At 42.4% G+C, this 54,362-nt stretch overlaps 1 protein-coding gene across 1 annotated transcript; it reads left to right on the top strand.

Annotated features, from left to right (window-relative positions):
- The first annotated feature begins 23,510 nt into the window (after window positions 1–23,510).
- On the top strand, window positions 23,511–51,338 carry LOC137324993 (protein shisa-like-2A). The gene is made up of 3 exons (XM_067989689.1): window positions 23,511–23,692; window positions 42,231–42,370; window positions 51,166–51,338. Exons 1-3 carry the CDS (start codon window positions 23,511–23,513, stop codon window positions 51,336–51,338), a joined length of 495 nt encoding a protein of 164 aa, XP_067845790.1.
- The last annotated feature ends 3,024 nt before the right edge of the window (window positions 51,339–54,362 follow it).

The raw sequence follows: 54,362 nt of genomic DNA, 5'->3' as shown, positions 1-54,362 counted from the left end.
TCTGGAGGAACTTTCCTGCTCCTCCTGGCCCCACAAGCAAAGTAAAAAGAAAACTTTCTTTAAATGGTCTCTTCCCGTCTTGGATAGTCTCTTCTCATTGTTTTCACCTGGTGAAAAAGCCTCAGTGGCTTCCCTGCTAAGGTCAGAGTTAAAATTGCAGTCGGGGCCTGATGATGTTGCTGGATCCTGATCTATGTATTTAAAGAAGGAGCCTGCCAGTTTCAGAAGAACAAGTTAAAATCAGGGTCAGTGCAAAGCAGGCAGGAAATTGGTGAGTAAGTCACCCGGGGCATTTTAACCGCCCACCCGGTTTCTGCCAGGCAGGCAAGGTTAAAGTTGCTCCTCCAAGTCTTTTTATTAGTGCATGATAAATGTGAAGAGCATGAATGATGCATTCTTAGGGCAGAAAGGTATATGAAGAAATGCTCAGTTCATTTTTTTTCATCAAAAGAGTGGAGTGGCGTCATGGTTGGCCCTGTTCTGAGACACAAAAAGGTAATTGTAAACAAAAACAATCACTGTTTATGTCTCTCTAATGATTGTACAGATTTAACTGAAATTGTATCTGATCTTAGCAGGCTTTCCCTTGAGAGAGAAAATTTACTTTATGGATTAACAATTTCTTCTTTTTAAAGTTGGAGGATATATAATATCCCTCCATTCCTTCCTTTCTGAGCCTCTACAGCCATTGAGTAACAGGTAGATGACTTACGTAAATGAAAATCTGTACCAGTATCCAGGAGATGTGGAAGAAAGACCTAGGAATGGGCATTCCCCCAATTTTCCCTTCACCCCACTGAGTATTACTTGGCTTCCACTATGTGCCACAATGATGGGGCTGAGATTGAGAAGTTGGTGGTGCAGGGGATTGAATCACACATTATTGCTTCAAACTTTGTGGATCAAAATTTCTTATTAGTGAGACAGCATGATCAATGTTTTTTGCTGAAGCAGCATTTCAAAAATTCTGTTCCATGCATTGCAAGTTTTCAGATAAATCTTGTATTGGATGTTTTTGTTTTATTTTTGCATTCTGTTTGGTGCTATCACATATAAGATGCTTCTCACAGGTTTCCATACAATGTTCCAATATTTGGTAATTTCTGCACAAGAACATGTACCCGAATAAACAGTTCCCAAAGAACATGGCCTCGTTATTGCTGATGTCCAGTGATCAGCAGCTTGAACACTTTCTAATAGTCTAGGCCTGGCTGGCTGCCTGATTCCAGATGCAAAATCTCACATCAGTGTCAAAGTGCTTCATAAACATTCTCCCTGTGTGCCTGGTGCAAATGTTAGTCCCCCTTAATGAACACAAAAAAATATAAGGGTACAAATTGCACTGGGGAATCAGTATGCTGGTGCTTTCTGTGTTGCATACATAGAGAAAGGACCTCAGGGGTTTACCCCTCATTTCTTAAAGGAATCATGTTCCCGGTGCAGATTAGTCAATGTGGCGTGTGGCCAGAGCGTAAACTTAAAACTGCAGATGCAACTCCTTAGAGAGGTTCCAGTTGTAGAGAATTTTTTTGTTGCTTCCTTTTTTCTGAGGCTGAGTCAGGAACTTGCAAATGCCCAAGGAGGAGCACTGAAAGTAGTGCTCTGGGAGCTGATGCAAAACAAGGTTGCCAGTTTTTGGCTGTGAGTGGCACCGTCTCCAGAAAGCATCTGTCAGACCTATGTGGGAAGAGGTGGTAGAGCAGGTGAATGGAGTTTCTGCTGTTAGAAGTTGTTCCTCCCTGATGCAGAAAAAAATCAGCACTTTGAAGAAGTTTGCCAAGGTAAGTGACTGCTAATGTTATCTCTTTACAGTATTGTGGCATGGTGTCGCACACATACTCTTTCCCCTGTACCAGCTGCATCATCACATGGGATGCTTCCTCATCTTTAAAGACTGTTTTGCTCTCTCCAACACTAGCAGAAAGCAACCCATATTCATGCACGACAGACCTTTCAATTTCCCAGGAAATCTTTTACTGATGGCGAGTAGGGTCACTAAAGACTCCCCAATACCCACTTGCATTCTGCATGTTCCTGCAATCTTATTTTGGGAAGCACTGTGGCCAATTGCATAACTAAGTCAGGGCTCGTTGAACAGTCAACACTTCACCAATCTCTTTGTATATAACGGAGGACTGCAACACAAAAGAGAATCTGTCAACTGGAAGGGGTCCAATCAATCTGATGCCCCTGAGCTGCCTAGAGGAACTGACTCTAGGTATTTTGGGCTGCCATTCTGTGGAGCCTTTTGGAGAAGGTTATGCAGGTGGCCAATCTGTATCTGCACCCTTCCTTCTTTACAGAACACCAAATCATTACTATCCAGACATTTGCTTCTCAAACACAACTAATTACATCTACCATTTTGGAAACATTTGCAAAGCATTCACCCATCTTGCTAAAAAAAATACTTTGCTCATAACGTCTGTGCTAACAGTTTTTTTTACTTCACAGCATTCTGTGTACCTTCCTAATGTTTTTTGCCCCCATGCTTTCTCCTGATGTCTACAAAAGCATGCCCTTTCAATCCTAAACTCCTACTTCTCTATAGTGTTCTCTCAAGGGCAGGAAGGTGTAAAATGGAACGGTTGGAGATTTCCTCCGGGAACCATTTGGACTGAGGTTGCCTTTGTTTCAGGACAGCTGAGGCCTCAAATCGGGTGTTGTAGTTGCATCTCTTGTGCTGCTGCATGGGCAGCCTATTCCTGGTTACTTTCTGTCACATGTGCAGACATCTGTAGAGTCTGCCCAGTCTGGCCCCCCACCACTCCCCAGCAGACGACCTATCGCTACTGTTCAGAGAGACATCATCTTCATGGAAGTGCGCATCTGTCAGGTCACTAGTACTGGGCCTTGTTTAAAGTTGGCCAATTTACCAGCACGAAAGCTGTGCAAATAGTACCAGTCAAATTGTTGAAGCCCTGAGAGATAGTTTTCTGTATTCAGACCAGCAGAGATCGTAGGGTGAACTTGGTCAACACCAGGAACGAATTGGCTGCCCATTTTACACCGTGCCCAATTTTCTTTGTGTTGACTTTGATGGGCGGTGGAGGGGGTGGGGGGGTGGAGACTGTGCTGCTGCAGATTGTTCTGGAGTTGCCAGGTGCTTTGGAGTTCGCTACAATGCTGAACGTATATCCATCATGCTGCTAAGGTGTGGGTAGCGTATTCTTCCTACTGGGCTACCATCTGCAGTACATTCTGGGACACTGTCTCCAGTGGCAGCACGTATGTTTGATGCTCTACAAGCATCCTTGTTTTAAATGCAGGACCTCAGATCCAAATCCTGAGAGTCTCAGCTGAGGATAGGTATCTTTTGTTCCTGTTGACTGTCATTGTCCCCTCAACTTCCAGCCCCAGCTCTCATGGCCGCTCCTGCTCTGTGCATCACCATCAGGCCACCTGTGCACTCCCTTCTGCTTTACTAACTACTATCCGCCCCACCATGTCACCTAATGGTTGTCTCTGGGTGGTGCTTGGGACAGAGTGAATGATACCATTTGTGAAAAGGGGCTAGGTAGCCCTGACCCAAAGGAAACAGGTTTCTCATGCAGCTTTTCCTCTGCTTGTTGCTGTGGCACACCTGGGAGGGCACAAAAAGAAAAGGAGGAAGCAGGAATGGTTGAGCAGCACAATGGTTACAGTACTTTACGTACAAGATATGACCATAAGCATTCACAATGTATTGTGATTACAGCTATATGTGTGCTGCAGGAGCTGAAGGGTTATGAGAAGATGAATGTTAGGACCAATCTGCAGCTGGCAACTCCCCACCTACTTCTTTTCTCACTGCTTCTCTGGTATGTTTACATAGGTCCTCTACTTTCCATCATGTGGAATACAACCCAGGTGTCAGTGAGTATTCTTCAATGAGGGTGATAACATGTGCAGGAAAGGAGCAACTGTGAATCATGTGAGGCTTTTACTGTTTTCCTTCATGTTAGGCTGCAACTGGAGGAACACTTGCAGGGGAAGGAAAAGGGCGAAATATTTTGTGGTGCCCCATGCAGTAAGTTATAGATGATGCTTAACACAGTGAGAGCAAGGTGGCTGCAAATGTGAAACATGCTTCTTATATTGTTATGAGCTGTGACTGTCTCTTCTTACCTGAGATTGCCTGATAAGATCTTTGAACTGCTTCTAGCACTGAGTTGTCATGTGGAGGTCGGTGGAAGTGGCACTGATTGCCAAGGCTACCTCCTTCCACTGTACTGGGATCATTACTTTAGTTGTCCTCCTTCCCTCAGTGCCAAATCATCAATCCTTCCGTTCTATTATTTGGACCAATGACACCTCTGTGGAAAAGTCTGAAAACTTAAGTGCGACACGCACAGAGGGCTTCTTCTGGTCTCAGTATATTGTTTTGAAATCAGTGGCCTTCTGCTTTAAGCTGCTGCCGTCAGTTAAATGCCATAACAGCATTGGTTTCTCAGCACTCCTCTCCAAAGGCAAGCTAATAGCGAGTGCTAATTGCCCTGGGAACCCACCCTGAGTGTGATAATAAACGTGAGGAAGGAAAGTAGAACAGGGTCAGAGCATGGGAACATGAACAGCTGGAAGTCCCAACCTGACGCATTACTGGTGGAAATACACCATGGAGAAAAATCTAGGCCTACAAAAAATGTTAAATTTCTAGGTTTTTATCCTGGATATTTTCATTAGGTTCAGGATTACTAGCTGCTCCTCTAAGCAGACTTTGTGTTCCCTATGAGCCAGACTGCCCAATATCTAGTTAAATGTAATGAGGCCACACAAAGAACCCTATCACTGCACTCTGTTGGAAAGCATTATACAGGGTATGATTTATGATTAAATGGATATTTTGGCAGTTCTTAGGGATGCCCAGCATGGCTTTAGGAAACATAGGTTCTGCTTCACTAAGCTGCTTGAGTTCTTTGCAGAAGTATCTGGATGAAGATAATCCTGTTAAGGTTCTGATTTCCAAATTTTTAAAAGTAAAGTACTGCATAGACGACTATTAGAAAAATTGGAGATGTGTGATTATTCCATAGCTATAATGTTGGATAGAAAGAGAGTTGTCATTAAGGGGAGTGAGTCTGATTAGGGCCTGATCATAAGTGGCTCATCATTTTCATTAGTGACTTAAAGTAGAGCTTAAATGGGACCATTCTTAAATTCTCTAATGACACGAAAATGTGAATATGGGTTAGTAATTCAAATCAATAGTTGCAGGCCAACTTAAACAATGCAGAAGAATGTCTGACAGATTTAATGTGGAGAAAAGCATTTGGGGTTAGGAAACTGCAGGCATATTTATTTATTCATTCGTTCATGGGATGTGGGTGTCGCTGGCAAGGCCAGCATTTATTGCCCATCCCTAATTGCCCTGTAGAAGGTGGTGGTGAGCCGCCTTCTTGAACCGCTGCAGTCCGTGTGGTGAAGGTTCTCCCACAGTGCTGTGAGGAAGGGAGTTCCAGGATTTTGACCCAGCAACGATGAAGAAACGGCGATATATTTCCAAGTCGGGATGGTGTGTGACTTGGAGGGGAGACCTGCAAGGTATCTAGTAAAAGTAACAGATTAAGAAAGAGACCTGGGAGGTATAATCAATTACTTGTTAAATATGCACAAGCAACGTGAGGTGGCTTTAGGGAATGAAAATAAGGTTTTAGATTGTATTGCTGGAATTGAGTACAAAATGAAGAGTACTATCCTTAGGCTATATAAGGGTATGGTATATCTGCACTTTGAGTACTGTGTTCCATTTCTTTGCTGCACAAGGTGCAGAGGAGAGCAACCACATTAATACATACAATTAGAGCTCAGTTATGAGGAAATGCTGCAAGAGTTACAGTTATTTGAAGATGTGATTGAGTGGATAAAGGGAATTCAGCAGATGTGTAGACGGATATTCAGAAGACTTTCAATAAATTGTCTTACAGGAGGCTTGTTTCAAAAATTTAGGTATATGATATAAGAGGGAAGGTAGCAGCGTAGATAGAATATAGTTTGTTGACAGACAGGAAACAAAGGGCTAGGGTTAAAGGGTGTTGCTTGGACTGGAGAAGCTTTGGAAACGGTGTAGTCTAGGGGTCAATAAAGAAAGAAAGATTTGCATTTATACAGTGCCTTTCACAACCTCAGGACGTCCCAAAGCGCTTTACAGCCAATGAAGTACTTTTGAAGTGTAATGTAGGGAAACACAGCAGTCAATTTACGCACAGCAAGGTCCAACAAACAGCAATGAGATACATGACCAGATAATTGCCTAGAAATTCAGGCGTGACCATTTTTGGGCAGGTGGGGAGTGCAGGGTGATATTGGGCCTCAAACTTCATTGTAATAGATGTCCAATAGGCCGTCAGCAAAGACTAAAGAGGAGTGGTGAGAAATCGGGCCAAGGCTAGCATCGCAGCAGCCCTCAGGTAAGTGGGCATATGCAAAGGGCCTATCGCCAGCGTCAGGTGTGGGTAATGAACATCTATTCTATGTCTTTATCCAATATGGTGAGTGGAGCGCTTCCTGCCTTCCAGTTTGTGGCCTTAGGTGTTTTTTGGGCGCTATGCAATGCAATTTCTAGGCCAATCTGTTTTATTGATGTTGTTTGAGGGATAAATATTGGCCAGGACACTGGGAGAACACCCAAGCTCTTCTTTGAATAGTGTCATGGGATCTTTTATGTCAACTTGAGAGGGCAGACCAAGCCTCAGTTTAACGTCTCAGCCTAAAAAAGCACCTTGGACAGTGCAGCATTCCCTCAACACTGCACTGAAATGCCAGTCTGGAATACGTACTCAAGTTTCTGGAGTGTGGCTTGAACCAACAACCTTCTTAATTCAGAGGTAAGAGTGCTAACACTGAGCCATGGCTGACACCTATTAAGTGTCCCTCAATGGCTAAGGGTCTGTGTCTCCGTGTGTTTCTTATTTTTAATTGGTGAGTAATGAAAGTAGAAAATAACCCATCATATTATGCAAATAAATTTGAGACGATAGTTCCTCACCCACCTCACTGCCTCATCATGTACCTGTAAAAATATAATTTATCATTTAACACATAAAAGATCACAAATCCACCCTATAGCTGTATTCAACAAGTCTCTCCCTCATCCCTGCTCCCACTTCCACAAGCATCATGGCGCACCCTGATGAGCCCTTGAACATCGAGTTACATCAAAACTACAGCACAGAGACAGGCCATTCGGCCCATCTGGCCTGTGCCAGCGTATATGCTCCACACATGCCTCCTCCCTCCCTACTTCATCTAACCCTATCAGGATATCTTCTATTCCTTTCTCCTCATGTGCTTATCCGGCTTCCCCTTAAATGCATCCACGCTATTTGCCTCAAATACACCTGGTGGTAGCACATTCCATATTCTTACCACTCTTTGGGTAAAGAAGTTTCTCCTGAATTCCCTATTGGATTTATTAGAAACTATTTTACATTTATGGCCTCTCCCACAAGTAGAAACATTTTCTCTACATCTACTCTATCAAACCCTTTCATTATCTTAAAGAACTCTATCAGGTCACCCCTCAGCCTTCTCCTTTCTAGAAAAAAGAGCCCCAGCATGTTCAACCTTTTCTGATAAGGGTATCCTCTCAGTTCTGGTATTATCCTTGTGAATCTTTTTTGCACCATCTCCAATGCCTCTATATTCTTTCTATAGTATGGAGACCAGAACTGTGCACAATATTCCAAGTGTGGTCTAACCAAGTTCTATACAAGTTTAACATCACTTCTTTGCTTTTCAATTCTATCCCTCTAGAAATGAACCCTAATGCTTGATTTGCCTTTTTATGGCCATGCTAACTTGCGTTGCTATTTTTAGTGATTTGTGTATTTGTATCCCTAGATCCCTTTGCTCCTCTATCCTGTTTAGACTCTTATTATCCAAGCAGTATGTGGCCTCCTTATTCTTCCTACCAAAATGCACTACTTCACACCTATCTATATTGAAATTCATTTGACAATTACATGCCCATTCTGCAAGTTTATTAATGCCATCATGCATTTTGACGCATTCTTCTTTTGTATTAACTACACCCCTCAATTTGGTGTTGATTCCCGAATCCAAATCATTAATGTAAATTGTGAACAACAGTGGCCCCAGCACTGATCCCTGTGGAACACCACTTCCTACCTTTTGCCAGTCTGAGTAGCTACCCTTAACCCCTACTCTCTGTTTTCTGTTTTGTAGCTAGTTTACTATCCATTCTGCTTCCTGTCCCCCTACTCCACATGCTCTGACCTTAGCCATGAATCTACAATGCGGTACCTTACCAAAGGCCTTTTGAAAATCCAAATATATTACATCTACTGCATTACCCTTTTCTACTCTTTCCGTTACTTCTTCAAAGAATTCAATAAAATTGGTCAAGCATGACTTTCCCTTTTGAAATCTGGGCTGACTACACTTTATTATATTTTCAGTTTCTAAATGTTTTTCTATTACATCTTCGAGCAAAGATTCCATTATCTTTCCTACCACCGATATTAAGCTGACTGGTCTATAGTTCCCTGGACTTGTTCTACCTCCCTTTTTAAATATAGGAATAAGATTAGCTGTCCGCTAGTTTTCTGGCACTTTTCCCTTTTCTAGTGAATTTTTATTTATATGTAATAGTGCCTCTGCTACTCCTCCCTAACTTCTTTTAATTTCACGGATGCAATTCATCCGGACCACGGTTCTTAACCTCCCTTAGTTTGATTAGTTTATCAATTATCTCCCCTCTTTCTATTTTAAATGTTTTAATTTTTTTTGACCTTCTTCTAATGTCCTGTCCACCTTGTTTGTCTGGTATACTCTCCCCCAACCAGGCAAAACTTGCATTAAACTTGTCCATCAGCAATTACAGGACTACAGTTCCAAGGAGCCACAACTGCATTGTACAAGCTATCTGAAAATAGTGCATTTTACAATCCCAAAGCTGTCCTAGAAATCATTTTTCGAAAGGGGAAAAGCAAGAGTAGACAGCTTGGAAGGGAAAGTAAGCTCAGATGTACAGGGACTATGGATATCGAAAGGTTGAAAGAGGCATATCCACAAGGGTGAATGTGAGTCCCACCATTAGAGTTCAAGCCAGGGATGCAGCCTGGAACCCAGTAGAAAGGGAAAAGCTGCAGATGTCATGACCAGGGCGGGGCGGGGGTGGGGGGGCGAACGCTAGGCACATTCCAACAAATGTGGATAGGTGGGTGCCAGAGATGCATCAGTAGTGTTACAGATTAATGAGGTATCCTCCCGCTGACCGCTCAAAACTCTGGTGGGATCAGCACTGGAGGGCACAAAGTTGGCATAGCCCTGACATAACCACTGACCTCATGACCCACAGATTTTTGGTCTCATTATTTTAACACCAGAGCATAAGGATTTAAATAGATATTTAGTCTAAACAGAATTCTTCTGGATTCAGCTAAGGAATAGCAAGGGATCTGTCACATTAGTAGGAGTATATTATAGATCACCAACCAACGGAAAGAAAATTAATGATGAAATGCGTAGAGAAATTAAAGAGATGTATTAACAATAAAGATATAATTGTAAGAGATTTCAATTATTCCAAAATAGACTGCAATAAGAAAATATTTGTGGTGCAAAAAGGGGAGTTTTTTTCTGCTTTGTGCTTAGGACTATTTTCTCAGTCAATATGTTGCCACTCCAATAAAGTAGGAACGGTTGAACCGGTTCTGGATAATGAAGTAGAGTAAATAGGTACCCTAAAGGTAGGAGAATATTTGGGAAACAGTGATCACAATATAATTAGGTTCAGTGTAAGAATAGAAAATGAAAAAGAAAAATCAATGATAAGGAAAGAAACAAATTATAGCAAGATAAGAAGAAACCTTGCCCATATAAAATGAAATGAAAAATTGGCAAGTTGAGCTGTAGATGAGTAGTGGGAATTATTTACGCAGAGATGGAAAGAGTACAAATCAGGTATGTTCCAGTAAGGAAAAAAGGGAATGTATCGAAAGCTGGGGTTCCATGAATGAACAGAGAGATTGGATCAAATTTGAAAGTAAAAAAGTAGTATAAATAAAAATGGAAGGCAGGATGTGAACTTTTGTTGAGGTTTTGGTTTGGCGGCAGCCCCTTTAAACCCGGTCGTTGTGCATAGGGAGTTTAACAGCTAGCTGAAGCCAAAGTCATATACCATGCCAATCCCAATACTATGCTACAAGTTTAGTTAGTTATAGGCTTGAGAAAGATGCAATTGACTGAGAGTTCCCTTTTGGATTGTAGAGGTCAGAATTCAAAATCAGTGAAGTTCCAATAACTTTTTTCCAGGATATATAAAAAACACTGTTCTGTAAAAATCAGAGGCAATTGGAAAATCCTGTGAGAGGAGACTGTTCAAAATTTCAGAGAAGCAACCAGTTAGTACTGGTCAGTTTGATATTCCTTAAAGAAAAAAGAATCAAGTGCGCAATTTAAAAGTTATTTACAAAGAATTAGCTTAGTTCTTAGAGTTGTGCTCTTTTTATTTTGTCCACTCAAGGAGTTAGGTCGAAAGTTGTCTACAGTAAATATATAATTATGTTACTATTTGTTATGTGCCTGTTCATCTTTCATAAAACAAATTTGCTTAATATTTTATATTTAAAACGAGCTCTGATGTGATGCTCTATTGTTTTCAAAACCAGGGTAAAATCTTATGATGGCATAAATTAAGTCCAGTAACTAAAAGCAATTACTAGACGGTACCTGGGTGCTGGACCTCAAACTTCCAAACTGTAGGACTTTCTGGTCACTTGCAACTTTTTGATTCCTGTCCACAATAAAGGATAGATCCTAAAACCATGAGTTGTCCTAAGGGAAGTCCTATGCATGTTGATGGAAGAGGAGGAGGATTTCTGAAGGACATAAAGGAGAGTGTGCCAAAAGTAATCAGAAAGGCTAATGGAATGTTGGCCTTTATTTCAAGATGACTGGAATACAAAGGGGAGGAAGTTATAGTTAGAAGGCTGAAGGGTGATCTAATCGAGGTATTTAAAATTATTAAGGGATACAGAGAAACTATTTCCTCTGGTGGGGGGATCCACAACAAGAGGGCATATTCTTAAAATTAGAGCTAGGCCATTCAGGAGTGAACTCAGGAAGCACTTTTTCACACAAAGGGTAGTGGAAATCTGTATCTTGCTCCCCAAAAGTGATTTTTAAATATATTATCACTTTTGGTATTTTCTAATGTAATTGAGAATAGCATTTAAATTGCAGCACTGATCATGCTGATACTGGCTGTTAAATGCACGGTACTGTCTCTTGCTGTACTTTATCATCTATTCCCTAAACTGAGAAGTTTGTAAAATAGCTGAATTACCTCATGATTCTGACAAATCATCAATAGAAGGCTCACTATATCCCTAGATCCTACGGTGCCATGTAAAGAATCTAAGATCGCGGTGACCCTGTAAGAAATCAGGAGCTGGAGCAGTTTGGATATCAAAAAGAATTAATGGGCCAGATTTTGCTGTGAGCGGTGAACGAACGGTGCCCTCTGTTTGTTAGACTTGCACTTGCCCATAGACTTTCTCTGAGCTTTTGCACGGCAACTTCCTCTAAATTAGAGCGCCAAAAAGTGCAGCGCCCTCTACAGGGCATCTGGGAGCTGTGTGAACAGGAAGTGTGAGTTAGAATAGTGAATTCAATGTCAAATCAGGCACAGAAAGTGAAATAAAGAGAAAGATTGAATTAAGAGAAAGATAAAAGAGACAGAAAGGACATGCAAAAAAAAGTATTTAAATTTTATTTTTTTAAATGTCCATCAACAATTAAAATCTGAAGGAATGAGACTCCACGCTTGTTAAAGTTAATTTTCAGTGCCAGAGAGGTTGTTCGACAGTCATTAAGACTGACCATGTTGTTAAAAGGGTACTTACATCAGAATGGACCAGTCCTAACTTTTTATGGCAAAATTAGTCCGTATCTCCGACGTCAGTGCAGGAACTTTACGCCATTTATTTGAATGGGGAGCCAGACGTCAAATGCTGTCTCGCGGAGTTTACGGAGGAGGATCTCATCTCATACAGCAACTTCTGGATTTCTGCGTTTAACTCTGCATGTGCGGTCGCCTGAAGTTGCTGTATGATTTGCACAGAGATAACAGCGCTGTTAGCCTCACCATTATTTTTACAGCAAAATCCGGCCCATTGTTAGATGTGCAGGTTTGTTGTCTCTGTGCCAAAAATGAAGCACTTTTGTCTAGTTTTAGCTTGAAAGTGGCTCTTTTAATTCAGTCACAATACAAGGAGTTATAAACCAGCTGCATTCGAAATCCACATTCTGCCTAACTTGAGATTACTAGTCAGTTTGGTCTTCAAGCAGATAGCTTAAACAACAACAACTACTTGCATTTATAAGGAAGGAACCAAGACATATAATTCAACACAAATAACTGTGATTCATTCTCTGAGTGTATGACTGGCAGCTCATTTTGAATTTAGCTGACGGTTATTTGAATCCACAAAGGCCTGGCAACTCTTTTGCGAGTATTTTGGAAGATCCACCCACAGCTGCCCCCTCCCCACCCCATCAACTGAAAATGGCTGCCTAGAAAAAATGGGGCAGAATTAGGGTGGAACTGGGTTCTGCTTTAAATTCCAGCTGTTGGTGGCATGTCCGCCTGCTCTCCATCCTCAATTTGGGTCAGAATTTCAGACTCTAAGAATTTCCCAGTTGATGTTTATGTAGGGTGAAGCTTGGGAGGCCAACAAGGAGAGCATTGGAGAAGTTGAGTCTTGAAGTGGTAAGGGCATAAATGAAAATTTCAGCGGCAATGGGGTGAGATGGGAAAGACAGTTGATATTTTGGTAAACTAAATATAATTGAAGTATTCATAATAATCCTTGTCAGTGTAAATGCCATAAGCAACACTTAATCTGATGGTGGCCCTGTGGGCAAAAGTGCTATTAGGCAGAGGTTCATTGAGTGTTAAGAAGCAAAGCTTGATGCTCCCACAACAAAAATTGATGCATTAGACATGGGTAGCTAAGCAACCATGAAATTCAAACTGGTCACTTATCAGGTTAGAGACTTTCAAGTCTTAAAGCTCCTAGGACAAGCTGTCTGACTCAAATTGAAGTGCAAACTAATCAGGCTGCATATTTTCTGATATGGAGTCTCCAAGGCAAGAAATTAAAAAGTCAGGATTCATTGACAAGTTTTCTGCCATTTTAATATCTATAACAGAAAAGAGGAAGATCAAAGCAGCACACAATGCACAGCCCAGCAACAAGATGGAAAATCTTCACTCTTATGCATCAATATAGGATCAGAGCAGTTTTTAAAAAAGCCAATTATAGCAGGGGCTTATTCCACATAAAAATTTGATCTGTTACTGAAGCACTCTTCTGCAGAGTGTATGTGTCCTCAAGTGCATTCTTATCAGGTGCTACTGTTAACTGTTGCTCCGTCCTCTAACACTGTGATATTTAAATGGCAACTGTCCCAACTCCTGACTTCAGTTCAGACTCCTACCATTGATTTTAAATCAGAGATAGCTCAGCAGGATTGATTCAGAGAGGAGATTTAAATTCAACAACAGAAGTAAGCGCTGACTCACGCAGGACTATGGTGTATATATACTGCCAGACCAAATGCCACTAAGGAGAAATCGTAATGCTTGGAACTGCACAGTGGATAGCTCTGTATACATGATGCATCATGTTAAGAGAAATTGAAATGCCTTTTAAAAAGGACCCAGAATGCTTAGATAGTGAATACAATCAAAGGTAAAATGCAAGAATTATGTGCAAAAGATTGCTTAATGAGAATTGTGTACTGTAGTTAAACAAGGGTCCTGGACCATGCAATGCTCCTTATTTAAAGAAGAGGTACATTCTCTGTTTTCTGGATTATTGATATGTTTATGGAGTTAGCATATCCACCATTTTCTGTTTTTAGGTCCTGCACCTACATCAACAGACTTGTCAAATCAAAATCAATATTTTCCCCACTCGGGCATAAAACCAATAAAATGGGTTGCAACCATTTCTTATTCTGTTTGCATTTGCTCTTTCAATCTCCACTGTCTTTTATGCCATCGGGCAGAGTGGAGTTCTTCAGCGAGGCAGCATTTAGTGATAGCACACATTAAAAACCACTGGAGCCCTGGTGAATGATGAGTAACTGCGTGGGGTGTAGGAAATTCAAATTAGCTGATTTTATGCACGTGTGCTGCTCTCCCTGATGAAAGCTGGGACTGAAGAGTCAGAAGGCAGAATTTAAATTGCTAGGGGAGCAGAGTACATATTTATCGGCCCCAATACTCTGCCACTTTGGTATTTAAATTGCAACTCTTGCTCCCGACTCCTAGCTTCAGTTTGGGGTCTCGCTGCTGATTTAAAATCAGCAGAATAGATACATGGAGAAAAGGTTTCAAAAAGGCAAGGGAACCAGAAGTAGAGTTGGGAGGAATAGTTGCCATCTAATTATCATAGTGCTGGAAGGGGAGAGCAACAGTTGATAGGAATGTGCAGGCTCAAATGAGAAACAACAAAGAGAATACATAGTTGTGGGCACCAGCTGATATGAAGGTGAGAATTTTGAATAGAAGCACTGTAATATTGAACTCTCATCTTATGAGAGTCACTGAATTTTACTCATTTATAACTTCACCCCATACGTATGGAGTAGGATTTACCCTTGAACGTTACCTTTCAAACTCAGCGCTTGGTGGCCCGGAATTTCCTGGAAATGTATGCCAAAACAATGGCATAAGTATGGCATAATGCCGATTTTCAGTGCAAAAGATTGAGTAGATTCATTTTATGCAACGCCCAAGTTTCCTTGAACTTTTGTGCCGATTCAGTGAAACCTTTGCTGAAACCCTCTGCAGCTCACGGTCATGCAAAAGACCAAAGAATGCGAGTTTCCTAAATTTATGCCAGTTCTGAACAAGCGTAAGTTTATGCCTAAAATTCTAGGTTCAGCAGGTCCCAAAGTCATATTTCTGTTTAATGGTGATTTTTAAGCAGTATTTTTTATTTATTTTCCTCACCTACATTGTATTTTCTGTATCTTTGAATGCGTTTTTATGGCATCACAATAAGTTACATTAAAAAGTGAAAAGCTTCCATGATTGGATTTTCTTAAAAATGCTGTGCCTTGTGTGCATAAAGGATGGTTTGATGGCTTCAAACTTTAATTTTTATACATAAAAGAAGGAATACGGCATAAGTTCCGTACTTTCCTCAGGCCCCATTTGTTTACACTGATTTCTTCCTGTTGTACACCAGTTTTTACGTTTTGGCACATGCTAATGAGATTCTCAGGAAATTTCAGCGTAAGTTGCCCACTGTAAGATCGGTGTAGATATTAGCCAGTTGTGCCATTTATGGAAATGCTGGGCCAGTTTCCTGATCGGTAAGTTTAACTTGTATGTCTTTGATATAAGTTTGCCTTGTGCGGCTTGATATTCATAGAGGACATTTAAAAGGAATTGGTGAGTTACAGAAAAATATATCATTGGGCAGCTTTAGGTGCAGAATCTTTGAGCTGAGTGAGCTAGGCAAGCTGACTTGCTTGTAATTTCTTGTTTTGTAAAATAAGTGCTGACATGTTTTTAACATGTGTATTAACTTCACAAATTTTTTTTAAGCTTATTCTGTGTGGACTGTTGTGTACCTGGTGATACAGAATTGTTGTTCTGAGATATAGTAATTGGCAGTTGGTGAAATTAATATGGAGGCAGTAGGTTGATATGGTACTACTGTTATATGGTAGAAAATTGTTAAAATTTTCCAATTTTTCATTAAAGTAGTCTCCAAGTAACAGATACTGTAGCAAAGATTGAATAATTGTAACTGGTAGAAATGTTATTCTCAGTGGTTATTGACGGATAAATCCTAAATCTACAATAGTAGTACCGAGCACAGCCTTTTCCAAATTTTCAGCCCTGCAGAATTCAAAAAGGAAAACTAATGGAGCAAGAAATAGAAGTAGCTGTTTAATGGGAGAGCAGCAGCAGATCCAGATTGGAGCAGCTGACTATGCAGGAGAACATCAGTCCAAGTTGGAGGAGATGGCATTGCAGGAGAGCAGTGAGCCCAAAAGGACATGGCCAGTCAGTGTAGAACTGCTATTTGTGATCAGGTGGACGGATCTCATGTTGCCCGTCTGAGGTTACTGAACTTGTAAAAAGAGTTATGTTTAAAAAATATTGATATCTTTAAAACCAAACTTGAAAGCAAATTTTGCTAAGGGTTCCTTTAAAAATAAACTATTTACTAGGCGTTTTATGGTCTGCTAGATTAAGTGTAAAAAGTATCCAGGAGGTCAAAGGGATTCAGGAAAGATAAGGAAGGAAAGAAAGTGGGTGTGGGGGTGGCAGTATTGCTCAAAGAAACTATTATAGTACTAGAAAGGGTTGATGTAGTTGAGGGGTCAAAGACAGAATCTATTTGGTTAGAATTGAGGAACAATAGGGGAGCTATTACGCTACTGGGTGTATACTATAGGCCACCAAATAGTAGGAAGGAGATAGAGGAGCAAATTTGCAGGCAAATTACAGAAAGATGCAAGAACTACAGAATAGTGATAATTGGGGACTTCAATTATCCCAACATGGACTGGGACAGTAACACTGTAAAAGGCAAATAGGGGGAGGAATTCCTGAAATGTGTTCAAGAGAACTTTCTGGAACAGAGTATTTCCAGCCCAACCAGGAAGGAAACAGTGCTGGATGTAGTCTGGGGAAATGAAATGAGACAGGTGCAGCATGTTTCAGTGGGGAAGCATTGAGGGAACAGTGATCATAATATCATTAGGTTTCGAATAGTTATGGAAAAGGACAAGGAACAATCAAATGTGAAAATGCTTTACTGGAGGAGGGCTAATTTTAGTGAGTTAAAAAGTGATCTTGGCCAGGTGGATTGGAATTAAAAATTGGTAGGCAAAACAGTAAATGAGAGGCCTTCAAGGAGGAGTTGGTTTGGGTACAGCGTAGACACATTCCCACTAGGGGGAAAGGAAGGGCATCCAAAGCTAGTCCTCCCTGGATGACTAAAGATATAGAGATTAAAAAGAAACAGAAAAAGGAGGTTTATGACGAATGTAAGTTTCATAACACAGTAGAGAACCAGGCTGATTACAGAAAGTACAGAGGAGATCTAAAAAAGGGAATGAGGGGCAAAGAGAGAGTATGTGAATAGATTAATGGCAATCATAAAAGGGAACCCCAAAAGTCTTTTATAAACATATAAATAGTAAAAGGGTAGTCAAAGGAAGGGTGGGACCGATTAGAGACAAAAAAGATCTTGTGGAAGCAGAGGGCATGGCTGATGTACTAAATATATACATTGTATCCATTTTCTCTAGAGAAGAGGATGCTGCCATTGTAGCAGGATGAAATTACTTTAATGGTAAGAGAGGATATAACGAGAGGTAAGCAGGCAGTGGAGACTATGGGTAGAATTAAGAAATAGAAAAGGATTTAAGACTGTAGAAGAAGTTGTGTATAGGCCCCATGGTAGCAGCTACGAAGTGGCAGAATGTATAAATGCAGAGATTAGACAAGCATGTAGCAAAGGCAGAGTGGTTTTAATGGGGGATTTTAATTTTCATATCGATTGGGAGAAGCAGGCGAGCTCATGTCAGAAAGCTAGCGAATTTCTTGAGTGCGTTCAGGACGGCTTTCTGCAACAATATGTTCTAGAACCAACAAGGGGGCAGGCCATATTAGATTTAATAATGATAATGAGCCAGATTTGCTTAACAGCCTAACAGTGCATGAACATTTATCTAATAGTGATCATAATACAATCGCGTTGAACGTTGTATTTGAAAGGGAGAAACCCATATCAGCTACTAAGATTCTAAATTTAGATAAGGCCAACTTCAATGTGATGAGACAGAGACTGTCCACAGCAAACTGGGCAAATCTGTTAATGGGTAAAACGACAGAAGATCAGAGGGAAGTGTTCAAAAAAGAATTTAACGTGATACAGAACCAGTTTATACACCTAAGGGGCAAGAGCTCTACTTGCCAAAAAAAACAGCCATGGATGACAAAAGAGGTAAGGGACAACATAAAACTAAAAAAAACATACAAGAATGCAAAAAATAGCACAGAGCCTGGCAATTGGGAGAGATACAAAGAACAGCAAAGGGTGACAAAACAAATAGTTTGAGCTACAAAAAGGGAGTATGAAAAGAAACTTCCAAGGGATATCAAAATCAACACAAAAGTTTTTTACAATTATATTAGGAAAAAGAGGGTAGTCAAAAGCAATATAGGCCCCTTAAAAACTGACAATGGTAATATTGTAAATGAAAATAAGGAAATGGTGGATGTGTTAAATAATTACTTTGTGTCAGTATTTACAGGAGAGGAAGAGGTTAGTATGCCAGACGCCCCAAGGAAACTAATTTTGAATCAGGGACGGGGACTCACCATAATTAACGTAAGCAAATTAACAGTAATGAAGAAAATAATGGCACTAAAGAGTGACAAATCCCCAGGATCAGATGGTTTCCATCCCGGAGTTTTAAAGGAAGTAGGTGAGAACATTGCAGATGCCATAACTATAATCTTCCAAAGTTCTCTCAATTCAGGAACCGTTCCTTTAGATTGGAAAATTGCACGTGTCACTCCGCTATTTAAGAAAGGTGAGGTAGAGAAACCAGGGAATTATAGACCAGTTAGCCTAACATGTGTTGTCGGAAAATTACTAGAGTCTATGATTAAGGATAGAGTGACTGAACACCTTGAAAATTTTCAGCTGATCAGAGAGAGCCAGCATGGATTTGTAAAGGGTAGGTCATGCCTGATGAACCTGATTGAATTTTTAAAAAGAGGTGACTAAAGTAGTGGACAAGGGAATGGGAATGTCTATAGATATGTTTATATGGATTTCCAGAAGGCATTTGATAAAATCCCTCATAAGAGACTGTTAGCTAAAGTTGAAGCTCATGGAATTGAGGACAAGTTACTGACCTGGTTAGGAAATTGGCTGAGCAGCAGTGGGCAGATAGTCAAATTGGCAGAATGTGACTAGTGGTGCCCCACAGGACTCTGTGTTGGGGTCTCAACTATTCACTGTATTTATTAACAACTTAGATGATGGGATTGAGAGCCACATATCCAAGTTTGCCAATGACACAAAGATAAGTAGCACTGTAAGCAATGTAGATGGAAGCATAAAATTACAGAGAGATAATAGATTAAGTGAATGGGCAAAAATGTGGCAAATTGATTTCAATGTAAGCAAGTTTGAGGTCATCCACTTTGGACCTAAAAAGGATAGATCAGAGTAATTTCTAAATGGTGAAAAGCTCGAAACAGTGGAGGTCCAAAGAAGCCTAGGGGTCCATGTATCTAGAACATTAAAATGTCATGGACAGGTACAGAAAATAACCAAAATGGCTAATGGAATGTTGGCCTTTATATCTCGAGGACTAGAATACAAGGGGGTAGAAGTTATGCTACAACTATACAAAGCCTTAGTTAGACCATACCTGGAGTACTGTGTTCAGTTCTGGGCACCGCACCTTAGGAAGGATATATTGGCCTTGGAGGGAGTGCAGCGTAGATTTAATTATGAAGCGAGATTACACAAACCATGGTTGTATTCCCTGGAGTTTAGAAGATTAAGGGTGATTTGATCGAAGTTTTCAAGATATTAAGGGGAACTGATTGGGTAGATAGAGAGAAACTATTTCTGCTGGTTGGGGAGTCTAGGACTCGGGGACATAGCCTAAAAATTAGAGCCAGGACTTTCAGGAGTGAAGTTAGGAAACGCTTCTACATGCAAAGGGTGGTAGAAGTTTGAAATTATCTTCCACAAATGGCAGTTTTTTGCTAGCTCAATTGTTAATTTTAAATCTGAGATTGATAGATTTTTGTTAACCAAAGGTATTAAGGGATATAGGGCTACAGCGGGTAAATGGAGTACGGTCACAGATAAGCCATAATCTCATTGAATGGTGGAACAGGCTCGAGGGACTAAATGGCCTACTCCTGTTCCTATGTTCCTAAAGGAGGAGGTAGTAGCGATATTGGATAGGATAAAAATATGTAAAGAGGAGGTACTTAAAAGATTGGCAGTACTCAAAGTAGAAAAGTCACCAAGTCCAAATGGGATGCATCCAAGGTTATGGAGGGAAGTAATCTTCCAAACCTCCTTAGATATGGGGATGATGTCGGAGGACTGGAGGACTGCAAATTTTCCAAAAAAGAGAAGGATAAACCCAGCAATTACAGGCCAGTCAGCCTAACATCGGTGGTGGGGAAACTTTTAGAGACAATAATCCGGGACAAAATTAATTGGCACTTGGAACAGTATGTGCTAATAAATTAAAGTCAGCATGGATTTGTTAAAGGAAAATTGTGTTTGACTAACTTGATTGAGTTTTTTGATAAAGTAATGGAAAGGGTTGATGAGGGTAGTGTAATTGATGTTGTGTATATGGATTTTCAAAAGGCATTTGATAAAGTACCACATAATAGACTTGTTAACAAAATTAAAGCCCATGGGATTAAAGAGACAGTGGCAGCATGGATATAAAATTGGCTAAGAGAGCAGAGAGTAGTGGTGAACAGTTGTTTTTCAGACTGGAGGGAAGTATACGGTGGTTTTCCCCAGGGGTCAGTACTAAGACCACTGCTCTTTTTGATACATATTAATGACCTGGACTTGGGTATAAAGGGTGTAATTTCAAAGTTTGCAGATGACACGAAACTCAGAAATATAGTAAACAATGTGGAGGACAGTAACAGACTTCAGGAGGATATAGACAGCCTGGTGAAATGGGTAGACACATGGCAGATAAAATTTAATGCAGAGAAGCGTGAAGTGATACATTTTGGTAGGAAGAATGAGGAGAGGCAATATAGACTAAATGGTACAATTTTAAAGGGGGTGCAGGAGCAGAGAGACCTAGGGTGCACATACACAAATCTTTGAAGGTGGCAGGACAAGTTGGGAAGTTTGTTGAAAAAGCATATGGGATCCTGGGCTTTATTAATAGAGGCATAGAGTACAAAAGCAAGGAAATTATGCTAAACCTTTATAAAAACAGGTTAGGCTTCAGCTGGAGCATTGTGTTCAGTTCTGGGCACCACACTTTAGGAAGGATGTCAAGGCCTTAGAGAGGGTGCAGAAGAGATTTACTAGAATGGTACCAGGGATGAGGGACTTCAGTTATATGGAGAGACTGGAGCAGCAGGGGTTGTTCTCCTTAGTACAGAGGAGTTATGGGGAGATTTGATAGAGATGTTCAAAATCATGAAGGGGTTTAATAGAGTAAATAAGGAGAAACTGTTTCCAGTGGCAGAAGAGTCGGTAACCAGAGGACACAGGTTTAAGGTAATCGGCAAAAGAGCCAGAGGTGACATGAGGAAACATATTTTTCACGCAGCGAGATGTAATGATCTGGAATGCATTGCCTGAAAGGATGGTGGAAGCAGATTCAATAATAACTTTCAAAGGCAATTAGATAAATACTTGAAGGAAAAAAATTACAGGGCTATGGGGAAAGAGCAGGGGAATGGGACTAATTGGATAGCTCTTCTAAAGAGCCGACACAGGCATGATGGGCCGAATAGCCTCCTCCTGTGCTGTACCTACTATGATAATAAGGGATTTTATACACCTCATTTGACACCACGGTAGATTTACATTCTGAGTTCCTATCAAAGGGAAGTGGTGTGAAACTCTCTCCTGCAATCTATATTAATGACTTAGATGAAGGGACTGAGTGTAATGTATTCAAGTTTGCTGACTATACAAAGCTAGGTGAGAAAGTAAGCTGTGAGGAGGATGGAAAGAGTCTGCAAAGGGATATAGACAGGTTAGGTGAGTGGGCGGGAAGTTGGCAGATGGAGTATAACGTGAAGAAATGTGAGGTTATTCACTTTGGTAGCAAGAACAGAAGAACAGAATATTTTTTAAATGGTGAGAAACTATTAAAGTTGGTGTTCAGAGGGATTTGGGTGTCCTTGTCCACGAAACACAGAACGTTAACATACAGGTACAGCAAGCAATAAGGGAGGCAAATGGTATGTTGACCTTTATTGCAAGGGGTTTGGAGTACAAGAGTAAGGAAGTCTTGCTGCAATTGTGCAGGGCTTTGGTGAGACCACACCTGGAGCACTGTGTCCAGTTTTGGTCTCCGTGCCTAAGGAAGGATGTACTTGCCTTAGAGACAGTGCAACGAAGGTTCACTAGATTGATTCCTGGAATGAGGGGGTTGTCCTATGAGGAGAGATTGAGTAGAATGGGCCTACACTCTCTGGAGTTCAGAAGAATGAGAGGTGATCTCATCGAACCATATAAGGTTCTGAGTGAGCTTGACAGAGTAGATGCTGAGAGGCTGTTTCCCCTGGCTGGAGAGTGTAGAACTAGAGGACATAGTCTCAGGATAAGGGGTCGGCCATTTAGAACTGAGATGAGGAGAAATGTCTTCACTCAGAGAGTTGTGAATCTTTGGAATTCTCTACCCCAGAGGGCTGTGGATGCTGAGTCGTTGAGTATATTCAAGGCTGAGATCGAAAGATTTTTGGACTCTAAGGGAATCAAGGGATATGGGGATCGGGTGGGAAAGTGGAGTTGAGGTCGAAGATCAGCCAAGATCTTATTGAATGGCGAAGCAGGCTCGAGGGGCCGTTTGGCCTACTCCTGCTCCTATTTCTTATGTTCTTATGCAGGAAGCCTCAATCTGGATTGTTCTGGAGTCAGATTAGGCACTGTCCTTCTGATTACATTACAAGTTCAGTAGATGTGGGAAGCAGAAATCACTTCACAGCAATGCTAAAATTGCAAGGGCCATGTTATGAAATTGTGCTCCCGGCGGGAGACTCAACCTGCCGGAGCGAGAAATCAAAGGCACATTCCCCAGGGGAGCATGATTTCAGAAAATATAAAGGAACCCAGTGAGAGAACCACAGGGACAGAGAAAGAGAAAAAAAAAAGCACCACAAAGGGGCACAGTGAAAGTGATTTTACTTATTTACCACCCAGAATGGACTCGTTCCATGAGTGAGCTGAAAACGCAGGTGAGCAAATACATTTTGCTTCAGACCTTCAGGGGTTTACTCCAGTAAAGCAATTATCTCTAGGTTCCAACTATGAAAGAACTGTTGCGTGAGAATCGGAATACTAACGAGAAACTGTCTGCCGAAACAAAGTTAATGGTTTCAGACAAATCAACATTCAAACAGTGAGGTGCGGGTTCCGGCTGAAGCTCTCCCAGTTGCTCAGGCGAGGTCAGTGATGAACCCTGTGCGTTGTCTTGTTGTGAAGCGCACGTCGCGCACCGCAGAGCGCCAGCGGCAAATAAATAAGACAATTTTACTTCCCATTACTCCCCAGAGTGAGGTTTGGAGCCGGTTCCTGAGCAACTTCTCATTGAGCGGATCACTCAGGAGTCAGGCAGCGGTGGCGAGCGGCGGGACCACTTTACCTGACTTTGTTTGGACTCAATCCCCGGCTCTTCCGAAGGTTTCTAACTTTACTTGAACCCCAACACCTTCCCCCACATTGGGACTCGTCTCCTTCGATCGCTGGACTCCCGGGTGTTTGCCGATCTTTCTCTCCGAGGTCACCATGAGTGCGGATTGTAGCGGCTATTACAACGCCGAAAACGCCTTAGTTTCGGGCTTCATGTGTCCCAAATCGGACAGCGACATAGGCGCCAAATATTGCTGCGGCTTTAATGATATCAAATACTGCTGCGATGACCCCAACAGTTTCTTCCCTTACGAGTACAGCTACATGTGGTGGTTAAGGTAAGACAAGTAATTCATTGTGCTTTAAAATATTCTATTCTATTTTAAAAAAACAATAGTATCCAATAAAAGCTCAGCCACAGCATCCTCCAAGAAACCCTGACAAAGGACGATGAACTCAGTTTTGCTGTTTCTAATATTCTCTCTTTAAACAGAGTGAGAAGCAAAAGTAAGAGTCACTTTACCGGGTTGCGCTTTAACAGTAGATTCACAGCAACGGCGTTTGTGATTTAATTCAAACACATAATTAATTGAAACCAAAAATGAACACCCAGTGAGAGCAACAGTCCATGCAAAGACACAACTGTAGCACAGTCCTGACTCCTTTACTCCGAATAGAACTAGATGTGAGCTTAAGATTATTTTACACAGATGTTAGAAATTAAGTGTAAAACCCACAGAGAAATGGAACTTATCCTGTCAGTAAGTAGCATGTAAACCCTTGCAGGCCATCAGCTAAGAATAGAGTGGAAATGCAGCTCCTGTTCTTGTGCAGTATTTGTGAGTGCCATTGATGGAGGGAAACGGGCACTACCTCGAGATAAAAGTACCTATTGCTCTTTTACATTGTGCGAGACTCACCTCACTGCCACCAATTCCTAGAAACATGGGTTTTGGGCAACTGCTACAAGCCGAGTGTAAACTTCTTGGATTTTAGCATGTCTTCATGGCTGTCAGTCTTACTGAGTCCTGGCAGCTTTATATTTGGTTTTCAATCAATTGCCCAAAAAGCACAGAAACATAGAAACACAGAAAATAGGAGCAGGAGTAGGCCGTTCGGCCCTTTGAACCTGCTCCGCCATTCAATATGATCATGGCTGATCCACTATCTCAATACCATATTCCCGCTCTCTCCCCATGCCCCCGATGCCTTCTGTGTCTAGAAATCTATCTACCTCCATCTTAAATATATTCAGTGACTTGGCCTCCACAGCCTTCTGTGGTAGGTAGAGAATCCCACAGGTTCACTACCCTCTGAGTGAAGAAATTTCTCCTCATCTCAGTCCTAAATGTCCTACCCCGTATCCTGAGACTGTGACCCCTCGCTCTGGACCCCCCAGCCAGGGGAAACATCCTCCCTGCATCCAGTCTGTCTAGCCCTGTCAGAATTTTATATGTTTCAATTAGATCCTCTCCCATTCTTCTAAACTTGAGTGAATACAGGTCGAGTCGACCCAATCTCTCCTCATACGACAGTCCTGCCATCCCAGGAATCAGTCTGGTGAACCTTCGCTGCACTCCCTCTATGGCAAGTATATCCTTTCTTAGGTACGGAGACCAAAACTGCACACAATACTCCAGGTGTGATCTCACCAAGGCCCTGTATAACTGCAGTAAGACATCCTTGCTTCTGTACTCAAATCCTCTTGCAACGAAGGCCAACATACCATTTGCCTTCCTAACTGCTTGCTGCACCTGCATGTTTGCTTTCAGTGACTGGTGTACAAGGACACCCAGGTCCCTTTGTACATCAACATTCCCCAATCTGTCACCATTTAAATAATACTCTGCCTTTCTGTTTTTCCTTCCAAAGTGGATAACTTCACATTTATCCATGTTATACTGCATCTGCCATGTATTTGCCCACTTACTCAACTTGTCTAAATCGCCTTGAAGCCTTTTTGCATCCTCCTCACAACTCACGATCTCACCTAGTTTTGTGTCGTCAGCAAACTTGGAAATATTACATTTGGTTCCCTCATCCAAATCATTGATATATATTGTGAATAGCTGGGGACCAAGCACTGATCCCTGCGGTACCCCACTGGTCACCGCCTGCCACTCCGAAAAAGACCCATTTATTCCTACTCTCTGTTTCCTGTCTGTTAACCAATTTTCAATCCATGCCAGTATATTACCCCCAATCCCAAGTGCTTTAATTTTGCACACCAACCTCTTATGTCGGACTTTATCAAAGGCCTTCTGAAAATCCAAATAAACCACATTCACTGTTTCTCCCTTATCTATTCTACCAGCTACATCCTCAAAAAACTCCGGTCGGTTTGTCAAACATGATTTCCCTTTCATAAATCCATGTTGACTTTGTCTAATCCCGTTGATATTTTCTAAATGTCCTATTATCACATCCTTTATAATAGACTCTAGCATTTTCCCTACTACTGATGTTAGGCTAACCGGTCTGTAGTACCTTGTTTTCTCTCTCCCTCCTTTTTTAAATAGTGGGGTTACATTTGCCACCCTCCAATCTGCAGGAACTGTTCCATAATCTATTGTATTTTGGAAGATGACAACTAATGCAACCACTATTTCCATGGCTACCTCTTTTAGTACTCTAGGATGCAGATTATCAGGTCCTGGGGATTTATCGGCTTTCAGTCCTATTAATTTCTCCAGCACTTTTTTTACTAATACTAATTTCCTTTAATTCCTCTTTCTCACTAGACCCTTGGTTCCCTAACATTTCTGGGAAGTCATTTGTGTCCTCTTCCGTGAAGACAGAACCAAAGTATTTGTTTAATTGCTCTGCCATTTCCCTGTTCCCCATTATAAATTCTCCAATTTCTGACTGTAAGGGATCTACATTTGTCTTCACTAATCTTTTTCTTTTTACATACTTGTAGAAGCTTTTACAGTCCACTTTTATGTTCCTTGCAAGTTTACTCTCATACTCTATTTTTCCCCTCTTAATCAATCTCTTGGTCCTTTTTTGCTGAATTCTAAACTGCTCCCAATCCTCAGGCTTGCTACCTTTTCTGGCAACTTTATATGATTCCTCTTTGGATCTAATACTATCCTTAATTTCTTTTGTTAGCCAAAGTTGGGCCGCTTTTCCTTTTGTGTTCTTGCAGCAGAAAGGAATGTATAATTGTTGCAATTCATGCATGCGTTCCTTAAATGTTATCCATTGCCTATCCACCGTCATGCCTTTTAATGAAGCTTCCCAATCTATCATAGCCAACTCACTCCTCATACCTTCGTAGTTTCCTTTGTTTTGATTTAGGACCCTAGTTTCGGATTGGACTACTTCACTTTCCATCTTAATGAAGAATTCTATCATGTTATGGTCACTCTTCCCGAAAGGACCCCGCACAACAAGATTATTAATTAACCCCTTCTCCTTGCACAATACCCAATCTAGGATAGCCTGTTCCCTGGTTGGCTCATCAACGTACTGGTCTAAAAAAAATCTCGTACACACTCCAGGAATTCATCCTCCACAGTATTATTGCTAATTTGGTTTGGCCAGTCTATATGCAGATTAAAGTCACCCATGATTACTGTAGTACCCTTGTTACATGCTTCTCTAATTTCCTGTTTGATCCCATCCCCTACATTACCACCACTGTTTGGAGGCCCATCGACAACTCCCACCAGTGTTTTCTGCCCCTTGGTGCTTCTTAACTCCACCCAGACTGATTCTACATCTTGATTTTCTGAGCCAATATCCTTTCTCACTATTGCTTTGATTTCATCCTTTACTAACAACGCCACCCCATCTCCTTTTCCTTTTTGTCTGTCCTTCCTAAATATCGAATACCCTTGGATATTCAGCTCCCAGCCTTGGTCACCTGCAGCCATGTCTCAGTAATTGCTATTATATCATATCCGTTTACATCTATTTGCGCTGTTAATTCGTCTACCTTATTACGAATGCTTCGTGCATTCAGATACAGTGCCTTTAGATTTGTCTTTTTAACATTTTTAGACATCTTAACATTATTTTGTACTATGGCCCTATTTGTCTTATTACCATTTTTTCTTACCTGGACCCTGTTTTTTGTCTTTTGTTTGTGCGCTCTGTCCCTTCCTGACACAATCTGGTTATCCTTACCCCAATCACTTTCCTGCACTGCTTCTTTGTCTTTTCTCTTTAGCATTCTAGATTTCTCTCCACCGGGACCCTCCCCCCCTTATTTAGTTTAAAGCCCTATCTACCTCCCTAGTTACTCGATTCACGAGAACTCTAGTCCCAGCATGGTTCAGGTGTCGTCCATCCCAACGGAACAGCTCTCTCTTTCCCCAGTACTGGTGCCAGTGCCCCACGAATCGAAACCCACTTCTCCCACACCAATCTTTGAGCCAAGCATTCATCTCCCTGATCCTATTGACCCTATGCCAATTTGCTCATGGCTCGGGTAATAATCCAGAGATTATTACCTTTGTGTTTCTGCTTTATAATTTAGTCCCTAGCTGCTCAAACTCTCTCAGCAGAACCTTTTTCTTAGTCCTACCTATGTCGTTGGTACCTACATGGACCATGACAATTGGATCCTCCCCCTCCCACTTCAAGTTCTTCTCCGGAGGAGATGTCCTTAACCCTGGCACCGGGTAGGCAACATAGCCTTCGGGACTCATGCTCCTGGCTGCAGAGAACAGTGTCAATCCCCCTAACTAGACTGTCGCCTACTACAACCATACTTCAAGAAGATGGTGACACTAACTAGTCTTGTGCAATGTAAATGCAGTTTATAAATGCACACTCTTGTATCACAGAATTAATATTCCTTGAAGTCCCACATTGCGAATTAAGGTTTAAATTACAACTAACTTCAGTTACACAAACAACAAGGAAAAAAAACGCATCTTACAAGATCAAAACTACAATCACATACATATAAATAATATCTCAGTGAATTCATTTTTATCACCCGGCACTTTTTTTATTATGCAGGGGAGGACATCCCTGATTACACTGGATCAAAACCCTGAAGCTGTTGAGCAAAATTGCTTCATTTTTATATTTCCCAAGTCTGCCCTCACATGGGTTGCTCAAATGACATGTCCATGCTTGATAGCAAATGACCAGAAACACTTTTTGTCTCTGCCTGCCTCTTTCTTTCTGTCTGTTGTTTTCTGTGTATCTTTGGTTCTCTCTCTTTTTGTCATGTGTATAGCCATGTTTTTTCATGCCCTGTGTGTATCTATAGTTTTCCTCTCTATGCTTCTCACTGTTTGTGTGTATATTGTGGTGCCTTTATTCTTTCTCTGTGGCCTTCACTTTCTCTGTGTACATCTGTGGCTCTCTCTCTCTCTGTCACGATGTTTATCTGTGGTTCTCTTTCTCTGTCCATGTTTATGTATGTATTTGTGTTTTGTCCCTCTGTCCCAGCTGGGAATATAGGGTTGGTGACTGGTAGATTTAGTTATGATTTACTAATCTGTGATACAAAACAAATCCTTGTATTACACATGAACATATAAAAGGGATAGGAAAAGATTGTCTGCCCATCAAGCCCACCTTAGCCAGACATGGTGCAACCACGTACACCATTCATCGATCCACAGCCATGCAGTCTCTTGGGAGAGGAAAAAAACTGCTGTCAATTCAGGGAAAACATTGGGAAATGCCTCTTCAGCTCCAAGGCAATTAAGCAAATCTCCAAGAGACCGTGGTAATCCATAAATTATTCTAATCCCAGCTAACCTTCAATTTACTGTATAACTGAAAATGCAATCTCTCAGGAACTTGCCCAGATCCTTAAAGCAGTCAAGCAAAAGAACCAGGAGAGTGAGAAAGCCCACAACTCCTCACAACCCCAGCTAAATATGAGCTTACCCGCTATAAGTGGAAATGTCTTCTCCACTCAGGAACTTATCAAGTTCCCTTTTAAAGGACTGCAGCAAATCCATATCTACTACATGTTTCAGTAGTCTGTTCCAGAGGGTGATGACTGTTATGGCATAACTTTGGTGCATTAGGGTGTGGGAGAATTTGGCAGAATTTAGACTGTGGTATTGAAGGAGTTATATGGCAAGGACTTCTGCATTTTTTCATTTGACTGAAAACTTGTTGGCCCAGAAATTGCTCATAAAATAACGGCGAGTCGAATAGCGCTCACTGTTATTTCAGGGAAAATGGAAGAGTAAGTTCTGGAGAGCGGACATGCAAAATCCAGAAATTGTTCTATCTGATTCCCTGCTTCTCTGAAAGCTTCGCGGTAAGGAGATCTAGCCGGCTGGAATGAATGGACCAGCGTGACCTTGCTCCCCTGCCCAGCTGCAAACTAACTAATCTCTCCAGATAAAAGATACGCTGATTATATCAGGTCTAAACTAACTTTTAACAGCGTGGTATGTATTAATGACTGCCAAACAACCTCTCTGAAAATTAACTTTTAAAAATGTGGAGTCTCATTCCTCCTGATATTAATTGTTCCTGGACACTTAAAAAAAATTAACATTTTAATTTTTTTACTTTTTCTTTCTGTCTCTTTTATCTCTGTCTTTTAATCTTTCCCTCTCTTTATTTCACTTTTTCTAACTGATTTTACTTTTCAATTCACTGTTGTAGCTTTCACTTCCTGGGTCAGACTGCGCAGCTTGTGAAGGATGCTTCAAGCTGATTGGTTGAGGGGAGAGACCAATCCTTCCCCATTCTCACAGCTCACCATTGAAGCAAATTGGAGCCCAGAAGCCCATGAATGGTTTGTGGGTGAATTTATAACTAACCTTCGGCTGGCGAGGTTCGTTCACCGCTTAGCGCAATTTCCGGGCCCTTGTTTATTTCATTTTTCTTCTGCACCTTCATATTTACCTGGATTTTCCTCATTGTTCCTGCCTGATTGTGGGCGGTACTGGGGCGAGCAGGGGCTGGAAATTGATTCTGGAGCACTTCCGTTAGCTCCCTGTCAATCGCTGCAACTTCCAGGGTTTTCTGGTGGAAATGACAATGGACATTGTACATGCCTGTCCAAATATGAGTGGGCATATTCAAAATAGATGCTAATGACAGAGTGATATCATACATCACTTTAATCAATATCACTGTAGCAATGTTGCACTCTACTGAAGTCCAGCATTGCTCAGGCGGCACAAGGCTTATTTAAAATTTAAATTCTCCCTCCGCAAGATTTAAACTTGAGCGTCAAAACACCCCTATCCTTGTACTGCTTCACAGGTCACCTGCCCTGCTCTGCCACTGCAGGGGTCCAAGGCCTCTCTGGAAATGATGCTGACCCTGGGAAATTCACCAAGTTCAATGCTAGGTCAGTAGGTTTGGGCGGATAGCCAGCCCACCTGAGTTCTGGTGGCAAAGCTGTTGCTGAGGAAAATCTGTCTTTTTCATCCCTTTGTGCCTCGGGATACGTACACTGATTCCATCTTTTGTCACAATCTCAGTAGATTCAGAGATAAAGAGCAGTGAGAAGCAGAACCGGCATGCCTACGCAGAAGAGAGGGGCAAGCCTGTGGAAGAGGGGGTAATCGTAGAATGATACAGCACAGAAGAAGGCCATTCAGCCCATCGTGCCTGTGCCGACTCTTTGAAAGAGCTATCGAATTAGTTGCACTTCCTTGCTTTTTCCCCATAGCCCTGCAAATTTTTTCCCTTCAAGTATTTATCTAATTCCCTTTTGAAAGTTACTATTGAATCTGCTTCCACCACCCTTTCAGGCAGTGCATTCCAGATCACAACTCACTATGTAAAAAAATGTTTCCTCATGTTGCCTCTGGTTCTTTTGACAATTACCTTAAATCCGTGTCCTCTGGTTACCGACCCTTCTGTCAATGGAAACAGTTTCTCCCTATTTAACTCCATCAAAACCCCTCATGATTTTGAACACCTCTATCAAATCTCCCCTTAACCTTCTCTGCTCTAAGGAGAACAACTCCAGTTTCTCTTGTCTCTCCACATAACTGAAGTCTTTCATCCCTGGTAAACATGGTTCCTCCTCCCTCTCCCTTGATGGTTCTACCGAAGAGTCGTGAAATAAGTGACTGTTTAAGTCATGAAATAAATAAATAAATAATGGTTTGGAATAATTTTTAAGATGAATTGGGTAAGTATGTGTGTAGTTTATTGCTTTGTTTGAGACTTGTTTAATTTTTGTGATTTTTTTTGTTATAAGTTCTATTCATAGTGGCATCTATTGGGGCGAGTGAAGATGCAACATTCTGGGAAGAAGTTTGCACAAGATAGACTCGGATAGTGAAGAAAGCGTTTGTGTTTTTTGATGGCTTTCTGGGAAATTTAAGCCAATTGGCATTTTTTGTGCAATACAATTCTGCATGTGCAATGAACATGTGCTAAACACAGGAGTTTTATATTTATTTGTATGGAAAGTTGGATGAGGTTGATAGGGTTGTTTTAATTTTGATTATCTTTGGTATCTTATATTGTTAATAGTAGCTGTTGTGACAGTGTGCTTGATGACATCCATGTAGAAGGTAATGATTGCAACGTAATCACTAAAAGGTTACAGAATGACGATCAACAGTTGATACTTCATTGTAATAAAATTAAGGTAGATTGTATAGAGAATAATGAACACTTGGTAACTAGGTGACAAGTTGTTCCAATGATGCAATAAACTGCTAGAGAGGAACATGAGCTGTATATCATCTGAACTGAGTTGTTTTTATTGTTTTGAGATTAATCCTGTATATTTCTATGTTTTTCTAATAATATATGAAGTATGCAGTTTACAGTAGAGATTCTGTTTCATTTTGTATCCTTTTGAGGCTATTTTGTTGCTGGGTCCCATGGTGGAAGTCAGTGGTCAGTGCAGACCTTGTTGAATTATGATCGCAATTGCACAATGATTGTGATGTTATTGCTGCACGTTTATTGAATCATTGGCTACTGTTGATCACTGCAAAATAATACAGGTAGTATACTATAAATTATTATAAAAATGTAATTCATCAGGTATGACCAGAAATCTAAATACTGATTTTACTATTGACATATTGGTCACCAATTTCGTGCGGCTGGCTACTCAGGTATAATTAACACCAATTACATGCATTGCATTCAAGTGTATAATTTCTTTTGGAATATAGCACCACTTGTGTACGATGAACTCTATTGGAGTGTAAATAAGTATGCGTTAATGGATTTTCCATGGCATTACCCATGGAAAGTCAGAACAAAACACGTTCCCTCACTGCATTAGTGATGGTTTAGGTATAAGTATGGAGATCTGCAGCTTCTGGAGTGTATTAAACTCAAACAAGTGGCAAAAGTGTGCAGCTGCAGGTGTGAGGCGAAGTCTACAGAATCAGTGTCTAAAGAGAGAAAACCTATAAGTTTGCCAAAACAGTCAAAATAGCTTCAAACGGCTAATTGTTTTTTTTATTTATTCGTTCAAGGGATGTGGGCGTCACTAGCAAAGCCAGCATTTATTGCCCATCCCTAATTGCCCTCGAGAAGGTGGTGGTGAGCCGCCTTCTTGGACTGCTGCAGTCTGTGTGGTGAAGGTTCTCCCACAGTGCTGTTAGGAAGGGAGTTCCAGGATTTTGACCCAGCGACGATGAAGGAAGGACGATATATTTTCAAGCCGGGATGGTGTGTGACTTGGAGGGGAATGTGCAGGTGGTGTTTTTCCCATGTACCTGCTGCTCTTGTCCTTTTAGGTGGTAGAGGTCGCGGGTTTGGGAGGTGCTGTCGAAGAAGCCTTGGCGAGTTGCTGGAGTGCATCCTGTGGATGGTACACACTGCAGTCACAGTGCGCCGGTGGTGAAGGGAGTGAATGTTTAGGGTGGTGGATGGGGGTGCCAATCAAGCGGGCTGCTTTGTCCTGGATGGTGTTGAGCTTCTTGAGTGTTGTTAGAGCTGCACTCATCCAGGCAAGTGGAGAGTATTCCATCAAACTCCTGACTTGTGCCTTGTAGATGGTGGAAAGGCATTGTGGCAGGAAAAGCATTTTAAAAGGCATTCAGGAGCAGCAGGAAGCCCTGGAGGGAGGGAAATGGGCCCCATGAGGCTGGGGGAGGTGGTGGGAACATAGGAACAGGAATAGGCCATTTAGCCCCTCAAGTCTGTACCGCCATTCAGTGAGATCATGGTTGATCTGTGATCTAACTCCATATCCCCACCTTAGCCACATATTCCTTAGATTTTTGTTAACCAAAGTTACTATCAATCTCAGATTTAAAATTAACAATTGAGCTAGCTTCAACTACCATTTGCGGAAGACAGTTCCAAACTTCTACCACCCTTTGCGTGCAGAAGTGTTTTCCCACTTCACTCCCAAAAGTCGTGGCTCTAATTCCCCTAGTCCTAGACTCTCCAACAAACGGAAATAGTTTCTCTCTCTCTACCCTATCAGTTCCCCTTAATATCTTGAAAATTTCAATCCAATCATCCCTTAATCTTTTAAATTCCAGGGAATACAACCCTAGTTTGTGTAATCTCTCCTCATAATTTAACCCTTGGAGTCCAGGTATCATTCCAGTAAATATATGCTGCACTCCCTGCAAGGCCAATACATCCTTCCTAAGGTGTGATGCCCAGAACTGAACACAGTACTCTAGATGTGGTCTAACCAGGGCTTTGTGTAGTTGTAGCATAACTTCTACCCCCTTGTATTCTAGTCCTCTGGATACAAGGCCAGCAATCCATTAGCTTTTTTGATTATTTTCTGTACCTGTCCATGACATTTTAATGATCTATGTACATGGACCCCTAAGTCGCTTTGGACCTCCACTGTTTCGTGTTTTCACCATTTAGAAAGTACTCTGATCTATCCTTTTTAGGTCCAAATTGGATGACCTCACGCTTGCCTGCATTGAAATCCATTTGCCACAGTTTTTCCCATTCACTTAACCTAGTAATATCTCTCTGTAACTTTATGCTTCCATCTACACTTCTTACAAAGCTGCCTATCTTTGTGTCATCAGCAAACTTGGATGTGTAGCTCTGTATCCTGTCATTTAAGTTGTTAATAAATACAGTGAATAGTTGGGGCCCCAACACAGATCCCTGTGGGACACCACTAGTTACATCCTGCCAATTTGACTACCTGCCCATTATCCCTATTCTCTGTCTCCTGCCACTCAGCCAATTTCCTAACCAGGTCAATAATTTGCCCTCAGCTTCAACTTTAGCTAACAGTCTCTTATGAGGGACTTTATCGAATGCCTTCTGGAAGTCCATATAAACAACATCCATAGACATTCCCTTGTCCACTACTTTAGTCACCTCTTCAAAAAATTCAGTCAGGTTCATCAGGCATGACCTACCCATTACAAATCCATGCTGGCTCTCTCTGATCAGTGGAAAATTTTCAAGGTATTCAGTCACTCTATCCTTAATTATAGACTCTAGTAATTTTCCAACAACAGATGTTAGGCTAACTGGTCTATAATTCCCTGGTTTCCCTATCTAACCTTTCTTAAATCGCAGCATGATATATACAATACTACACGGACTGCAGCGGTTCAAGAAGGCGGCTCACCACCACCTTTTCAAGGGCAATTAAGAATGGGCAACATATGCTGGCTTTGCCAGTGACGCCCACATCCCATGAACAAATTAAAAAAAAAATTCAAATTTAAAGAAACAGTTGCTGAATTGAGAGAACTTTGGAAGATTATAGTTAGGGCATCTGCAATGTTCACACCTACTTCCTTTAAAACCCTGGGATGGAAACCATCTGGTCCTGGGGATTTGTCACTCTTTTGTGCCAGTATTTCCTTTATTACTGTTAATTTGCTTACATTAATTATGTTGAGCCTGCCGAATTAATCTTTCAGCAAGAAAAACACTTAAAGTTTCATGAATCGTTTACTTTAAACATAGAAAAGGGGGAAACTGAAGTAAGGGATAAAGAAAATGGTAAGTTGTTCCAAAATTACGGTTACCAGGAGGAAGGTTGGGAATGTTGGTGATGTGCTGGAGCAATGAAGCTATGTGCACAGTGGTACTGTAGGTAAAGGAAAGGGGATCTGGAGTTTATGAAGCTTCATGTAGTGGTAGATAGCTTCATGTAGCTGTAGGAGTGACTTCTGTGACAGAATAGTAATGCCAAGATAGGGAGTATTAAAGATACATAGCAAATTTAATATATTATAGTCAATCTCCTGCAGAGTGCAGTTGGGATTGAAGACCAAGATATAAATAGCTTATGTTCTAGTGTAGAATTAGAGAAATATTAAACTGCAGAAGATTTCTTTAATTCAGAATGTTCTCTCAATATACTGGTATATTGCCAGTTTATGTTAAGCCTACTCTGCTTATAAAACTAATTACATTATGATATTTAGTGCTGGCAGGATGCGATTATTGTTTCCCCTTAGAACTTGATTGTTACACTGGCTACATCATCATAATAAATACAAAAACAATCAACATTTTTTTTGTTTTTACATCATAACAAAGAATAATCTGTCTCAAAAGTTAAAAATGAAGGCTACCCTGAATTTATTTGAATATCCAATTGCTTTAACTTATTTTACTTTGGTCTGTGATGGCACTGGAAGGAACCGTGCAGATGGATGGCCGTAGCACGGAGGATTGAAGAAAGTGAAGCTTTTGGGCATGGTGAGAGGCTAAAACACGTACAGTTGAGGCTGTGATGGTGCTGGGAGAAACCAGTGAGGGCGAGTGGCTGGAGTGTGGAGAGCCACGGCATGGATTAAGGAGGTGAAAATGAGCATGGTTTCCTGTTCCTATACACCAACTTTCCAATATTCTCAACATGATGAACCCACATTAAAGCACAGACTTGGCATGATTTTTTTTATGGTTTGTTAAGCACTATTTAAAGGTGTTACTAGCCTGCATGTTGAACTGTTTGATACTGTGGACATTCTGTCAGGAATTTTGCTGCTAGCTTTAGTCTAAAGACTCTCCTTTGCACTGGGTATGGTAGCATAGTGGTTATGTTACTGGACTAATAGTCTGGAGTTATGCGTTCAAATCCTGCCATGGCAGCTGGGGAATTTAAATTCAATTAATTAAGTTAAAAGTAAACACTAGCATCAGTAATGGTGGCCATGAAATTTTTATCGAATTGTCGTATAAACTCATCTGGTTCACTAATGTCCTTTAGGGAAGGAAACCTGCCATCCTTACCCGGTCTGGCCTAAATGTGACTCCAGACCCACAGCAATATGGTTGATTCTTAATTGCCCTCTGAAATGGCCTAGCAAGCCACTCAGTTGTACAATCTCGCTACAAAAATCATAAGAATAAAACCGGACGGACCACCCTGCATCGGACCACTGGGCACCAGACACGACAAAGGCAAACCAAGCCCAGTCGACCCTGCAAAGTCCTCCTCACTAACATCTGGGGACTTGTGCCAAAATTGGGAGAGCTGTCCCACAGACTAGTCAAGCAACAGCCTGACATAGCCTTACTCACAGAATCATACCTTTCAGCCAACGTCTCAGACTCTCCTATCACTATCCTTGGGTATGTCCTGTCCCACCGGTAGGACAGACCCATCAGAGGTGGTAGTACAGTCATATACAGTCAGGAGGGAGTGGCCCTGGGAGTCCTCAACATTGACTCTGGACCCTATGAAAACTCAAGGCATCAGGTCAAACCTGGGCAAGGAAACCTCCTGCTGATTACCACCACCCGCCCACCCTCAACTGATGAATCAGTCCTCCTCCATGTTGAGCACCACTTGGAGGAAGCACTGAGGGTAGCAAGGGCACAGAATGTACTCTGGGTGGGGAACTTCAATGTCCATCACCAAGAGTGGCTCGGTAGCACCACAACTGACCGAGCTGGCAGAGTCCTGAAGGACATAGCTGCCAGATTGGGCCTGCGGCAGGTGGTGAGCGAACGAACACGAAGGAAAAACTTACTTGACCTTGTTGCAGATGCATCTGTCCATGACAGTATTGGTAGGAGTGACCACCGCACAATCCTTGTGGAGATGAAGTCCTGCCTTCACATTGAGGACACCATGTATTGTGTGGCACTACCACCGTGCTAAATGGGATAGATTCGGAACAGATCTAGCAGCTCAAACTGGGCATCCATGAGGTGCTGTGGGCCATCAGCAGCAACAGAATTGTATTCCAGTACAATCTGTAACCTAATGGCCTGGCATATTCGTCACTCTACCATTACCAACAAGCCAGGGGATCAACCCTGGTTCAATGAGGAGTGTAGAAGAGCATGCCAGGAACTGTACCAGGCGTACCTAAAAATGAGGTGCCAACCTGGTGAAGCTACAACACAGGACTACATGCATGATAAACAGCAGAATCAGCATGATATAGACAGAGCTAAGCGATTCCACAACCAATGGATCAGATCAAAGCTGTGCAGTCCTGCCACACCCAGTCGTGAATGGTGGTGGACAATTAAATACTAACGCAAGGAGGAGGCTCCGTGAACATCCCCATCCTCAATGATGGCAGAATCCAGCACGTGAGTGCAAAAGACAAGGCTGAAGCGTTTGCAACCATCTTCAGCCAGAAGTGCCGAGTAGATGATCAATCTCGGCCTCCTCCCAATATTCCCACCATCACAGAAGCCAGTCTTCAACCAAATCGATTCACTCCATTTGATATCAAGACACTGCTGAGTGCACTGGATACAACAAAGGCTATGGGCCCTGACAACATCACGGCCGTAGCGCTGAAGACTTGTGCTTCAGAACTAGCCGCGCCTCTAGCCAAACTGTCCCAGTACAGCTACAACACTGGCATCTACCCAACAAAGTGGAAAATTGCCCAGCTATGTCCTGTTCACAAAAAGCAGGACAAATCTAATCCGGCCAATTACCGCCCCATCAGTCTACTCTCAATCATCAGCAAAGTAATGGAAGGTGTCGTTGACAGTGGTATCAAGCAGCACTTACTCACCAATAACCTGCTCACCGATGCTCAGTTTGGGTTCTGCCAGGACCACCCAGCTCCAGACCTCATTACAGCCTTGGTCCAAACATGGACAAAAGAGCTGAATTCCAGAGGTGAGGTGAGAGTGACTGCCCTTGACATCAAGGCAGCATTTGACAGAGTGTGGCACCAAGGAGCCCTAGTAAAATTGAAGTCAATGGGAATCAGGGGGAAAACTCTCCAGTGGCTGGAGTCATACCTAGCACAAGTGAAGATGATACTGGTTGTTGGAGGCCAATCATCTCAGCCCCAGGGCATTGCTGCAGGAGTTCCTCAGGGCAGAGTCCTAGGCCCAACCATCTTCAGCTGCTTCATCAATGACCTTCCCTCCATCATAAGTTCAGAAATGGGGATGTTCGCTGATGACTGCACAGTGTTCAGTTCCATGCACAACCCCTCAGATAATGAAGCATTCCATGCCCGCATGCAGCAAGACCTGGACAACATCCAGGCTTGGCCTGCTAAGTGGAAAGTAACTTTCATGCCTGATAAGTGCCAGGCAATGACCATGTCCAACAAGAGAGAGTCTAACCACCTCCCCTTGACATTCAACGGCATTACCATCACCAAACCCCCCACCATCAACATCCTGGGGGTCACCATTGACCAGAAACTTAACTGGACCAGCCACATAAATACTGTGACTAAAAGAGCAGGTCAGAGGCTGGGTATTCTGCGGTCAGTGACTCACCTCCTGACTCCCCAAAGCCTTTCCACCATCTACAAGGCACAAGTCAGGAGTGTGATGGAATACTTTCCACTTGCCTGGATGAGTGCAGCTCCAACAACACTCAAGAAGCTCGACACCATCCAGGACAAAGCAGCCAGCTTGATTGGCACCCCATCCACCACCCTAAATATTCACTCCCTTCACCACCGGCGCACAGTGTGTACCATCCACAGGATGCACTGCAGCAACTCGCCAAGGCTTCTTCGACAGCACCTCCCAAACCTGCAACCTCTATCACCTAAAAGGACAAGGGCAGCAGGCACATGGGAACAACACCACCTGCACATTCTCCTCCAAGTCACACACCATCCTGACTTGGAAATATATCGCCGTTCCTTCATCATCACTGGGTCAAAATCCTGGAACTCCCTTCCTAACAGCACTGTGGGAGAACCTTCACCACATGGATTGCAGCGGTTCAAGAAGACAGCTCACCACCACCTTCTCAAGGGCAATTAGGGATGGGCAATAAATGCTGGCCTTGCCAGTGACGCCCACATCCCATGAACAAATTTAAAAAAAAACTCTCTTTAGACTCGGAAAGGGTGCAGCAATTTACTATAATTATACCAAAGATGAGGGTCGTCAGTTACGTGGGGAGACTAGAGAAGCTGAGATTGTTCTCCTTAGAACAGAGAAGGTTAAGGGAGAGATTTAATATAGGTGTTCAAAAGGTGCTTCCTTTTCTAAATTACCAAGGCTCTCTGAAATTAGTTTCTCTGGGTGTGCTTGAACTAGTGAAAACTCTGAATACAGTGGGAAGAGGCCCCAATTTATTGCTTCTGGGTTGTAATATATCTGCAGAAGAAATAGCAATGTGCTAATTCAATGGACATGTTGTTATTGCTGTTCAGATAGTACACAGCACATGTTATGGTGCTGTTTAGTCACTGTTTTACAGCTGTTGAATCACATTTACACAGAGAAGGTACATGATTATAATTACATAAACCTGGAGTGTATTCCCCTCGTCCGACTTGTAGGCCCTGTGCAACTTCACAGACAATGGCCTCTCCGACATTTCCATTTCACAGCGGTACTCCTTACTTTCCTTTGAAGGCAGCTTTTTTTATAAGGAGAAGATTAATATGCATTGAATGAGAAAGTATTTTATCTATTTAAGGTAACAGCACAGTTTTGTAGCTTACCTACAGAAGGTTTGTAAGAACTGAGTGCGCAATTGTGAGCTGTGTATTTAAATAATTATAATCAGTCTTCAATCCTTCCCAGGTGCCTCATTCTAGGCTTTCCTTTTGTTGATCTTACTGTGCTAATTCGTAACAATATTCATTCACTCCCTTTGTATTGCATTTGAAACAGATTACTGGATCCATTCAGGTCAACTATACTAAGAAACTTAAGCAGAAGCCTATTGAAATCTGTAATTTACTTTGATTTTCATTAATGGCACCTATCACATATGGCAAGGTACATTTAATGAAGCTCACTTGTGTGATAGCCTCCCACGTCTGCTTCCCCTTCCGGATATTGGCGGCTTTCTCCTTGGTTTGGTAGGAGACACTTTGCTTTCCAGATCTTGATCCATAAACCTTGGTTTGCGCGTTCTTCACTCTTACTCCATTTGTCACAGGAATGACCGAGTGCTTTGTGATTGTCAGCTGTATGTGTGAATAGTTATAGTCAGCCCTCAGTCTTTCTCAGCTAGGTTTCATTATTGATCCTGCTGTGCTAGTTTTAATTTATCGTTTCTTACAGAAATTTTGCACACATAGCTGCACAATTTCACTCCTGAAATTATTATTATAAGGAAGATAATCTACTGTCAAAACTCAAAGATTATGGGGCAGATTTTCCTGTTCTTTGTGTCTGAAGAACACTTATTCCTTAGGTGTGAGGAAAAAGGGGCAGAAATCCATAACATTAGGTCTTTGCCCCTTTATGTTGCCCCAGGATAGCCATAGGCTAATGGTTGCCATTGTAATGGAGTGGGAGGGAGCCTGGCCTTTCTACCCAATTTACCTCCTCAGTGTCAGAAGGGTGCCCATTTTGAGGGGCATCAAGAAGAAGTGACCATTTTCCCAGCTCCTTTTCTATCGAGCTCAAAGACAACAGGACCCACCATAGGTCCTTTTTTTCTTTGAAGGACAGGGATCAGCACAGGAGGCCTTGTGGATACAGTTTTTAGTTAGCAGCCAGAAGGTCCTGATGCCAGTGGATAACTTTGCCACCTCCAGGGGAGTGCCTGGCCTATGTAAGTGACTTGCATCCGGAAATACAAGTTGTTTCAGGTCATTTTGAGTGCACTCCACCCGTCAGACAGCCAAGCGCAGGGGGATGGTGGGAGTTGGTAACAGGAAAATCGTCCCCTATGTTGTAAATAATTACTGTTAAGATCAAAATGTACCCTGACATCCTTAGTCTGAATACTTGTAGGAATGACTCATGTGGAAATAAGTTTACATATTATCAACTTCAATATCTTGTTGGCTGTAGCTCATCATTGATAGGGTAGACATAGAGATGATGTTTCCACTTGTCGGGGAGACCAAAACTAGGGGCCATAAACATAAGATAGTCACCAATGAATCCAATAGTCAATTCAGGGGAAACTTTTTCACCCAGAGAGTAGTTAGAATGTGGAATATCCTGGAGTTTTACTTGATTACATGAGGTGGAAAGGGAGTATTTGTGTAAAACTTCTGTAACTGTGCTAATTCTCTTTTGCCAAAGTCATCCTGTTTATACTGAGCACTGGATTTGGCAACAACAGGAAAACAAGATTTGCCCCTGCATCGTTGTTCGAATGTTGCAAATGTGACTACAAGAGGTTATTACAAAGCTGGATTTGTCACTGTGTTCAGAAACTTCTCCACTGCCAGGCTGTGAGGGTCCACACAGGCTGGCAAAGATAAAAGTGTCAAGAATCAAGATAGCAGATCTTGTGCAAGTGCTGGTAGCGACAGTCATTTACTTTTGCCGGTGGTGGCATTTTGCCATTCCTATGTACTGAATCGTTTATGCTATAGTCTCACTTACTGTCAGGAGCAACCCTGTAAGGTAAAGAGTGTATTAATGGATAGAGTCTATAATGGAACAGTTTATACATGATCTGTGGAGGGAGCAGGCTTGATAGGTCAAATATCCTTTTCTCATTTCATGTTTTCTTGTGTTCCTTTATGTGGAGGAATGTGTTTGAATGCAGAACAGTGTCATTTGAGCTAAATTAATTATTTTCTCTTTTTCACAGTGTTTAACTTTGACAGATATGACCAAAATAAAAATCTTTTCTGGCACTTTCTGTTACAGTATAGGGGCTCTGGTGGGACTGTCTATAGCAGCGGTGGTTCTCCTAGCTTTCGTCATCACAGTTTGTGTTCTGTGCTACCTTTTCATCTGCACCAAGCCACAGACCAGGCTGGATACTGGATTAGATTTGCAGACACCAAGTAAGATAACTTTATTTGAAGCTGTTCATTATAAGTTTTTGGCTTTGTATCTACTACTGATATAGCCAATAGGTTATTATATAACAAACTTACAGGTTCTTCGCAGACCCTTAGAAGTAATAGCCATAGGCTCCCATTGGATAAACTGTAAATTCCGGTAGGATTCCATAATGTCCTGTAACACTTAATATGATACTTTAAGAGCCTTTAATCACATAAATCCAAATTATATCTTTTTCTGCTCCTTAGTCTGTTCCTTTCTCTCTTCTTTGTTCAAATTGAATTACTTAATTTGGTATTTTATTTTTTTGTCAAACCCACAGTTCATTTCCTCTCTGTAGATCCATCTTACAAACACCATGGGGGTTAAATTGGTTAACCCCCAAAAACGGGCACTGGAATCGCGGTGCTCGTTTAATCCGCGCCCATTGTTTGCGATGCAGGCAGCACGTAACATTCATGCTGCCTGGTGATTTTAATGGTTGCTGCATGCAGCCAGTGCTACCTGCGCTGTTGATTGGCTACATGCACCAGTGAGGGGGCCCCGATATCGGGAGTGGCTAGCACTACTTAAAGGCAGCCTGCATCTCTTGAAGGGGGGGGTGCACTCTGGCTGCAGGAAGAGCTGGAATTCATTTGGTAGCTAACTCTGTGCTGCATGATAGCGAGGAATGGCTGTGCCTTCAGGAGAGTGTGTACCAAGGTTCTGGGGCGGTGCATTAGAGGCCTTGGTGGAAGAGGTGGCCAGAAGGAGGGGCATCCTATATCCGCAGGAGGGGCAAGGGGTCCTCCAGAAATATACTGAAGAGGCAGTGGGAGGAAGTCGTGCACGAGGTAAATGCCAGGAGCATCGCACCATGCACATGGATGCAGTGCAGGAAGAAGTTCAATGATTTGACACAAGTGGTCAAGGTGAGTTCACTGTCAAGTGGCATAACCTGTCACTGCATCACTAGCCTCATCCACTGCTCCACGTACTACAACCCCCCATAACCACCTACCAACAAACTCTTTCCATTAGTACGCAACCCTGCAAATCAGATGCTTCATTTCACCCTCACACATTACCACTCTTGCAAGCCGCACACCCATAAGTCACAGGTCACACACGCTGGCAGCTAGTCAACCATGACAGCCACATCAACCAAACATCTTGCAGGACACTCACTGATACACTTCCCTCTTTCTTGCAAGAGAAGGTGGCGCGCAACAGTAGACAGCAGGAAAGAACTGGGGGAGGACAAGCACACCTACACGGGCTCACCCCATGAAGGAGACAGTGCTATCCATTATTGGGCGGGCCGTTGTTGCAGCCATGGCCACTGGCGGTGCTGGAGGTATCAATGATTAGGGTCTCTGCATACCTAATCCTCCTTCTCGCTTCTCGCTCCTCCCTCATCCTACAATCTTTTCTGACTCCCATGCTGCAGATGGTGTGAGCACACACGTCTTACTTTCTCCTCTCCCTGCACTAAAACTCAACCTGTGTCCTTTTGTCATTTCAGATACCCAAGAACTGGAACCTGCCCAGTCAGAGAAGGCAAAAAAAGACGACAGTGATGATGCAGATACACCATCACTTGATCTTCCACTCGCAGGCACCAGCTCAGAGACTGACACTGCGCGTAATTTAGAGGCTAAGATAGAGGAGGGATCTGCACGTGATGAGACACCGGGCACCAGTGGCAAGGAGCTGGTGTGGGGGGAATGGATACTGCAGATGCCGGCTCACCCGAGGGTGAGGTTGCACCAGAAGAAGGCTGATGGGCGTACACAACTAAAGGCTTGGTAAACTGGAAAGCTTGCCAGAAAGCCTGCGCACAATGTCAAGGGGCATGGAGTTGTCCAGCTGCACTTGGCACAGGGCTTTATGCAGAGCTTGGAGTCCATCCTTTCCAACATAGAATGGGTGGTCACCTCCATCAGCACACCTGTAGAATCCACCATGATACAGCATCTGATGACCGATGTTGTAGCTTCCGTTGCAACACCAACAGTTGCCATCCAAGGTCAGACTGTTGCCTTGTTAGCTCAGACTGCTGCTATCATGGCTCTAGGTTCCACTGTGAAAAGGGGCTTCTAGGACGTCACAACAGTCCAGCAATCTGTTCACCAGGATTGCTGAGGCGCCGCCCCGGGAGAGTGGCAGTAGTGCCATGGCAGTCGTACGTGCTGTTTTCTTTCAGGCTGACACCATTCCTGCCCTCTCCTCTGCCACTCCACCAGTGCCTTTGCTGTTGCCTGTCAGCCAGCCAGGCCAGACTGCTGCAGCCCTGGCTGAGATGGTGCAGTCTGAAGCTGGGGCCTCTCGGTCAAAGCTGCTTGAGGTCGTCCTCTCAGGCCATTTCAACACTTCTCAACAGTCCACTACCTATGCTCCAGCCACTGGGGATGCACCTCGTAGGAGCACTAGGAAAGATAAAGGCACATGAACGACAGACATTGAGAGAATGCACAAGGGTGAATAGTATCATTTTGTTTGAATCATTTGATCTGTAAATCTATAAATGTGGTTATGAATTTGTATTTGGTGTTGGTTTTCATTTCTGCGATGAGCTGAGGGAGGAAACAATGTGTAATCATAAGGAGGACAATTTTATGGTCATATGAGAGAGGAAAGGTTAAGAGTGTGGGACTGTTGGTGAATGGGGAGATGTCGTTGAGGTTACTGGTATTGTTCATTAATCATCTGATCACGTAGAGCCCTGGCAGACAGGGCCTGTCTACCTTGTAGCCTCCCTGCCTCCTCCTCCACCTCCTCCTCCACCTCTTCCTCCTCTTGCTCAGGTTCTCACCGGATAGGTGGTGACAAGGGCTGTCCCCTCATAATGGCCAGGTTGTGCAGCATGCAGCATACAACGAAAAATCTTGATACCCGGTCAGTTGAGTACTGCAGGGCTCCTCCAGGGTAGTCCAGGCAGCGGAAGCATTGCTTGAGGATGCCTATGGTGTGCTCTATGATGTTCTGTATGGCAGCATGGTTCTCGTTGTAGGCCTGCTGTGCACGTGTGCATAGGTTCCTGACCAGAGTCATGAGCCATTTCATGAAGGGATAGCCCTTGTCACCCAGTGCCAGCTTTTGATTTGCCGTGCTGGTTGAAATATAGGTGGCACATTGGACTGCCGCGGGATGTAGGAATCATGGACTGCTGCTAGGACAGCGGGTATTGACCTGATGTGCTGCATGTGGTTACACACCAGCTGCACATTGAGGGAGTGGAATCCCTTTCTGTTCATGAATATGGCCGAGTTCTGATGTGAAGCATTCATAGCAATATGTGTACAGTCAATGGCACCCTGCACCATGGGGAAGCCTGCGATGCAAGCACACCCTCGTGCTCACTCCCGCTGCTTGTCTCTGACAAGAGGGGATGAGATGAATCTGTTTGAGTGTGTACAGAGCCTCAGTGACCTCCTTTATACAGCAGTGCACTGCAAACTGTGAGATGTTGCTTATATCACCAGCAGCAGCCTGAAAGGAGCTAGAGCCATAAAAATTAAGCGCCACGGTTAACTTGACAGCCACAGGTAATGCTGTCCTTGCCCTATTCTGAGGCTGCAGTTGTGGCTGCAGCAGTTGATAAATTTCAGTCACGACCTCTTTAGTGAACCGCAGCTGTCTGATGCACTGGTCGTCACTGAAGTTGAGGTAAGAGAATTGGTCCCTGAGTGCCAATTAGAGGTAAAAAAATGAAAGTTTCCTGTCCAACCCCCTTAGGCGATCGAAACTAGTGCAAGAGACCAATTTAGCCCTGATTAATGTTACATATGAGTTGACCTCCACCCCAGCCAGAAACTGGTCCAGTTCTCGTCTGAAGGAATTCAGTGAATCAGCGTCCACCGCTGTTCAATTCCCAGAGGAAGCCCTATCAGGCCACCCTTGTCTGAAAGCAACTTTTATCAGCACAATATTTTAAATGCCACTAAAAATACTGCAAGACCACCCAGACTACTCTCTGTAGAATTAGCCAAGTATAGGAAACTTCCAAATACGTGTACAATTGCATTAGCAGCCAGAAGCAATAATCCAACAACTAATCTGTAACTCCTGCATGTCTCCTTTCAATAGTGCTGGTGGGGTGTCCTTTATGCTATTTAAGTCCTTTTCAGCTGTGTGAGGTTAAGACAGTGCGTTGGCTGGAGTGTGGAGTTCCAAAATGTCGCCCGCTGCTTCAAATCAGCGTTCCACACTGATTCGCGCCATAATCTCCCTACTCTACATGCTGTCGGCGGTCGTTAGGTATGCATGCACAACCCCCTTTACCAAGATGGTGTCCTGTGCACTTCACATCTTGGACACCATTTTCAGGGCTTAGGTGTCCGCGTAGCACCTACAAGACGGGCGCTACACGGCTTAATTTCACACCCTATTAGTTTTCCTGTCAGCTGCTTTTTCTGTCCTTTTTTAACAAACTCGCCCACAATTTTTGTCGATCGTATACGGTGCATACCTACTTAAAGTTTCAGCTGACAAGAGTTTGCTAACTTCTCAGTCACTATAAACGGTGATATAATTTTGATATTGAGGCTTTGAAAAGGGTGCAGAGGAGGGCCACAAGATTAATTCAAAGTTTGAAGCATATTAGTTATCAAGATAGGCTCAAAGAGCACGTTAGAGAAGCATAGAGCTAGGGGTGATTTGATCGAGGCTTATGAGATGATGAAGGGTTTAGATAGTGTTTGTGTAGACAGTTTGTTTCAACTAAATAGGTTAGGGAGGACCAGGGGCCACAATCTCAAGTTATGTAAGGCCAGAACTTGGTTAGATGTTAGGAGGTGGTTCTTTTCCCAGAGAATGGCTGCCGGGTCGTGCGGTGGACGCTGATTCACTGAATTCCTTCAGACGAGAACTGGACCAATTTTTGGCTGGGGCGGAGATCAACTCGTACAAAAGGTAGGTACTGTGTAACCTTAATCAGGGCCAGAATGGTCTTCTGGACTAGTTTTGATTGCCTAAGGGGGATGAAGAGGAATTTTTCATTTTTTCCCCTCTAATTGGCCTGGGTTTTTATCTTTTTTTTTGCCTTTCCCAGGACATTACATGACTTTCGGGTGGGGTAGGGAGTGCATATGTTGTGATACACAAGGCATTGCAATTGTGTGGGATGGGCTGCATGGACCAGTGGGTCTTTTCCAGTCTGTCATTGTTCGTATGTTCATATGTGGCATACGTCTGTCACGCATCGCATACTTTGACATCAAGAATGGAGTCAAAGGAGGGCTTGTTTGTTCCCTCCCATAGCTTTGATTTCAAATACCTCTCCACCTTTGAATTATTTCTCCAGGCTGCCTGCAGATTCCTACTTCAGCGGTCTCCCAAGGCCTCCTTCAGGAATCCTCCAAGTTCCAAACTCTCCTGCAGGCTGCTTCCAAGTTCGGAGCTCTCCACCAGACTAACTTCAGGCCCCGAGCTCTCGTTCATACCTCCTACAGGTCCAGAGCTCTCCTTCAGGCCACCTCCAGATCTTGTTGTAGATTTTGTTTGAGGAACGCTGAATATCATGAAGATATCTGTGATCAAGGGTGGATCTGAAAGATGAAGGGTAGAATCTGGAGGTGCACTCCTCCAAGACACCTCCATGTCACAAATTCTCCTCCAGCTTCACCAAATCCAAACCTCTTCCCCAGACCGGCTCCAGGTCCTGAACTCTCCTGCAGGCATCCTCCAGGTCCTGTACATTGCTTCAGGCAACCTATTGGTCTGAAGCTGACCTTCCTCAGGCCTCTTTCAAGTTTTGAGCTCTCCTCCAGCCCTCCTCCAGGTCCAGGCTATTTCCAGGTCTGGAGCTGTCTCCCAGGCCGCCTCTTGGTCCTGAGCTTTCCCCAGGCCACCTCCTGTTCCCAAGCTCTTTCTCCAGGCTGCCTCCAGGTGCTGGATTCTCCTCAAGGCCATCCTCCAGATTTATGTATTTTTTGCATTTGGGCGTTGAAATATATAAAACAGGGAGATGAATCATGAGGTGGCCTCTTGACATGTATTTGTGATCGTGGTTTTCTGTTCTACTCAGTGGATTCTAATATATTGAATAAAGAATACAATAAATTTTACTGCAAAATACTGGATACTGCACCAAATAAACTGTCTAAAATTGAACATTTGTGGGGGAGCATCCGCCCCTGCTGTGCTTTTAGCTTGTGCTAAAGAAATACAGGCAGCAACTTAAATAAACAACAAGACCAATCTTGTCTATTGTTTAAACATTAATATGAAAGACGGTGAGCATGAATGGGAAGGTAGGCAGCTGGACTGATGCTGATTTGTGGATGTATAAGTTAGTGGGTGTTTAATTCTTCACAATAATTAACTACAGTTTGGTGTTTTTGCATGACAGATCTTTTGCTGTAATTAGATGTGAATGGAGATCAAAGCACTGTCATTCTGCTATCCACATATTGGTTTACAATCTTGTGAGACTACTCAGGTGCGATTTACACCAATTACATCCATATCAATCAAGTATATATAATTTATTGTAGTGCTACTTGTATATTATTGACTCTGGTTGAGAGTGAATAAGTATACATGTTGTAAAGTGTGTAGAATGACAGTCACTGAAAGCTGGGCATTATTGATTGAATCAATTTGCAAATGATACCAAACTAGAAGAGGCTGTGTAACTGGAGCAGGCAGCTCAGAAATTGCAAAACAAGTTGGATGAAACATGTAAGTGGGCAGAACAATGGCAGATGAATTTTAATGCAGACAAATGTAAAGTACTACACACAGGAAGGAAAAATAGACAACACATGTACTCAATGAAATAGCTAAGGATGAAGCTGAAAGAGACCCAGGAGTCTTAGCCGACTCAGCACTAAACCTGTTCAACCAATGCATTGTAGTAATCAACAAGACCAATAGGATATTGAACTGCATAGCCAAAGCAGCAGAACATAAGTCAGAGGAGGTAATGATCAAACTTTATAGTGCTCTGGTCAGCCTGCACCTTGAATACTGTGTCCAGTTCTATTTGACAAGAAATAAGAGAGACATTCAAGTGCTGGAGTCATTGCAAAGAAAAGCCATGAGGCCGATCTCTAGTGTTAATAGTCTGAGTTATGAGGAAAGACTGGAGAAACTTGGGGTTTTCAGCTTGGAAAGGAGGTGTTTGAGAGCTGCTCTTATAGAGGTATATAAGATAAGATAGAAAAAGCTGGAACGTTACTTTAAATTAAAACATGGGTATAGAACTAGGGGACATGGGTTGAAACTGGTAAAAGGTAATATTAGAACTGATATCAGGAAAGACTTCTTCACAGAACGAGTAACCAACGTATGGAATAAACTTCCAGGTAGAATGGTGGAGGCCAAAACCCTGGAAAAATTATAAAAAATAACTGAATGCAACAAGGATCTCTCTGGATGGATGAATTAAGATAGTAATTATCTTTTGATCTTATTGATGTTTGGGGGAAAACAATAAACATAGGAAGATTATGGGTGTGATCTTTTTGATGGATTCCATAAATTATGATACTCCTTGCAAAAAAGAAATGCTAGGCAATTTTCTGATCTACTGTATGCCCCCTTTGCTGTATGTCCTGGATGGAGTTTACTCTGGAGTTTATACACTCGCCTCACTGGTGATCTCACAGCCACTTCATTCATTTCATTTGTAGATGGAGCAGTCATTTTAGATGGTCCATGAGTCAGTGATTGACACATGAATTTACCAGTCAATCTTTTTGATTTATAGCATCGCATCAGACATCTGCTTTTGTTCCCAGCTCCTATTCTCAGTGTAAACCCGGCAACCACTGGAGCATTTTTGTATAAGACAAACAGACTTTCATTTTGGTTCAGTTAGACTGTAGTCTGTTCAGGGTATAATGGAGTCTGATCCTGAATCAGATTTTTTTTCCATCAAATTTATAAAATCCACCCAATATACCTCATAGTAATTGACCATGATGGTGTTTGTTTACTTTGCAGTATGTCTTTTTTTTCTATTTTGTTCCCTTGCCTTCCTTCTTTTCCTGAAGGTGCTTACTCATGCTGGACTATGGATCCTTATACACTGCCAGTCTCCACTGCCTAGCTAAGGTGCAGCCATGCAAATTATGGGTTTAGGCCAGGTTGATATTATGAGTTGAATTCTCCTCCCATCGGTACGGGCTGCCAACCTGCAGTTTTCTTGCGGGGCCCTCATCTGCAATGTAGGTTGGGTTTGGAGCGGTAAACTGCTCCTGATAACGTATCATCACTGGGAGGGAGGAAACTTCAGTTCTGGTGGGGCTTTTAAAAGGCTGCAGCCAGTTAAAGGGCAACATCACTTTTCTCCAAGAATGGCTGAAGCAGCAGCCTTGGGGATGTCAGCAGCTGGAAGGACTCCCAGATTCTCAGATGCATCCATAGAGATCTTTTTGACAGGTGAGGTCCAGAAGAGCAAGATGGTTGGCTCTGAAGGCAGGAAGCCCCATTGTGAAGGGTGTGTGGGGGGGAAGTGGCAGAGATAGTCAGTGCTTCTTTCACCATCCCAAGAATTGCCACACAGTGCAGGAAGAGACTCAATGACCTTACAAGGGTAGCTAAGATAAGTCTAGGTACTGGTGCTGGTACACATCTTCTCTCACTTGTACTGCCTTCACTCCATACTGGTCGTACTCTTTGTCTTTCAGCACTAGGGTGTCAGGAAAACTAATTAATACAAAGAGAAACCTCTCAAGATGCTCAAGCACTGTCTTAACTAACAACCACTATGTCAACTCATATAACCTGCCACAAGGGCTTCTCTTGGTCTTCAAGGACACCTCTGAAACTGTTTAACCGTTTATATGGATGTTTTGTTTCTCTGCAGGTACTGAACAAATGTTAGAAATCCCAAATCAGTCCAGTGGGCCGAGTACAATTAGAAAGCAGTTTCAGAGTCATAGATTGGATTGCGACAATCAGCCTCCTGAACCTGATAGACTGTTCCAGAGATGTTTCATGGCTGCTGTCACAACAATTAACATACAAGGCTCCTCGTGAAGTTCTTGCTATTCTATTTTAGAATTTGCCAAAAAAAATTGTTGTACAAGTTGTGCATGTGCAATTGTCTTGCAATATAACACTGTTTCAGACTGTGATTACAAGCAACTTTTTAAAAACATTTCGAAACTGTGACTGATACAGTTTTTATGGGGAGGAAATCTTTGAAATCATAAACAGTGAGTTTTGGACATGAGAGGGAGGAGAGACATCACTTATGATCCAGGGTTTTCCAGCTGCAACTATCATGGTTCAAGAGAGGATTAAAGAAGAGGCCAAGAAAAATGAGGAACAAGAGATGGGTTTTTGTTTGATGCCAGCTCTACTTCACCACCTCTCTCGACCCTTCCACTGTCTCTCATTTGTCACACTGTTTGTCAGACGTCCAGCACTGGATGAGCAAGAATTTCCTCCACCTAAATATTGGGAAGACCAAAGCCATTGTCTTCGGTCCCTGCCGCAAACTCCGTTCCCTAGCCACCGACTCCATCCCTCTTCCTGGCCACTATCTGAAGCTGAACCAGACTGTTCACAATTGTAGCGTCCTTGAGATGAGCTTCCGCCTACATATCCGCTCTATCACCAAGACCGCCTACTTTCATCTCCATAACGTCACCGGTCTCCGCCCCTGCCTCAGCTTATCTGCAACTGAAACTCTCATTCATGCCTTTGTTACCTCTAGACTTGACTATTCCAATGCTCTCCTGGCTGGCCTCCCATCTTCCACCCTCCATAAACTTGAGCTTATCCAAAACTCTGCTGCCCATTTCCTAACTTGCACCAAGTCCCCTTCACCCATCACCCCTGTGCTCACTGATCTACATTGGCTCCCGGTCTGGCAACGCTTTGATTTTAAAATTCTCATCCTTGTTTTCAAAACCCTCCATGGCCTTGCCCCTCCCTATTGCTGTAACTTTGTCCAGCCCAACATCCCTCCGAGATTTCTGGGCACCTCTAATTCTTGCCTGTTGCGCATCTCCGATTTTAATCACTTCACCATCGACTGCCGTGCCTTCAGCTGCCTAGACCCTAAGCTCTGGAGTTCCTCCCTAAACCTCTCCGTGGCTCTCCTCCTTTAAGATGCTCCTTATAACCTACCTCTTTGACCAAGCTCTCGGTCACCTTTCCTAATATCTCCTTATATGGCTCGGTGTCAAATTTTGATTGATAATTGCTCCTGTGAAGCGCCTTGGGAAATTTTACTATGTCAAAGGTATTATAAATGCAAGTTGTTGTTCATTTCACAGTTACATTCATTTCTCTTCAGCTCCCTGCAAAGTTTCCAGAGATTCAGATAGGTCTGGGAGAGGGCTGGGTGAAGTTCTGACAAACTTGGAATTTTGGGTCACAATTTTGATCACAAGAAAGTCTATCTATTTTTAATAATTATGTGTAAGAAACTTTAAATTTTGGTTATGACTATGGCCAGTATTTAGCTCAAAATATATAAGACTCTGTAGACATGATGCATGGCTTTCATACTTAATTGAATAGACTGAATGTTCTTTTCATGCAAATACATTTTGTTTGCAAAACTCATTAAGGTCGTATGTAGTTTCAGTGATCACCATTTGGCGGAACATCTTGCTTTGTTTGGTGAATGATCCATTGAGTCAAAAGGAGTTTGCAGTCAATTGACAAATGGATTTGGGTCTGACACCTATTAGGTGGACACAGCTGCCACTTCAGAGTGTAGTTCCTGGAACTGCAGATATTCTCTGTGTTATTAATTATATGCTAGATTGGCAACTTTATTTGATTTTGAAAGATACACTTTGATTTCCTTTGTTCCTGGTTGAATTTCAGCGGGTACCAGTATAGCTCAGGGAGCATGCTCCCATTTCATCAATTCTTCTGTGGCTATAAAGAGAAAGCTGGGCGTATTAATAAGAAAATTAGCAACAGATTGCATCTGTGTTATTGTTTGTTTGAGGAGTCAATATGCTCTGTAAACTACTATAATCTGCTGTATTGTATATTCTGATGCTTACCTATTATTAATAAACTTGCTCCTTAGATTTTAGCTTAAGCCACAGTCTGATAGAATGTTTATTCTACCACATTTCGAGTTCTAAGGGATATGGGGATCGGGCGGGAAAATGTTGAGGTCGAAGATCAGCCGTGATCTTATTGAATGGTGGAGCAGGCTCAAGAGGCCGAATGACCTTCTCCTGCTCCGGTTTCTTACATTCTTATGTTCTTATGCCTAAGAGATCATGAGAGGGCTCATGAGAGATCCACCAAGCTAAATAGAGTGACAAGGGTTTCTGTTCAATCCCTGAGCTCACTACATTTTCAGATATTGGGCATAAAATGCACATACCAGTTTATAGGAAGTGAGGGCTGACTTATGGAAGTGGTCATTGATGTTGAACACGAGTTAAATATCTGAATAAAAACCTAAAAATATAACAGTGTGAGATCAGATTACCAACAGGCTATTGAAACTTTTAAATTTAAAGGATATTTAGCAGTCACAAATAGCAGTGTTTAGAATGAGCACTATATGGTCTAAAGTTAGCCAGATCAGTAGCAGAGGAAAAGAGCAAAGAACGTGCTTACCAGTTAGAAATGATTAAACTGGAGGCTGCAAAGGAACAACTCAAAGGGCAATAGAAACAATGCAAGTTTGTGGTTGATGAAAAGGTGCAGCAGTGCAAGCTGAAGGTGAGCAAAAAGGTAGAGGCAAAGGAGAAACTGCCAGCACATGGAGGCTTCACACGATCATAAGGTAGAAGGAGAAGCAACAATTGGAAGAATTCGCAATGGTTGGACAATGTGCAACACAATCCAAATGAGTAAAGGTCCAGTCAATTGAGCCCATGATCTGGTACATGATAGAGTTGGTAAATCTAATCTGACTCTAAAATGTAATGACATAGATGAATTTTTACAAGCATTTGAATTTGAAAAGGGGGCAGGAGACTGGTGCTATCACTCAGTGGGAAAACTTGTACTGAATTTTTGTGTATGGAACCAAGACATCATCAGACATTAATATTGTGAAAAAGCAATTATTGTTAT

The sequence above is a fragment of the Heptranchias perlo genome, chromosome 9, assembly GCF_035084215.1.
Source record: "Heptranchias perlo isolate sHepPer1 chromosome 9, sHepPer1.hap1, whole genome shotgun sequence".
Lineage (NCBI taxonomy): Eukaryota > Metazoa > Chordata > Chondrichthyes > Hexanchiformes > Hexanchidae > Heptranchias > Heptranchias perlo.
This window is presented reverse-complemented; position numbering and strand designations above follow the sequence as displayed.

What these genes read in the sequence shown, in the direction of transcription:
- LOC137324993 (XM_067989689.1), top strand. Translation starts at nt 23,511, where the DNA reads ATGAGTGCGGATTGTAGCGGCTATTACAACGCCGAAAACGCCTTAGTT. An exon ending in AGCTACATGTGGTGGTTAAG is followed by an intron (nt 23,693 to 42,230) that starts GTAAGACAAGTA and finishes TTTCTGTTACAG; the next exon opens with TATAGGGGCTCTGGTGGGAC. An exon ending in ATTAGATTTGCAGACACCAA is followed by an intron (nt 42,371 to 51,165) that starts GTAAGATAACTT and finishes GTTTCTCTGCAG; the next exon opens with GTACTGAACAAATGTTAGAA.